The following is a 72,089-nucleotide window of genomic DNA, read 5'->3' as shown; positions in this document are numbered from 1 at the left end:
TGGTTTTTGAATGACGTGTTGAAGTTAGCCTCAGATATCGATAATCAGTCTTGTCCCTATCTTTCCTTATTGAGAAAAACGTTGTTCTTAGTTAGCCTAGCTTCGGGTGCTAGAATTTCAGAGCTGTCTGCACTCTCTAGGGAATCCAACCATGTCGACTTCCTTCCATCAGGGGAGGTTTTGCTGATTCCTCACCCTAAATTTCTAGCCAAAAATGAAGATCCGCAGAATAGGTGGTCGCCTTGGAAAATTCTCCCCCTTCCTCAAGACCTGTCCCTATGTCCAGTTCATACATTGAGGGCTTATTTAGACAGGTCCTCTCACATCTCTTCTGGGCCTCTCTTTATCAGGGAAGGGGGGGGTAATATCTCTATGTCTGCTATTAGACAACAAATCCTTTACTTCATCAAGCAGGCTAACCTGACTCAGTCCCAAGAGTTCATGATATTAGGGCTGTGGCCACCTCCATTAACTACTTCCATTACATGAATTTCACGGATCTTACCAAATACACTGGTTGGAAGTCACCCTTGGTTTTCAAATGTCACTATTTGAAATCCTTAGAAGCTCTTAAATTCTCAGCAGTCGCGGCAGGGAACGTTGTCCCTCCCTCTAGTACTCTTTCTGATTCCTAGTCAATTCTTCCTCCACTGCCTCAGTTATCCCCTTACAGTCATTTCAGTCAGGCGTGCCTTGTCATTACCCCCTGACCGTGTTATCTGTATATTTGTCTAAATGACACAATTATGTTATAATGTTTTCAATTTTGTATAATTATTTTGTTTAAGTTTGTTTTTTTTTTACATTGTCATGTTAATTTTAAGCTCCCATCAGTTCCATTTGTATATTATTTGTTATTATTGCTAGCAATTAAATTATTTGGTGGGCCTTTGGTCTTCTGTTTCCCTTATATTTTGTTATCTCTTACAGTATAAGAATGATATTTATTTCTCTGTTAATTTTTCACCGGCTGACACGGGACCCGATCCAGAAAAGGGATTTTGACAAAGGAAAAATCTATTTTTGGAGAGGGGACCGTGTCACCCGGTGACCCACCTCTGTCATGTGTTGTCTCCCCCCCATAGTAAACATCATTCTAGTGGACTGGTGCTTTCATGGAATGCGGCTAGCGGTGATTTGTGTACTGTCCGCGAGTGGTGCATGGGTTTGTAACGGCACCTCTCAGTGGGACTTTTGGCTTTGGGATCTCTATAGGAAAAGGTTCCGTGTTTTTATAGTTCACCCTTTTCCATACACGACTCCATTTAATGGAGCTCGCTCTGGGGGTAGTAACTCCAGCATTTCATTTAGCTTTCTCTGGTATCTAGCAACGGAATTACCTAGAAATAAGTGCTGAATGGACTTTTCACCGGGTGACACGGTCCTCTCCAGAAATAGATTTTTCCTTTGTCAAAATCCCTTTAATATACTCCAATACCTACTATAGTTTGAAGTCCCATTAAATTAGTAGGTTCATATACTGTTATACTTACAGACGGTTCGTTGTCATACCCGGTTGCTCTGCGGTACTGCACCAGCCCTATGGGCATGTCGTCTACCGATCCCATGCAGGCTGTGCAGTCCGGCTGGATGACTTAATCGTTGGCACCCGGATGGTTGTGAGGTCTGCTTCACTCTTTATGAGCGTGTCCATATAATTGAGTCGGTAAGCTTATAGTTACTGCCTTTAGTTTTCCTGGTATCCTCACTTGTTTTATTTACGTTATGGGCATTTAATATATGAATTATATATCTCTCACCAAGAGCTCGGTTGTTAAGTCCTCCCCTCTTCCAGGCCGACGAAACTTCCCGGAATGACGCCTTGGGTTCTCTTCGAGCCTGGGTGGCTGGGTTCCGGAAGAAATGTTCCGTGTGGGAAACCATATGTTCTTGATGAGAACATCCAGAACTTGCTCAAAGGGTGGCGCCCGGATCTCAGCGGCTGTCCCTGCAGTTGTCGCTGCTCCCGTTATCGAGCAGATCCGGGTAGAAACTCAGCCTCTCCAGGTTTGTTTTCTCTACGCTGAGGTGTCGGAGGAAGTATTTGGCCATAGATCTCGACCTGGAACCTATGAACACTGGAACAGGACCAGGAGGTAGGTGGGGAGGTAAGTGAGGCAGTGATGGGCAGGCTCCTTTTTGATTCTCCTTGAGAGGTTCTTTTCAGGGTTTTCATAAGTCTTCTCTTTTGAGGACGGTGCCCAATCCACTGTCCCCAAATTGAAGAAGACTTGAAGGCGAAAGGGCTATAAGTCCGCGTCTTCCCGCAAAGCATCCCCTTCCCTCCGATGAAGCCACGGGATGATAGTTATAGTTTCTTCACAGGCAAGGCCACTGTCTCTGCTAAAGTGCGAGTTCGAGGGCAGCTAAGGCTAGCCTCCCTCGCCTGCCAATTTGACCCAGAGGCTTTTGCAGGGATGCTCCTGCAAAAATTTTCTTTTGAGGTAGATGCTAAGCTGAGTCTTTTGCGGAGAGGCTGCAGAGCCAGGAGACCATGCTCTCCGGGTTCATGCGCTCAGATGCAGTCCGTCACCAGTACATTATCCCGTTCTGGACGCCTCCTCCCTCCTCCATTCGACAAGGGGAATCCATGGCGTTTTGCCCTTCATGCTCCCGGCATGAAGAACCCCTTACCATCGAGGGTCTAGGCACGCGCCAGACTCGAGGAGTTAGAATTCTTTCCTCCTGATCTGCTGCCCCCCCTACCCAGGTTATTCTAGCCAGACTGACGGATAAGCTTGGGTGAGATCGGATAAGGTCCCAAAGGAGACAGTAATCTTCCCGAGGACCAGGCCTGAGTCCGCCTTGATGCGCTCCTGTAGTGAATGGCAGGCGGAGAACACAAAGTTGACCCCTTCAGGGCAACTTCACAATGTTCTCGTTGGGTGATAAGATCCCAACCCCTGCATGACTAAAGGTAGCCCTTATGGACGGCCCAGGCTTGCTCGGAGGGTAAGCCGTTGCCTCAGCTCCGGAGACTGATCCCACCTCGCTGATCTTCCCGGAGACGATGAGTTCTGGAAAGATGCCCGAGCCACATGCCTGGTAAGCTGGACCCGGAGTGCGATCTAATATCTTCAGTGAACAGCTTCCCAAATTGCCAGAGGCTCTCCTCAAAGCAGAGTTTGAGGCTAGGTGTCGGCTGAGCCGATCACTTAACTCTCTGTGCCTGGCAGAAGCAATCGCTGTGACGTTCGTGGAGGAGCAACTCTTCCAAGTCCTGACGAAGTCCCTATTGGCGGGATTTCAAGCGGACTTGTTTGACTTTATGGTAGCACGATTGAATTGCCGCAAATTCATCTTCAACGATGCTACCATCAGACATGAGCCTAATAAGCTCATGAAAAGTTCCTTCTGGGGGGCTAACCTCTTCCCGGAAGAAGAAGTCAACAATGTCCTGGCAGAGGCAACCAGGGCAAATCAGAGTCTGCGCTCCCGCTGGGGTATCCCCGCCTTTTGCGGAAGACCCTGAGTCCGGGCAGCCCTCAAGGCAGACCTGGCAAACGATACAGGAAGCACAGGAGACAACACCAGCAGGCTGTTGTCCAGGCTGTACCTGTCTCAACAGTTTGCCAGCCTTCTACCTCAAAGGCCCAACCCCAACAGTTCGTGCTGGTGCAGCCAGCTCAACACTCTCTTGCCGCTCCTTCCTTCGTTGACGTCTCCGGTATTTAACCCTTCTTATGAGGGCCAGGGTCGTTTGGGGTCTTAATAGGAGTGCAAGGGGATTAGGAGCGAGCCTCCTTCAGAGGCAAGGCTGCCTCGCGACCCCCTCCCAGGGAAGAGGAGGTCAGGTAGAGGAGGCAAGCCTGCTCCCTCCCAGTGACAACAATCAGGTAGGCGGCAGACTTTATCTGTTCAGGGACCGTGGACCTTCAGTCCATGGGCCCACAGTATAGTCTCCAAAGGTTTGGGCTGGAGTTGGATCAAAGGACCTCCACCTTTGACCAGATTTCATCAACCGTCTTCCAAAGCTCTCGGGACTTTGACGGAATTACTCCTAAAGAGGGCCATAAAGAAAGTGAGACACCTGAAATTTTAAGGCAGGCTGTTCAGTGTTCCCAAGAAAAACTCCAGTCAACAAAGAGTAATCCTGGATCTGTGCATCTCAATCTTTATATACAATGTGACTTTTTTTCCGCATGCTTACAATGATAAGTACTTGGACTCTACTTCCTCGTGGAGCCGTCACCACCTCTATAGATCTTTCAGACTGCATATTATCACGCCCCGATTGCTGAACTTCTCTCCCTTCCTAGGTTTCAGACTGGGAAACAGGCCTACTCGTTTCGGGTCATGCCATTCGGGCTCAACATAGCACCCAGAATCTTTTGAAGCTGGCGGAAACGGTAGTACAACAGTTGCGGTCCCTTTGGGGGGATAGTTGTCAGGCCGCATACCTAGACGATTGGATAATCTGGGCATCCAACGCCGAGGAGTGCCGAGAACTACAGCCATAGTGATCGAGTTTCTGGAATCTTAGGCTTTCAGATAAACAGGCGAAGTCCTGCCTAACTCCGGAGGCTCGATTTCAGTGGCTAGGCATCCAGTGGGGCCTAGTTTCACACAAACTGTCTATTCCACCAGCCAAACGAAGGGAGATAGCCAAAGCCACCAGGCAATTCCTCAAAAACAGGAAAGCCTCTCGCAGAACGCAAGAAAGAATCTTGGGTTCCCTTCAATTCGCATCTGTAACAGACCTGCTTCTAAAAACAAAGCTGAAAGACATAAACAGAGTGTGGCTTTTAAAAGCCAATATCAAACTCAGGGACAAAGTGTCATTGGTTCCTCAAGTGCTAAGGAAAAGACTCCGGCCGTGGTCCACAGTCAAGGGTCTCTCAAAGTCAGTTCCCCTTCAATTTCCCCCTCCAGCTTTAATAATCCACACAGACGCTTCGTTAAGCGGCTGGGGAGGATACTCACCAAAAGAAAAGGTACAGGGTACATGGTCCACAATGTTCCATCAGTTCCATATAAACATCTTGGAAGCGATGGCAGTATTTCTAACCCTGAAAAAACTTCGCCCCGCCAACCAGGTTCATATCAGGCTGGTCTTGGACAGCGCGGTAGTAGTACATTGCATAAACAGAGGGGGTTCCAAATCAAGCCGGATAAACCAAGTGATGATAGCCATCTTCTCACTAGCGGAGAAACACGGCTGGCACCTGTCAGCTACCCATCTAGCAGGGGTCCGGAATATTATTGCAGACTCCCTGTCCAGAACAGCTCCGCTGGAGTCAGAATGGTTCCTGGGCAAGGCTTCTTTCGAATGGATCCACCGGCAGGTTCCGGGCCTTCAGGTGGACTTGTTTGCCACGGAGAGCAATCACAAACTCCCTTGTTATGTTGCTCCCAACCTGGACCCTCAAGCTCACGCCACAGATGCAATGTCCTTAGACTGGAACAATTGGCAGAAAATTTATCTGTTTCCGCCAATAAACCTACTGATGCCGGTGTTGTACAAGCTCAGGTCATTCGAAGGCCAAGCGGCCTTGGTAGCTAACTGGCCAAAGAGCAATTGGTTCCCTCTTCTTCTGGAGCTCAAGTTACGATGTCATCAATTACCCAAACCACAGCTGACTCAAATAGTGCAAACAAGGACTGTGTCAGCTTCCTCAAAAATTCTGAATGCCCTGGCTTTATGGACTTTATGAAATTCAATAACGCTCAAAGAGGGGCGGATATTGATCCCATTAATACTCTGTTTCTTGAATCAGATAAAAGAGATTCTACCCTCAGACAGTATGACTCAGCAGTTAAAAAGTTGGCATCCTTTTTAAAGGAATCTGAAGCCCAAACCATGACTGCCAAATTGGCAATATCATTCTTCAGGTCACTGTTTGAAAAGGGTCTGGCCCCGGCCACCATAACCACAGCAAAATCAGCTTTGAAAAAGGTGTTTTTGCATGGTTTTAAGATTGATTTAACAGATTCATACTTTTCATCCATTCCTAGAGCATCGCCCATTTGCGACCAGTGACCCGTCCTCACACGGTTTCCTGGTTCCTTAATGATGTTCTAAAATTAGCCTCAGAAATTAATAATGATCAATGTTCTTATTTAAATCTGTTAAGGAAGACCTTGTTCTTAATTAGTTTAGCTTCAGGGGCCAGAATTTCAGAACTGTCTGCTCTCTCTAGAGGTGTCAATCACATAGATTTCCTTCCATCAGGAGAAGTTCTGCTTTCCCAGATCACAGATTCTTAGCAAAAAAACGAAGACCCTCAGGATAGGTGGTCCCCTGGAAGGTTGTCCCTCTTCCACAAGACCTGTCCTTATGCCCAGTCGCTACCCTGAGGGCCTACTTACAAAGAACTTCTCAGTGTTTGTCTGGTCCTCTTTTATCAGGGAAAAAGGTGGAACACTTTCTTTAAAGGCTATAAGACAACAAATCCTGTACTTTATTAAGCAAGCTAACCCGGTTCAGTCCCTAAGGTTCATGATATCCAGCGGTGGCTACCTCTACTAATTATTTTCACAATATGAATTTAGCTGAGCTGAAGAAGTACACGGGTTGGAAATCTCCATCAGTGTTTAAACGCCACTATCTGAAATCACTGGACGCTCTGAAATTCCCCTCACGGTGGCTGTAGGGAGCATTATCCCTCCACCTTAAATTAATCCTTAATCCCTATCCTTTCCCCCGCCCGCCTGCCTCATTTATTTGCCCTGCCATTTTTCTCCTGGACCAGACATGCCTGCAGCCTGGCTCCTAATATTATAATGTACAATCTTGCGGTGTTAGTTTAAAGTGTTTGATATGTTATACTCACTGTGATTTAGTTTTAAGGCCGGAGGTACCCTTATAAGTTTTGTCTTTTATTTAGTGTCAGTACCTCACCACTATAGTATTAATGTTGTATATAGTTGATTCTCATGTCCTTTATTATAGTATAAATTATATCCCTATTCATAACTCAGTTGTTCTGCTATACCTATAGTATTTAATTATATTTTGGGGATAATTAAAATTATTTTTAATAATGGTGTTTTTATACATGATCACCTAAATCTTTATCACTTTTAGACTTTCACCAAGACTTGGTATGATTCTCTGTTATGATTTCACCGGCTGACACAAATAAAAAGCTCAGAAAAGGGATTTTGACAAAGGAAAAATCTATTTCTGAGGAGGCCCTGTGTCAGTAATGACCCAAAGGATCTAGGTTTCCCTCCCGAATAGGCATAAAGCTTGTGGGGGGTGCTAGCCTGGAACGAGTTCAGATGGCGCTGGGGTCGTCGGTTGGCAGGCAGGTGAGTGTGGGCGCTGGATCGGCCCCACGTTCGGGGTTTTGTCATTGGGATATCTTCAGAGTGTGGTCCTGTGGCAGTGACAACAATCACTCACCCTTACCTATACCGACGTCTATTTTATTATAGATGATCGATCTGGGGTAGTAACCCCAGCATTCCTGATAGCTTTTTCTCTGGTATATTTAGCAAAGTATTTACCTAGAAATATGTGCTGGATGGATATTTCACGGGTGACACAGGGCCTCCCTCAGAAATAGATTTTTCCTTTGTCAAAATCCCTTAATTCAAATACAGAAAATAAGGCAACGATTCTCTCTACAGCTGCATTTCATAGTTTGCCCTGCCTATCCAATGATGACTAGGTTATGGCAACTGTGACCTTCCAACCAAAAATCACTCTCCATTAGGACCTCTTCATGGACTTATTTGTGGTAAAATTCTGTTCCCAATAATGTAAACAGGTCTCAACAAGCTAGAAAAAGCACTACCTCTCTTTACAAAGGATACAAAACACTTTGTGGATACTCACACTGCCTTGAATAACTTAAAACTGATGCAGTGCTCTATTTCATACACTGTACTGTTCCATACCAAGTGAAGAAAAGACTACATGAAAATTCTGTAACAAGAAAGCCAATGCAATAATGATTATATTAGAGACAGGAAATAAACTCACTAAAAGTTTTAATTGTAAATAAATTTACTTACAGAAATAATGCTGCATAAATTAGAATGAAAAAATAAAAAACAAAAACAGGTTTTGACATAGGAAAAACCTATTTTTGATAGTCACTGTTAAGTCCTCAAGGAGTTACCTTCCATGGGTCTGTCAAGAGCTCCATGTGACCAAACCACTGTAATATCAAAGAATTCTCTTTTAGTCAGTCTCTTGGCCAGGTATTGTGTCTTAATGATAAACACTATAACACATGACGGAGTATGTAAAGTACTCAAAGATAAGAGGGCTCTTTCCCTTATCTTACAGCGAAGCTGTACCCAGGTTATTTCCTTCGTCAAACTTGCTAGAAGAGGAAGTGATTATAGCATATGCGCAGTCTGCCATATTGTCGACAAAAAGACGGGCAAGAGACGAAGGAAACCATTACTTTCTGTTGGTCAGTGCAGGATGATCCCTCACCCAAATCCCATGCCTTTTCGTTAGGGAAGTGGGTGGGTTTTGAGGACACAACAGCGACTACCAAAAACAGGTTTTTCCTACATCAAAACCTGTTTTTTGATGGCGTAGTCGCTTGTTTCATCCTCAAGGAGCTTTAAAAAGAAATTGACAGGTGACAAAATAGCTTAAGCTCTCAAATTTAAATCCCAACAACCCAAAGAAAAAACATTTCTGGTCCCAGGTCAAGCCACAAGTTTCAAGACCTATTCTTTATTCCAAATACCCCTTGGCTTTTGGTAACAAAGAACAAGAAACTAAACATGAACTTATATTTTATGATATAGTTCTACAGTGACTTACCTAAGCATGCTGGGTTTGGTTGCAATACTGTCACACCCTCGCCCAGCAACAGTTAGCATACCCACCCATCAGGAAGACCCCTGGTTTTCCGCTGTAGTGCCTATCGGGTTAGGACTAACCAGTTAATACCACCTACCGATATACAAAGTAGTCAAATTTGTTTGAGCTTGTGGCAATAATATTTTAAGAATACTGTCTCTGATGACCACCCTATACATTCGGAGACTTCTTCGAAAGACATTTCTGAAGAAGGCCAACGACATACAGTACTCACTTTCCTAATGTCATGTGACCTAGGAAAGGAGTGCAGATTTGCCTTTTTAATGAGGAACACTATAATGATTCTCAGCCCTTGTGGAGAGAGTGGTTTGTTTGTGCTATCAAACATATCTTGATTGTCCCAGATGGCATCATGAAAGAAATACTTATTTACAAAATAAATCAATAAAGGATATTCTAGCAGAAGGTAATAACTTTTCAATTAATAATATCATTCTCTTCTTAAACAAAATTAAATTGATAAGTAAAATATAATCTTCCCCCTTTTTTCCCTCTTTTTTTTCTTTCCCTCTTGATTTTTTTTTATTCCCCCCCTTTTTTTATTATTTATTTATTTATTTAACTACTTAATTTTTTATGTACTCTTTCCCCCCTTCTTTTTCCAGCCCAAGAAGAACCCTAAAAGAGTTCAGAGGTCTGGTTAAACAAATCATTCATAACTAAGTGTGCTAGGGTGTATGAAAATCGAACCCTCTGAGATGTTTGCCGTGACCTCTAGGTAAACCTCAAGTGCTTGAACCAGGCATTATGCCTTGTCTCCTAAATTGAGTTTTGTCAAAATAGATGGTTTCCTTCTTAAGAGATCCTCATTCTTGGCCAGGAATGATGGGCCAGGGGACAATAATAACTGAAGTATTGTCCCTGTCTAAGAGAGCCCAGTTCACTAATACGAACTCCTGATGCTGAAGCAATCAAGAAGATCGCCTTTTGCAGCATGTGAGTTATGGTTGTATTGGGTTCACTGAACTGAGGGGTTGACAGAAGTCTAAGCACCTTATTCAAGGACCAAGTAATTAGAAGCCTTTCGGGAGTCAGTCTTTGTAGTGCAAAAGACCGGGAAGGGAAGTGACAATTTCTATACTAGTCAATACCGAATCCATAAAGCACGGGTTCTGTTAATGCTGTCTTGTATGAAACGATTGTTGTAACAGCAAAGTGTTTGTCTTCAATAAGGTATATGAGAAAATTTAATAGGTTTCCATAGAGATCTCAACTGGGCTCTCAGCATGGATATAATCTAACCATACCTTCCATATAGACTGGTATTGTCGGATAGATGATGTCCGTAGTTTTTGTACTAGGTACCTAACAATGTTGGATGAGTAACTTTCCTGGTAGACAATATTTTAAAAATCCACACGTGAAGGTCCAGTGGGTGGTAGTAGAATTGACCTCTTCGCCCGTTACCTATTTGGCCAATTTGGGATATTAAGTAAGTTGTTCCTTTGAAGGTTAGAAGCTTGCTCAAAACCTTGGAAATCTGGGACAATGAGGAAAAAAGTACAGTATATGGTCTTCCATTTGTTCCAGTCTTGTACGAAGGCATCTCTTGCTGTTGCTTAATCATCCAAGTTTGGAGACACATACACTGGAAGTTTGTGATTCTCGTATGGGTATTTCTAAGTAAGAGCTCTGCATGGACTATTACCTTGGAAATAGATTTTTCCTATACTTTTAGTGTTGTTGATGAAGAAGGTGGTGTTGTTTATTGTCAGTCAATTATTATTTACCTCATATCTACCCAATGTGGTTGGGGACCCTTTGGGAACGTGGGGTTTTGGAAACGATTGGGAGAAAGACAAGACCACCATGTTGTTGTTATGGAATGGCTCTGCGCATGCGCAAATCATCAGGGAGCCACATGTTTAAGAAGGGATTGGCTAAGGAAACCTGTTATAAAAGGAATTATACTAACTTAACGTACCCTAACATAACCTAATCTAACCTAGCAGACTGTGTTACTTAGTCAGGGGGCTCTGCCCCCAGACCCCTTGGTAAAGGAAACCCCACTTTTTACCAAAAGCTCCCCTATAACACTGTGCATGCACGATAGTTCCGGGATGGCCAGCGTACAACTTCTGAGGTTAATTACAGTCAACTGAAAAAAATAATGATCATTTCTTAATAAGCAACCAAAATACTATATGAAAAATCAATTTCCAAAGTAGTACCCGATGCGGAGCTCTTACTTAGTTCTACCCTCGTGTGTGTGGCAAACAGGTCCACTTCCGGTTGTGGAAGCATGTTGGCCATTGTTTGAAAAGCGTGGTTGTCCAGCATCCACTCTGTTGAGGATGGCATTTCTCTTGATAGGGAGTCTGCTATTACACCGAGAGACCCTGTGAGGTGAATTGCACACAAGTGCCACTTCTTTGCTTGCACCATCCAAAGGATGGCTAGCATTACCATAATGAGAGGAGGTGAATGTGATCCCGACCTACTGATGCAGGACATTGCAGTCATGTTGTCTAGAACTAACAAAATGTGTCTCGTTTGGAGGTTTGAGTTTTTTGAGACAAAAGACAGCCATCAGCTCCAGGAAATTGTTATGAGAATTCCTCACAGTAACTGACCACCTCCCTGCCACCTGATGATCCTCCCAATGTCCTCCCCAACCTGCCAGTAAGGTATCTGTATGTACTGTCACTCGTACAGAGGGAGGAGTCAGGGTGACCTGTTGCGCCAGAGACTCCTGGGTCCAAGGCCGAAGTATCTCCCCAACTTTTTTATTCTTTGGATGAGGTTGGTCTCACATATTTTTCTTGCATGTGATAGCCAGAATTTGTTCACATATTTTAGCTGCAATCTGAGTATTGGATCTATTACTAAATCGAAATGCAGCAGGCCCATTGTATGTTCTGATTGCCGTCTGGAAACACTGGGCTGTGCAAGGAACTTTTGAGGTTTTTCCTTATTCTGTTTTGAGTATTGATGGGGAGAGACAACTGGTCATGAAGAGTATCCCAACACAGTCCCAATCACTGAAAACGTCTGATGGGTGTGAGGCGGGATTTTTTCCAATTTATTAGAAAACCTTTTGACTGGAGTCTGTTTAGATTTCTCAAACGCTCTTTTCTTGTGGGTCCCCAGATTAACCAATCGTCTAGGTAGGCTATTAGTTGTATTCCTTCTTGTCTGAGTTCTCGAACAATTACCGTTGCTAATTTTTTCAAAATTCTTGGGGTAATGTTTAACCCAAAGGGCATGACTGAACCCGTAAGTATCCTTCCCTGTGTGGAACCCTAGAAAGGGGTGGATGGGAACGGCAATAGGGACATGCCAGTGTGTGTCTTTCAGCTCCACAGAAGCTGTCCAGGTCCCTTATGGAATGACTGAATGTACTTGGGCAATGGTAGTCATCTGACACTTTTGGCAAACAATGTGCTTGTTCAATGCTGATAGGTCGAGGATAGCTCTTCTTTCAGAGATGTGCTTGGTGGCAAATAAACTCATGTTTCTCTATGGCTCCCTTTAACGGGGCCTTCTACATGTAATCTTCCAGAGATGGACTGGGTTTTTGGAGGAACCCCTTTAAAGGATGGGGGGATTAAACCATTTCCACCCCAATCCATTGAAAATACTGTAATGCTGTATCTCCAAGGGGAAGACTTCCATTGCCTGCGGTGTACCCCCAACCATACAATTCCTATTGGGATCCACCTCTTCCTCTGCCTTTGCCCTTGATAGGCATTCCAGGTGTTGCTTCTCCTTTTCCCCTATAGGATGTCCTTGCTGTTGTTGTTGTCGTCCCTTTGTAGGGAGTTGTCCCTTCTGACTACCTACCTGTTTTTGAGGAAAACTTTTGGGGGTGACTGAAGGCTTATATGATTTTTGGTCACAGCAAGCCTTTTTTGGGTTGGGTAAAGGGAAGTTTTAGATTTTTTGTCTCCTGAATTACCCTTTTTTCAAAGAAAGTGTACACTGTACAATTCTGTTGGCCACAACAGACTCCCAAACAGGTCCTTACAGAAGGGGTTAGACTGTAATAATGAAATCACATTGGGGAGTGACTTGTTGGAGCCCTCTAATGTTTCCATTTGTGCTTTTATGCGCCATTCTAGAAAGTCAGAGTGCTTCCCATACAGTTCTCTTAAGACTTTTGGCCACAACAGCAAAAACTGTTCTGGAATCTTCTGGTGGCAACTTCCAGCAAGGTGGTAGAGGTTATAATACTATGGAGGCAGATCCTAGCATGAAATTCTGCTGAGGCTGTCCCCTCTGAGATTCTTCTCATAGGGGTCCCAAATTGTCGAGCAGCCATATCTAGAGGGAGCTTTTTCCTTTCAAAAGGGAGTTGAAGTGTTGCCCATTCCATGGTGGAATTATTCGAGACTGGGCTGACCGTGGAAAATAGCTTTAATTTCTGCCATTGTCTCTCATTTTCTAGTCACTACAAAATTCTGAAAATCTGCCTTAACATGATTAATTATTTTCAAAATGAAGAGGCAGAAGGCTGGGGCTTCTCAGCAGGCAATTTGGGCCTTATCCAAAATAGCAGTAGAGGTCTATTTTCTGTTGACCTGGCAAAGGGTGTCATCTATAGCTTTTAATGCTACAAACACAGGGAGTAGAACCGTTTCTTTTAGTGGTTTCTCAATGTCTGCTGCAGGTGGTACCAGGTGCAATTCTGCATTAGGAAATGATGCCCTGTCTCTAAATTCCTCATGTACAACTTCGATCATGTTTTTCTCTCATTAATTATATACTTACCATCAGGAGAGAAAATGCACATTGAGGCATCTCGCCAAGGATTATCAGTATCATCGGGGTGAATATTGGAGCCCCTATTGTCTTTTGATCTGAAGTTTTGTAGTCCAAGCTGGCCATTTTGTTGTATCCAGTCAGAATTCTAATATCAGACTCTATTTGGACAGAATTTGTGTCCACTCTCATTTTTGGTTACAGGATGAAGTATTCTTACACTTTGGGGTGTACAGGACTGACCTAATTTCCTTTTCAGAATTATGTATCATGTCCCTTATATATCGCCATTCTGTGGCAAGGGCATCTTTAATGTTACTCATAATTTCCTTATGGAATTGATCAAAAACCGCAAACTGTGTATCCCATTTTGCGGAGCTTGTGCAGTCTGACTGAGCCTCAACAACTAAACTGTGACTGCATGTTAACCAAGGGGCAGAAGTCCTGGGTAAGTTACTATACCCCTCCGAAAATGTAGTAATTTCAGTCGAGGTTAGGTAGATCCTAGTATCCGTTTTGGGGGAAAGATCCTCTTCAGCATCTGATAGCTGCATGGGGGATACATTTCCTTCTTGAAAGTTTCTCCCATGTATAGCTGAAATTTGTGTCCCTGATTCTTCCGGGTTCAGCAAGACTGTTTCAGTGGCAAAGCCCACTTAATGTCTACTAATAGGGATGTCACCCCCAAGTAAAGATTACTCCACTTCCTCGGCGGGGTTAAACTGGGGGGTATTGGGGACTGATGTTTCTGGGTTTTGGCCCAAACATAGATCTTGCTCTGAAAAAAGGTTAAATATCTGCTGCCGGAAAGATATAATCTCGCCCTTCCTCACCCCTACTGAACCATATGACTCACTTGTGTCAGAACTTGTGTCAGAGAAACTTCGGCACATTTTTTACTTGTTTTTATAGTGGCATGAAGTTATTATTGTTCTATTTCCTTGTTGAGAAAACTTTGTTTTTAAAAATCTCAGACCCCCCGGTCAATTTCTTTGATGGTGCTTTTTCATCTTAAACAATACATAAGGACCCTCCTAACAATGCTGTACAGACATAATTCTTATATTCACCAGGGCACTCACTTTGTCTGTTGAAACAGATGCCTGATTTGGTTGCTTGTAGTAAGCTTTCAGTGTCCCATAGGGATCTGTCTCACCAAAATATCTAGGAGGGGGAGGGTCATGTCACTGGTTTTTACAGGTAAATTTCAGATCAGAAGTCTTGAGGTACTCTTCTGATTCAGCTCTCTCAATGGTATTGTTGACATATCAATGGTAGAGGGGAGAGGGGATAAAAGATTCTACTAATGACCCTCTCCCATACATTGCCCATGCAAAAATTTGCAAATGGGACTCCTCCTATGGGTCAGGTTAAGTATACCTTAATTCAACCAGACCACTGAGCTGATTAACAGCTCTCCTAGGGCTGGCCCGAAGGATTAGATTTATTTTACGTGGCTAAGAACCAATTGGTTACCTAGCAACGGGACCTACAGCTTACTGTGGAATTCGAACCACATTATAGCAAAAAATGAATTTCTATCACCAGATATAAATTCCTCTAAATCTTCATTGGCCGGTCGGAGAATCGAACGCGGGGCCAGCAGAGTGCTAGCTGAGAACAGTACCCAACCATCCAACAAACACTTCCTCCTATGGGGGATCCCATTCTAACTATTTTGTGGGCAGAAGAGTTGGCCTTTGTGAGTGACTGAGACCTTTGTGCAGGCCTTCAAGAGTTACTTGAGGGGTTCTTCAAGAACTTAGGGTGGGAGTGGTATTGTCTCTATATATATACCTTATCCAGCTGGTAGAACATTTGTGAATAAGTTCTCAATGTCCAAGGACACAATAATACCACTGGAGGGAGAGTGCTTTAGGGCTTGTAAAAATTCAGCAAACAACTGGATGCTGTACATGAATGCTCTCCATGCACCATATATCCTGAACAGTATGTACTTCACAAGGTTTATTTTATATGGATGTAAAGCTTGTATTGATTTAGTACTCATGAACAGTGAATGGAACTTATCCATTATTTTTACGTTTGTTTCTACATTGTAAGTTTTACTTATTAAGTCTTTAAAAGAACAATTATGCAAATATCAACATAATTTCAGGTGACAATCATATTTACTAGACTTCTTCAAAATATTCACAGACTATATAAAAGGCTTACCACTACATGAAAGGCTTATCATTGGTGACTGGCTCTTAGATACAGCCATGGCACCTTGATGATTGTTGTTACTTTTCTCACCAGACTGTCTTGGGACAGCTGAAAGGGGTTACTAGCACACATTTTTCAATTATAAGATTTTTTAATATGAAAGTAAGACTAATGGGAATGAGCAACAAATCCTGAAAAAAGCACAGATGAAGATTTGGATCATACAGGATTCAGACATAAAGTACACAAAATTGAAGTGAGGAGAGAACAAATTGCATATTTAACCCAGCAAGGCAACTCACACGTTAAAAAGACTTTGTGATGATAATTTATCTCATGGAACATAGTCGACAAATCTTAAAAATTTTTCTGTTACCTCACTTTCATTATCATTTCACTGTAGGGCTCTAAGATTCTGCCTTAATAATCAATTTTTTTTATTTTAACATGGAGGCATTAACATATCTAACAAAAACATCACAGGCAAAAGGTGATGTGCCATGAACTTTGTGATACAGGATGCAAGAAATATAAAAGAAGCAAAATCTACTCATCTTAAGAACATTCAGATTAATGACATTCTTCCAAATTAACTAAATAACATTTATCTCTCCACAAGAATAAAGATCAATTTACAAGTGGCCCACAGTTAATAGCAATCCAAAAACCAAAGACCCTGCAAAATGTACCTTATCTGAACAGTGGGTGTTCCAATAAATTAACAAGTAATATTTTCAAAAACTTTAAAGTGTTCTTCCACATATTACACCCTGTTGTACTGTGCAATTAACAAAACAACATCTGTCTTCATTCACTCTGTTTTTGCTAAACATAATGAAATACGATTCAAATACAGTATTGTAGTACCTTTCTACACAAATTTAACAGAAAATATATTTCATTCATTCATTTACATCATTAACTGTACTTCACTTTATGTAACTATCTCATTTAGATTATAACTCCTCTTAACTTTAAATATCACAGAAACTGGGAGATAAGTATATCTAATACCTGAATTTGTTTAATATACATTACTATGTATATTTGTAAACTTAAACTATGTACAATGAATCACTAAAGCTACAACAATCATTTATATGCAAGTCTACGCAAGTCACTTATGGTTACTTTAGCAAACCAACTCTCCTCATATTAATGGAAACATGGTATTTTCATGATAACATTAAGTTCTATATATATACTTACTAAGTAATTACATAGCTATACTTTCTATGCGATTGGCAGTTAAAAATTTGAAGTTGGTGGTAGCGATGTAATTGTTATACGTGTAGGTAACGACCTGACCCTCTGTCGGGGAATGATAGGTACAACAAAACAGAAAAAATCACTTCTTTTTTGCTTAATGTCATCAAAGGGGAGGAGGGAGGGCTCTGATTAGTGATTAGTGGAACAGCCGAGATAAGTCCCTACTTTAAAGAGGGAGCTTTTGTGTAAAGGAGTTTTCCAAATACTCAAAAGCAAAACCAAAAAAATTTGCCCTTGCCCTGGGCCCAGTACCAAATCAAAAAAGACCAAATAAAATCGTTACCTACACCGACAACCATAAAAATTAAAACCATCATACCACTTCCATAGACTGGTGGGCACTCCAGGTACATGTAACCCAGGCTTCCTAAAAAAACTTAACACACAAAATTCAAGGTGAAGAAGTTACAGATAGGAAGGGATGCTTCCTATGCTTCTTCCCCTAATACCGAGCCAGCTACCGATAATGGACCTAAGGTACTGCAATTCTCAAACATTGTCTCTATTTCTTTCAAATAGTGCGAGGCAAAAATGGAGTTGCACTTCCAGTATGTCAGCTGAAGGATAGCTGAGAGTGACATATTATGTCTAAATGCATAGCACTTGGCCACTGCCCTAATCTTGTGTGCCCTCACCTTAACAGAAGGCAGATCATCTTCGTGTATTTGAGAGTGCCTCTAAAATAAGGCTTCTAAGAAAGAATGACAATGCATTCATTGACACAGGTTTAGCCAGGTTTCTCACGGAAAACCAGAGGTTACTGGCAGGTCCTCTGATCTTCTTCGTCCTGTCCAAATAATATCTCAAAGCTCTTGCTGGACACAGAACTCTCTCCTCCTCTTCTGGTCCTAGAATGTCCATAAAATTCTTAATGGAGAACGAGCGTGGCCAGGGATTAGATGGAGACTCATTCTTAACTAGGAAGTCAAGCAAAAAAGAGCAGACAGCATCCCCTTGCGAAAAACCAATATGTTTTTCAATTGCCTGCAGCTTGCTCACTTGTTTAGCTGTGGCCAAGGCTACTGGGAAGAGTTTTTTTTTTGTTAAATTCTTAAGAGAAATGGAATGGACAGGTTCATAAGCAGGGCCCATTAACCATTTCAGCACCACATCTAAGTTCCATGAAACAGAGACATTCCGCAGCTGCTTAGTAGTCTTGAAAGACCTAATCAGATCACTAAGGTCTTGATTAGAACCGAAGTCTACTCCCCTATGGTTAAAAACTGACCCTAACATTGATCTGTAGCCTCTAATGAGAGGAGAGCTTCTTACTGTTCCTTAAGAAAAGAAGGAAATCAGCTATTTGAGCTACAGTGGTCTTAGCAGATGAGACATTATTGTCACTGCACCATTTGTGGACCTTTGAGGAAGTAACCTCAGAAAGTCCACAAGAAGTTTTAGAAGGTCCAGGGACCATTCTTTGAGTGGCCAGAAGGGAGCTATCAGTGTCATTGACATGTTGCTGTGAGCCTGGAACTTGTTGATCATTGATCTCACCATGTTGAAAGGGGGAAAAGTGTACAGGTCCAGATTTGACCAGTTTACCAGCATGGCATCCATCACCCATGCCTGTGGGTCCAGAACTGGTGAGCAAAATAAAGAAAGGTGGTAGTTCCTCAAAGTGGTGAACAGATCCACTGTCAGTCTGCCCACAACTTCCAAAGACTGTCGCAGACTGTTGAATTCAGAGTCCATTCTGTCGAGAGGACTTGTCCTCATCAACTCAGTTCATCTGCCTGGACATTCATCCTCCCTTGGATAAATCTTGTGATAATCCTGACCTGTTTCTGGTCCGCCCAAATAAGCAGTTCTCTTGCCACCTCGCACAGGGAGAACAAGTGCGTTCCACCCTGCTTCTTGATGTATGAGAGAGCCGTGGTGTTTTCCAAATGAATCACCATGGTTCTGTTTGTGACTACTTCCACAAAGCACTTCAAGCCTAAATGGATGGCCAACAACTCCTTGACGTTGAGGTGCAACTTCCTTTGCTCCGGGGACCATGTGCCAGAAGCTTCTAGGGAGCCCAAAAGTGCTCTCCAATCTTGGTCCGAGGCATCTGCATAAAGGATAGGTCAGGGCTGAGAATATGAAGAGACTTTCTCTCTGACAGCCTGTCTCTGGACGTCCACAACCGGAGGTCCTCCTTTATCTCTGCTGTAATCTGAAACATTACTGTGTTTGGTTGCTCCCTGTTCCAGTTTACCCTTGGGAAAAACTGGAGGGGCATCATGTGAAGTCTCCCTAGTCTCTCAAACTGTTCAATAGATGAAAGGGTTCCCAGCAGACTCAACCACCAATTTGCAGAGCAAACTGGAAGAGAAGGGAGATCTTGCACTGATCTCAGGCAGGACTCTATCCTCTTGGGGGAGGGAAAAACCCCAAAACTCAGAGGTGATCTTCATCCCTAAATAGAGAAGTTCCTGAGTAGGGAATAGCTGAGATTTCTCCTGACTTATCAAAAGTCCAAGTTCTTTGGCAAGGAGAAGGGTTACTTGTAGATCCTTCGTGCATTGTTCCTGTGACGGGGAGAGGAGGAGCCAGTTGTTCAGGTATAGACAAATGTTTATACCTCTCAGGTGAAGCCATTTCACCAAAGGGATAGGACTCGCGTGAATACCCGAGTTGAATACCTGAGGTGGAAAGATCGAAGCAATGCACTTGAAACTGGAAGACTCTGGCCCCGAAGACAAATCTCAGGTATTTCCTGGACCCCGGATGGATTGGAATATGGAAATACGCGTCTTGCATATCCAGTGTTATCATCCAGTCCCCCTGCTGGATGGAAGATAACACTGATTTGTCTCCATCTTGAACTCTGTTTTTTGAATGTAGAAATTCAACGCACTGACGTCGAGGACAGGTTCCCGCCCCCGATGACTTGGGGACAACAACTAGTCGGTTGTAAAAACCTCTTGAAGAATGATCCTCCATTACTTCTATGGCTTTCTTCCTTAGAAGAGCAGTTCCTCATTGGACGGGTGGGAACCGTTCTCAGCTAGCACTCTGCTGGCCCTGTGTTCGATTCTCTGACCAGCCAGTGAAGAATTAAGGGAATTTATTTCTGGTGACAGAAATTCGTTTCTCACTATAATGTGGTTCGGATTCCACAATAAGCTGTAGGTCCTGTTGCTAGGTAACCAATTGGTTCTTGGCCACATAAAATAAATCTAATCCTTCGGGCCAGCCCTAGGAGAGCTGTTAATCAGCTCAGTGGTCTGGTTAAACTAAGGTATACTTAACTTCCTTAGAAGAGCTAACACTTCCTCTCTGAAAGCTACATCCTCTTGGAGCCCTCCGAGTATGCCATTAATGTGATTGGCGAAGTTATGAGAGGAATACTCTTCGAAGGGAATTGAGTAACCCTCTTTTAAAACCTTGATCATCAAAGGTTCCACACCTTTGGCACTTCACCTCTTCCAAAAGAGAGAGTCTGGCCCCTACCGGCGCACGAAGGATGGGGAAGTCACTTTCTGGAAGAGGGTTTGCTGGAAGTCCTCTGACGGACCTTGCTGAAAATCGTACCTTGGAACGGGGTCTAGCCTCCTCAAAAGGGCTGCTGCTGTAGAGGAGATACCGACTTGGATGGAACCGAAGCAGAAGGCTCCTTGGGACACTTTGCTGACTGGGCTAGAAGATCTTGCATGGATTTCTTCTGTAAGTCGGTGGAAATCTCCTTAACTGCCGACTGCGGGAACAAGAAATGTCTATCCAAAGGGGAGTACAGAAGAGCAGACTTCTGTATGGTCGTAACTCCTTTTGTGGTGAAGGAGCACCACAGTTCCCTCTTCTTGAGGACCCCAATAGCAAAAAGAGCTGCCAGTTCAGAGGAGCCATCCCTTACTGCCTTATCAATGCGGGATAAAACACTTAGCCAGTCAGAAGACAAGTCTGTCACTAGCACATCGTGTTCTTCAATCTTTCTAGCTAGCGCTCCTATCATCCAGTCCAGAAAACTGAACACCTCAAGAACCTTAAATAGGTGTTTTACTAAGTGGTCGAATTCCGCCGAGACAAAGAATACCTTAGCTGAACATCTCGCCGAGCCAATTAATCCTGAGAAGTCACCTTGAGAAGAGGCAGCGCCTCCCAAGGATGCAGCTCCTCCTGTAGAATAGGAGATATCTCCTAGCTGTCAATCTTGCCAGAGGAAAAGCAAAAGTGGCCTTCCCTTGCTCCCTCATAACAGACAACCAATCCTCTACTTCCCTGAGAGCATTCCTAGCTAAGGAAGAGAGAACCATTTTCAGTAGGCAAGAGCTAGAGCCTGACTGAGTCCTCAACAGAAAGGTAGAGGCAGGCGAAACTGGAGCAGCTGGTTAGAAATGCGAGGGGAAAGACACTAAAAAATACTTCAACATCAAAGTATATGCAGTAAGAGTGGGCTCGTGGACAACCTCTTCCTCTTCAGAAGACACTGGAGACAATGAAGCCTCTTGAGAAGGCTTAAGCGAAGTTGGTGCCTTGTGCAGCAAGCCAAGCACACCATCCAACTGTTTCTTAATGTGTGCAAAAGACAAATTCTCGGACACTAAAGCAGGCAAAGCAGAAGAATATGGGCGCTTGGTTGGCGCTGAATGCTGGGTTGGAGCCAACCGCTCTGTTGGTGCCATATGCCTGGATGACGGTGAGCACTTATGAGATAGGCGCTCCGAGGAACAAGACAGGCACTCTGGAACCGAGACTGGCTTTCGGAGACTGGATAGCGCTCTAGTGAATATACTGAACGCTCACGTGGACGCACAGAAGAGCGTTTGCTGGAAGAGCGCTTAGGAACCAACAACTGACGCTCAGCATGGGAGCAATCAGGAGAATAACAAGCGGGGCTGCGCCACTTACTTCAACCTAGTTGCGGACTAAGAGCAGGGTCTCTAGAGTGCTTGGGAGAAATGGGAGAGGGCTCTCTATAATGCCGTCTCTTAAAAGGACGGGGCTCACCCGGAAAACGCCACATATGTCTCTTCTCTGGACTGGAGAGATCAGAATCCGACGACAACTGGTGGGCACTCATAGCGATGCCCTTCCAACAGCTGTTGGAACCACACACCACAGAATCGGACAAGGGGGCGACTGCCCGTGGGCAAACCCCGCTGACCTCCCTTGGACCTCCGGTATGTCTACTCCCAGGTCCAAGGGAGTGTGACAGTGACCCTCGTCTAGGAGAATCAGTGGAACAAACAGCCACCTGCTCCCCTGGCACTGACACAGATACTTGTTTAAAAGTGTGAACTTTGTCCATCAGGACCTTAAGCAACTCACCTAATTTTGATACAGTGTTGACAACAAGATCAAATTTACAATCAATTTGCTCTCAAGACTGGCCACAGCATCGGGATCGGAAGCATGGGAGCCAGGAACAGGAGCTGATGGAAAAATATTTGGAGGACTAAGGATGGGGGATAATACAAAGGTCAGGAGGAGGAGGAACATTAGGGTCTAAGACTCGAATGTTAGACAGGTTCTAAGCTCGCAGCCCTACTCTCAGCTCTAACAGCTGCCTTCCTTTTCCTGTCCCTATCTAATTTATCCAAATGAGATTTCAAAACTTTCCACTTTTTCTCCTCCCATCCAACACATTCAGTACACGTGAGATCTTTTGAGCACTCTTGTCCTCTACACTTAGCACAAATTGTATGACTATCGTAAGTCACTTTAGTAATACGAGTCTTACATCCTTCACTACAATATCTAACATTTGATGAACTAGAATCAGACATATTGTAGGAATAACAGTTAAGCTAAGCTGAAAAGCTACAAAATTCAACAATACTTCACCAATTCCTTGGAAAAGCAATGTAGAAAACTTCAAACCCAACCACCAAAACATTCGATGTTGCGTCGAATGTAGGCAGAAAAGAAGTGATTTTCTCTATTTTGTGTACCTATCATTCCCTGACAGAGGGCGGGGTCATTACCTACACTTATAACAACTGAATCGCTACAGCGACTTTTAAAATTTTTAACTGCCAATCGCATAGAAAGTATAGCTTTGTAATTACTTGATAAGTTACATATATGAAATTGGTTTGCCTGAAGAAACCTTCCAGTACAAAATGCTTTGCTACAAGACTGTAAAACTTACCACTGCATCAAGGGTAAAATATCTTAGTTGTTTATGCGGGATGGATCTGTAAATTTTGAAGTGAGAATGTAGAACAGAGCAGGTAGAGGAACCAACGCGCACAGTGATCCATGTAAAACCCCTTCTTTGAGTTGTGTTATGGCTATGATTCCATACGCATGCAATCCCCAGTGACCAAGCAGTATGACAAGATTTCGGACATCCCGAACACATCCCTCGAGCAAAGCAGACATGGACTGAAAATTGAATAGTACTAAAAAATAACACTGCTAAAATGCAAAACTTATCATGGTCAGCAATAAGTAATCCATGATACAAAAAAAGACTTTTCTAACAAATTAATAATGATAATTCTAAGACCCTGAATTTAGAAGAGTTTATAAGACACTATGAACAAGTACCTCTTGTAATAAAATAGGAATAGGACAGAATTTACTATATATCTCACCTGATCCAACTGGAAGGCAAAATGTGCAGCATTTGAAATGACTGACAGTATGATTACCATATATGGGAATGAATAATCTGAAAAGATCAATATAAAATAATTTCAGTGACAGATAGTCAAAAGCCCACATAAATAAATTTACAGCACAAGCATTAAAGCACCAAAATTCAACAAAATCATTAAAAAAAGCAATAAACCTTATAACATTCCATTAACAATATATCAGATGAAGTACAGTACTAAACATTAATATTTTCAAAGATAAAAGTTCTCCAACTACAATAAATATTCCTTAAAAATGGGACATATATATAGTATAATTCACTGCTTCATATACGCAATTTTACCGTCTCTTTCAAATTCACTTGATACAAATTATGACAATGTTGATTTGATTAACAAAGTTGATTTGATTGTTACTGGTATATGAACTTTGAGACAATTTCCCAACCAAAGCAAAAACTTCATTGCAAAACGAACCGGCTATTAACAGCGTCTACATTTAAACAATTAGTAAGTTTCAGTGGACTACAGAGTCTAAAACCATAGTTTTCATGCAAATAACCAAAAGTGAATCGCTTGATCATAGGGCAAAAATTCCTTTCTTAATATCAGTGACTGATATATCAGTAACCCATGATGAAATGTTCCATATGGGTAATATTTAAAGAAAGCCTTGTGCTTCACACTTCAAGCAGTAATACACTTATTTCAGTGTCAATTTGGTCCATGCTCAAATATTTTCTGCCTTTCACTTTTAATGCATTCTTTTGTTCTCCAAAATGCAGTCCAACCGTTATATCTTCATGCTCAAATTTCTACTCCTAATTTAAAAGAACAAATCTCAAAAGTAACCACACTTGAGTGTGACTTTGTAGTCTTTTAAATTACTTTTTAATAACAATAAATAGAAAAGATAACCATGAACCTCCTTATTATAAATTACCTATTTATCATCGTTATTCAGTGTACTATACTATTCTCTCTTAATTACTTAATTCAGTGACCTAAAAGTTTTCATGACCCAATTCTTTGTTGTTAGTAGTCTCTCAAATACAACTATTTCAATACTAATCTTTACCCAGTAAAAAATTAAGCCAGCCATCCTACGGCCAATCCATCAAGTACACATCATGTTACCCGTTCTATAACATGAAAGAAGCAACTTATAAAATGTTATAATAAAAACAGTGGACCCGCCTATTTGCAGTTCCTGATTTGCGGCTTCACCCATTCACGGATTTCTCTGTGGAACATATGTACACATTTATTCATGGAAATTCGCCTATTTATGTATTTTTCATACAGAAATATTCACAAATTATTGTACTTTCATATCATTTTTGTGATAAAACTGTTAAAATATTCAAGTATAAGCATTTTTAGGGGCTTTTTAGTGTTTTGAACTATCAAAATAGGCAGTTATAAGCATTTTTAGAGGGGTTTTAAGTATTCATGATTTGAGCTATTCGCTGGGGACAGTGGTATGCATCCCCTGCGAATACCGGGGCCGACTGTATCTCTAACTTACAAATGAGACCAGCTCCCACAGCATGTGTCACAATCAGTGCAGGAAAAAGTAGAGTGCAGAATAAATAGCTGATTTTCCTCTTCCTGGTAATAGCTTGGAGGATAATAAAGGTCGTACCAGCAACATCACAAGTAGACAGAGAGTATAGAACACAAACACCATCGAGTACCTGTTAGACAAATTATATCTTTTAAATACAGTGTATTTTCTTTTGTAATAAAAAAATAATTTATTACACCAGAAAAAAAAAAAATTTAAAGCATGGTCCTCTCCTTTAAAAAGGGGGCCTGTCATTGGGTCTGCTATTAGGCAGGAAGTATTTTCTTAATACAAGCCTATTCAGGTGCTATTCTAAGCTCATGATCTTAGACGGTGACCACTTACATTATTTTCATTACATGAACTTAGAGGACCTTACTAATGTTCAGGGTAGAATTCTCCTAGTTTTCAACGTTTCTATTTAAGTCTTTAATAGCATAAGAATGATGTTTATTTCTCTGTTACTATTTCATCGGGTGACACGGGACCCGATCCAGAAAAAGGATTTTGACAAAGGAAAAATCTATTTCTGGAGAGGGGCCCGTGTCACCCGTGACCCACCCTGTTTTCATTCTCTCCTCCCTTGATAAACTTCATTCTAGTGAGGTGGGTGCTAACATGGAATGCGGCTAGTGTTGCCTTGTATACAGTCCGCGAGTAGTGCATGGGCTTGTATCGGCACCTCTCGTTGGGACTTTTGACATTGGGAATCTCTGTAGGATAAGGTTCCATGTTTTGTAGTTCACCCTTTTCCATACACGACTCCATCTAGTGGAGCTCGCTCTGGGGTAGTAACTCCAGCATTTCATTTAGCTTTCTCTGGTATCTAGCAACGGAATTACCTAGAAATAAGTGCTGAATGGACTATTTCACCGGGTGACACGGGACCCCGATCCAGAAATAGATTTTTCCTTTGTCAAAATCCTTTTTGTTTCAAAATAAAGAATGGTGGTCTTAATAGAGTACAACATATTTGATAATGGGCTGACTAGCTACAAATTTTCTAGGATGATATTCTTTCACTTCTAGGAAAAAATTAACACCCATCAAAGCTATAAAATCCATTCTTTCATACTCATTCAATTTAAGCTTCACACACTGATGCACCTTGCACAAAAATTAGAGAAGGAAGATTAACCTCAACGTAACAAAATCTTCAGTATCTACAAGAACAAGAATTAGCATAAAGAATTTCAATATAAATATATAAAGCAATATTTTACTAAAAACACAAGTAATTAAGCAGAAAAGACTAAAGTAGACAGGAGTCATGTGGGTGAGATGACACTAGTAGTGTTTATATAGGTTAATAATTTTCCTAAAATAACTTCTAGTACGGCAATGCTTTGTAATCCACGTAAATACTGTATATTAGAAGAGTACTACTGCTGGCCTGATGCCCTCTTTAACAATGGTCACACGGAGCTTATGCACCAAACAATCCTGGCATTTATTGGTGGTTACTCTTAAAAGCTGGTCAAATCCAATTCTGCTCAGCTACACTGATCACAAGGTACTGTTGACGGTATTGGCCTCATTGTGACAGTCACTATTCAAACTAGATTTTTAAGCTGTGTTGGAAGTTCTGTAATGCCATTTTTTTTTTTTTTTTATCAAATCAGAGGCATCAACCTTACTATCTTTTCCAAGCTTGGGATTGGAGAATGCGAAAAAATCCTCATGGCCCAGTTAGTGCCAAAATATTTCCATGGCAACATGAAAATACTCCAACTGTGGGCAAAAATTATACAGCTATAATAAATTCTCATTCATTACGAAACAGAATCTACAGACACCTGCATTTGATCACAATACAGAGATACCTTACAGACTGACTTTTAAAACTTAAGTCATTATAAATATAAACCCAATTTATAAAAGTTCATTATTAACCTTAAAACGTGAACCTAAAAAATAAGCACATATTACAACAATTCCTTTAAATCACCATTACTCTGAAAAGCTAGTAACATACATTAATTATTCTCCTGTCCAGTACACTTTTCTGAATGGCAAATTACTTGAAAAGAAAGAGCTAGTGTAACATGCTTAAAAATCACACTTACAATGGGTACACAGCTTCTTGTGTGCAGTGTAGTGGTCCTTCATAGTTGGGGTTGGGATTATGTAATAGGGGATACCAGTCTGCTAACTTGCGAACTTTGCATGAACGGATGCTGAATGAGCCCACAGGTTCTGTTACCAACAATGTTACCACAGCAGCTACTACAACCTCTATAACTGCTGAGGCATAAAGAGCCATCACCTCTCTCGTAAACCTGAAACATGAAATTTTACTGCAAAATCTACAATTATCTGTCTTATTTTTAGTGTCCACTAGAAGGCATTTTTAGTTTATGCTGGATAATTGGTAATGTTCCTCCATTAAGTAAATGAGGTTGGGGTAGCTCTAGCCCCACTGATTACAGACCATTTTCTATAATTCCCAAATTATCTAAAGTTTTTGAACATCTGTTCCCAAAATACCTAAAAGTCTACATTGAAAGTAACTATCTATTCCCTAGTGTACAGTTTGGCATTTGCAAGAGCCTGAGTGCTACTGAATATCCAGTTTTATACTGAATCATTAGTCTGGTCATGAAGTTCGAATGACTGATCTTGACTTTCTACTAGTCTTGACCAAGTTATTCATGAGACCCTTATTTTCAAACTTGGACAGACTGGGGTTGTTAGATCATTTCCTAGTATTAATGTTATATTTTAACTAATCAACTGCAAGGAGTAATTGTTGATGAGCACTATAATGACTCCATAAATGTATCCTCTTTGCAATGATCCTATCTTCCGAGTATACGGATGTGGTTACTGATCTCTTACCAGAGCTTCAACTAAAATTAGTGCTTGGTACTAACACTAGGGATAAAGTTAAACCCGAATACAACTCAAAGTATAATTTTCAGTAAGTCTGGGATATTAGATTTCCAGGCCTACCCAGATCTTTTCATTGACAGTGTTACTTTGACTATATATAATCAATGGAAAATCTATTTATCATTCTTGACTATAAAGTCACTTTTGAGAAACTTTCCCTATCTAGCTCTTCTTCAATTGTACAAAAATATTATATACTGAAGTGAGAAAGCCTATCAAGATTTTTGGAGACAAGAAAATGTTTTATTCATTTTATTCTTCATTGTCCTGAATACTGTTTTCCCTGTTTTCATAATTCTAATCATCCTTTGTATTCAGATCCTCTCAGATTATACAATCCCCCATGTATTACTGTACTGGGTATGCAGTTATTTCTAAGTCTTCTGCGAGGTTCAGTGCCACAGATTTCTTAAAGTTTTATTTCTGTTGTGATCAAGTTGTGGAAAGATCTTCCTAATCTTAGAGCTGAATTGCTGCAACTTCAAAAGTTCAAACTCAATGAAAATACTTTTTTGTTGAGCAGGCTGATATGAATGTCATGGTTTATTTGCTAAGTATCTTATTACTGCATTTTACTGATATTTACCTTATCTGTTTTTGTTTGTTATTTCTCTTTTATAGAATACTCTTTTATCTCTCAATTTTCATTTCTGTACTGGATTACCTTAGGTTTGTGGCATTCAACTTTTTCCTCTACAGTTGCAACTTGGCTGATAATTAATATGAAGTTTTCATAATAAAACTAATATTGTAATACTTACCTGAACACATGAATGCACCCTTAATCCCACTAGCCTGAACAACTCTCAATTACCAATCCCACAAGTGGGAATTTTAACAGCCACCATTACCAACGCTGCAGGTAAAATCTTGTCACTTGAGCTACCATAACAAACGGTTGGCAATGCTGACACAGGTGTATGCCAACAGGCCCCCTTTCGTCAATTGCTTTATTCAAGGTCAAAATTGATGTGGGGAAAGGAGGGTGGGAATCATTCAAGTGTTCAGGTAAGTATTATAATATTAGTTTTATTATGAAAACTTCATATTGCAATACACTTCCTGAACACCTGAATTTGCCCGGTTAACAACATTTAGAGGAGGAGGGATCAGTTCTATTGCAGGCCCCTTTGACAACCACAGAGACTGTAGCTCACCAATCTGCTCTGCATAAGATATCCATTGAGCCATACATTCACCATATCAATCAATGCTTTCAGTGAAGAGACATGTTGGAGAGTACTTTGATCGACAGTCAGGTCAGTACTTTCTTGGTCCATCGACCTCCCATGTGACTCTTCAGAACCTCTCTTGTATGGAGGAGAATGAGGCATAGTGCAGAGTTGCTGTCTCTCTGGGAGAATCATCTAAGTTTGCGGCACACCCCCTATTAACAACCACAGAGATGGCAGCTCACCGATCTGCTCTGCATAGGATATCTATTTAGTTATACTGTACACTCACCATATCAATCGCTGCTTTTGGTGAAGAGACATACTGGAGAGTACTTTGATCGCCAGTCAGGTCCGTACTGTCTTGGTCCATCGACCTCCCCATGTGGTTCTTCAGAACCTCTCATGTACGGAGGAGTACAATGAACCTCCCATGTGACTATTCAGAGCCTCTCATGTATGGAGGGGAATGAAGCAGTGTGCAAAGCCGCTGACCCTCTGCCATCTAGGTTGCGGATAAGGCCCAACAACCAACAAGCGGGAAGTATCTCAACACCGACAAAAGAGCCTAGCCTACTAAAGCACCCCAGGGACTCTAGTAGGGAAACTATCAAAGATTAAGATACTTGAATCATACTAAACCTAAGTTCATGTGATTATACTATCACTGCTGCCTATGACTCTAAAGACTAAAAGGAACTCCTATACCTGCTTAACCTAAGAACCTCCGCACTATCACTGTTGCCTATGATTCTAAAGACTAAAAGGAACTCCTCTATCTGCTTAACCTAAGAACCTCCGCACTAAGTGAATACCACCTCAGCTAAATGAACACACCCTAGATAACAGACTTCGCCGCTACACATGGACTAAGAGAATAAACCTCCGAACCTCTGCACTAAGTGAATACCATCTCAGCTAAATGAACACACCCTAGATAGTACACTTCACCGCTACACGTGGACTAAGAAAATAACCCTCTGATGAGGTGAATTGAACGTCTCTTCAGTAAAGGAAGTAAACATAAAGGAAGTAAACACTGAGACAGATTTCCAAGTAGCTGCCTCCAGAATAGAAGACACTGAATAATTCCTTAGAAAGGAAGATGAAGTGGACATACTCCGAATACTGTGCGCTCGGGGAAATACAGAGCTGAAGATGACGAAGAAGAACCCTGAGAAGCCTGGGAAATCACCTCCCTCAGAAAGTAACTAATTGCATTCTTTGACAGCGGACGGGAAGGATTCTGCGGAGAGACAAGAAGTTTACGCGGAAGCAGACGGAGTTTCTCAACCTTTGATAAATAGACTTTAATGCTCACACCGGACATGAAGACATCTCCGCTGGATCGCCGGTAATGAATACTTGCAGATTAAGAATCTTAAACAAACGAGGCAGAGGGTTAACCTCCGATTATGTCTTCAGCACAAATTCCGGAAGAAAGACAAATACGCATCATTTCTCACATAGGAACCCAACCTAGCAACTGCCTGAAGCTTGCCCAACCCTCTGGCTGTAGCTAAAGCCATAAGAAAATGCAACTTCTTAGTCAGTTGTCTTAACGTTATAGTTCCAATGGGTTCAAAGGCAGGGGAACGCGAGAAAAAAATTTGAAGTACTTCCAACAAATCCCATGGAGGGGCCCGAGTCGGCAAGACAGGACGTTCAATCTTAAAAGAACATAATAAATTATCGATTATCTTACTACTAGAGATTTCAGGAAGGTGGAAACTAAATGTACTGCTAAGCGTCGAGCAGTAGTCAACAATTATTTCAACGAAAAGACCTTTTTGACTTTCCAAAGGAATAAAAGAAAATCAGCTATTTTGGCTATGGAAGGTCTAGATATGGAATGACCTTCCTTGCGACACCAACCTCTGTACCTTGTCCAGCTGAACCTGGTAAGGCTTACAGGTTGAATTTCTCAAGCTGAAAGAAAGCTGACTAGCCCCAGCTTTAGGGAGTCTGGACTGTCTAATTGCCCTCTCCACTGTCACCCTGCAACTAGGTTCAGCACGCGAGGGTTTGGATGATAATGGTGAGATCGCGGTCATCTGAGAAGATCTTTTGAATGGGTAGGGACATCAGAACTTCTGTAAGGAGCTCTAGGAGTTCGGAAACCAAGCGCATTGGGGCCAGCAAGGAGCTATTAGAGTCATAGATGTCTTGACACTCCCGCAATTTCCTTATTACTGTACCTGATGAATGAGACCGGATGGAGGAAAGCATACACCTGCATGCGATTCCAATTTGTAACATTGCATCGGTGCCTATCGACCTGGGGTCCACCATCGGTGAGAAATAAACCGGCGGTGAGAAATAAACCGGAAGACAATGGTTTAATCACGCCGCTAATAAGTCCACAGTTGCTGGCCACCTCCAGAGAACCTGACATATTACTTCCTGAGCCTAACAAACCAGCCAGTACGTTGAGACTCCCCAATACGAATTGGGGAAGAGACACTTTTCATTCTTCACACCCTCTCAGGACTCTCTGTGCCATAGTCTTGAGTTCTGTTGATCTTGTCCCCACCCTCCCCGAGTTCTTCAGATACGACACGGCAGTTATGCTGTCGCTAAAAACAGCCAGTACTCTGTTACGCACTAGGAATGAAAACAACTGAGGGCTTCATTTACAGCCCTGATTTCCCTAAGATTTACTGACTCCTCTCATTCCCGACCGCCCCAGAGGCCTGAAGCCTGGGTTTCCTCCAAGGTTGTTCCCCAGATGAACGTCGGGAAGAGGGGAGCCAAAGACTTGCCGGTGTCAGATGCACTTCTGACCACCACAGACGATCCAACAGGCAAGAATCGCTCCAGACTATAACTACATTCTCGTTTCGGAATTCCCAGTGATTCCTGAGACATACCTAAAGAAAAAATGCATCCAGAGACGAGACCCTGGAATTAAAAAGAGAGAGAGACCTTCTCCATAAGAGGCTTCTTCAAGCTGGTATGGCCATTCCCTGTTGGACAGGAACACCTCTACCTGCTGAAGGACCAACTGGATCCTCTCCAGGGTTGGAATAGGTTATAGATTCGATAAGAATTCCTGGTTCTTACTAGCTCCTCTAGAGAGGAGGCAAGGATCAAACAATCGTCTAGATACCTCAACATTCTGTACCCTCAATGATGCATAATTGCTGACACCGAGACAAGAGTTAGAAGCAACAAAGGTGTTCTAAGTCAATCCCTGAACAAAGAATTATGAACTCCGTGTCTAAGCAATACTGTGAACGTCCGGATACTGTGGGGAAGATGACCAAGATAGAAATTTCTGACTTTTCTGCTCCAAACGTCTTAGACAATGCCAAAGCATTTGCCCGGTGTGCCAGACCCTTCAAGACAAACTTATTAGGCTGTCACACTACCACAGATCCGAGGGGACATAGCTGTCACTCTTTGAGAACCCCATTACAGTAAACCTGACAGCATCCAGAGAGGGAGAGAGGGTGCAAGAGCCTCAGTCTGATTTGCGCAACACATCCTCCAAAGCACCTGCTTCCCTAAGAGAAGTCCCTACGAGCCGAGATGATGCCAGAGACCTAGACAGGATTGCCTCAACAGATTTATTGAATGGCAACCTGACACCTACCCAAGGGTTACCTTGAACTGTGTAAACTGTCTTACGCAGAGAGAGAAGAGAAGAGTCCTGTCTATTAGAAGCCACTACCGACACTAAACCACCGTCCGCCTCCTCCAAAGCCTGTCTAACCTGATCGAACCAAACCAGCCAACACGAAAAAGAAGCAGGAGCTGGCTTAGTGGCATAAAAGGCCTCAAAAAGACTGATTTGACAAATGCGGGAGGTCCGGAGCTCTTGCTTGAGGGCAGTGAAGAAGTAACATACTCAAGCATGCATCTGTAATTGTTACTGCTGGCGAAAGGACATTCTAAGTCCACCGGAATCTCCTGCACCTCGGATAAGAATACTGTTCCACAATGTCCGAACAGTCTAAGGCCAACAAAGGAGGAGGAACTGAACCAAGCCTGGACAACCATGAAGAGTCCGCAAGCTGACCACCCTAACCAGAATGCTGAACACCCACACTTAATCGGGTACCGGAGCTGAACCGTAGTTGAATCCGCCATGAAGAGGAGAAAGCTAAACCGAGAAACCTGAGTCGATTCCCCATTGTTACCAAGGGAAGATGAGTGAGAGAGTAGCCGAACCACATTGCTAAACCCTGGGGAGGATGCGCAAATGAAATCGCTTGCAGAAGAAGAAGAAGAAGGAGGGAGAATGAAGAGGTAGAAGCTACCCTCGGAGTTTCCGCCAAGCGGAAAATGCTGGCGATGAAAGCCACGGACCACTCGAAGAAGGTACTGCAAGCCCTGCCAAAACCGCGGAGTGCAAACCCGAACTGGAAGCGACAGGCAAACCCTGTGAAATACCTGATACTAACGGAACAGCTGCTTGAAGCGGAAGCAAGGGGTTGCGCGATACCGAAGGGATGGAGCATGAAACGCCTGAGGCCAAATTCTGCCAAAACTGCATTTTCACCTGTCCAAAAGCTCCTCCTAACGGAGAAGATTGTACTGAGGAAGGAAAGGTGGGAGACAGAGGAATAGCAGATGCATAAAAAAAAAGTTACCTGAGAAGAGGAAAGCCAAAAGTCAAAGGAGGGAAAATGGAAATGCAGAAGCCGCAGGAAAGACCGGAGTAAAAGAAGAAGAGGCCAAGAGGAGACTGAAAAAGGAGCAACAGAGAATGTGGGAGCAGGAGATGAAGCAACAGATAACCCAGAGGAAACCTTACAGACGAAGGGACAGAAAGTACACTGAATCCGTCCCCCTCGATAATCCTGAAACATATCCGACATGAATTCTGGGCGCTCCTGTCACATACTCTCTAATGTTAGAGAAACCATTCAAAAAACCAACCTCTCACCAAAGGTCTGTACCCATTTGAAAGACCCAGCAAATCCACCTTACATTCCGCCACATCCAACTGCAGATCCGCAAACCACTTTTTAGAAGCCGAAAGGACACACAAAAATCCACCTTACTAAATGGAGGAGTAGAAAACACAGAGAATGGGGAAACCATAGCAGAAGATTCAGAAACACTCGGAAGTGAGTTAGAAGCTAGAGCAGAAGGATTCTGCACCACCAGGACTAAAACACTGACTTGAGACTTTGAGCCAGATCGAAAAGAAGCGATCCGAAGGCAAAACTTTTGCCGGAGCACAAAAACCACTCGAACCTGAAACCAGAACCCGTCCAGGAGAACGACTCTGCACCCTTAATACCCTCTCCTCACTACCTAACCCAAACCTATCATCCTTTATCACACCTAGATCTTGATCTTGACTAACATTATCAACATTAATTTATCAATACTACAAGGAGGTTGGGGTGAGGTGTCCTTCTCTACCTTCTCCGCACCGAGGGGGGCGGCAGAAACTACCCACTCGAAGGCTTGCAGTTCTACCATTAAACCTCAGCACCCGTTAGGGCTGGTTCTGGAACAGGCAGGGGAGCTGAAAAGGAAGAAGGATCAGACATCCTAACAACACTACTATCCCTATCTGAGAAATGTTGAAAAGACTAACTACTAAATTTTCCATACTACTTGCAATCCTATCCTCTATCTGTCTGACTACCTCTGAACTCACTAAATCCATCAACTGATCTGTAGCAGAAGCCTGAGATACTTGAGGCAATGAGGAATCTGACCAATGTTTGCTGCCCTTACTAGCCAAAGACTTGCGATGACGATTGTAATCCTCCATCTCTTGTGCCTACCAATGGGAACATCATCGCAATGAGTCTAGACATCATACTTAACCTTCCTACATACCTGACATAATGTCTATCATGTCTCAAGGTACTCATCCTTCTCTTGCAGGAAGAAGAAGCGATGACCGCCAGCATCCACAGTCGTAGGGGCAGTTGAGGTAGATGTCGAAGCCGATGACGCAGTAGTAGAAGGTGAAAGAGTCCATGATGACCGACGAGACCGGGAACCGGCGAGTCCAAATCCAAAAGACGTTCCACATCGTAGATATCCAGAAAATTCAGAGAAAACCATTAAATATACAATCCAGGTCTTCACCAGAAGTCCAAAATACAAAGAGAAGTCGGGCAATAGGATTAAAACCTCGCACTGCAGAAGGAAACAACCTTCCAGCAGCGCAAACAAAAAGCAATTGACGAAAGTGGGCGTGTCAGCACACACCTGTGTCAGCGTTGCCAACTGTTTGTTATGGTAGCTCAAGTGACAAGATTTTACCTGCAGCGTTGGTAACGCTGGCTGTTAAAATTCCCACTTGTGGGATTGGTAATTGAGAGTTGTTCAGGCCAGTGGGATTAAGGGCGAATTCAGGTGTTCAGGGAGTGTATTGCAATAATAATAATAATAATAATAATAATAATAATAATAAAAATTTTTATTAATAATAATAAATGGGTGCTGTGGCAGAGTAGTTTAGCTCATCGATGGACTGGTTAAGCAACATTTGGGCTGGTCAGTCGTTGAATGGATGACCGCTCTCCTCGGCATTGATTCCTTGGGAAGGATCTTTACGATAATTTCCTCAGTCTACTCAGCTGTAAATGAGTACCTATTCTCAGTGGGGTAGGGTCCAGCTATGGGTTAAATAGCAAACTCAGCTATGATGGAAAGAAATGAAAGCACAAATGACAACGACATAAATGGAATCTCAGGCAAACAGAGGAGCTTCGTCTGGCAGCCAGGTATACAACCCAATCGACGGGGAGGACAGTCAGTTACAGGTACTTGGAGGTCGTCATCCAGCAACTGACGATCACAATGACAGTAACCAGCAACCAGAGACTGGAGCTACAGAGGCAAACCAGAAGAAATGGACAAGAGAAGGAAATATGGGGTGCTACATCAGAAGCAACCCTACATAAAGAGGTTACAGAAGAAGACTGGTCAACATCTGGAATGAGAGAAATAACACCCTCAAACAGAACAGAGTGGCAGACCAAGTAAGGAATATAAAGAAAACCCAGCAATGAAGGACAAGAAGACGAACTAAGAGACAATGACAGAAAACGACAGGAATGGGGAGCTACCAAACAACGACACACGAGGAAACACCAAAGGTGTAACAGAGGTTTCAGAATGGGTGGAAAAGATCTAACAATGGATAAAGCCAGATACAGAAAGAACAAAGATCCTCCATGAAAGCCTACATCAAAAAGAAACTAAGGGAAAAAACAAGTGAAGTTAATGAAACAATGAGACCATCCACACCACCAGTATCACAGAAGCAAATAACCTGGCATATGCAGGAGCAAGACTAGTAGTAGAGCTCATGGGGATACTGTACAAACACCAACACCACCATCACAACCAACCCAACAGAAACCAAAACAGTGACCGCCTTGGAAAAGGTGCCTGGAAAAACAAATCATGGCGATGAGATCTGACTTGAGTAAACTGAAAGAGATGGCAGAATAGATGCTAAGAAGCAAGAAAACACAAGAGGAACTGAATGAGAAATACAAAGTACAGGAGAAGGGACTAAATAATACAATAGAAGATATAAAACAGAGGCTTAAAGCCAAAGCACACAAGATCCAACAGATCTAACAGTACATGAACAGGAATAAAGGATACCAACAGAACAAACTCTTTGGAACCAACCAGAAAAGACTATACAACCAACTAAGAGGGGAAGACAACCACCAGGAGTATACCTTAGTTTTACCAGACCACTGAGCTGATTAACAGCTTTCCTAGGGCTGGCCCAAAGGATTAGACTTATTTTACGTGGCTAAGAACCAATTGGTTACTTAGCAACGGGACCTACAGCTTATTGTGGAATCTGAACCACATTATAGCAAGAAATGAATTTCTATCACCAGAAATAAATTCCTCTAACTCTTTGTCAGCCAGCTGGGGAATCGAACTCCAGCCTAGTGAGTGCCAGTCCACAGCTCTACCGACTCACCCAACAAAACAACCACCAGGAAATTCCTGAAGCCAAACCAAGTAAGAGACTCTGGGAAAACATATGGAGCAATCTGGTATCACACAACAAACATGCAACATGGCTCCAGGAAATCAAGGCAGAAGAAATGGGGAGAATAAAACAAAGATTCACTGAGTTCACAACAGACAGAGTCAGACACCAACTAAAGAAAATGCCCAACTGGAAAGCCCCAGGTCCTGATGAAGTCCACGGGTACAGGCTCAAAAACTTCAAGGCCCTACACCCACAAATAGCAGAACAACTCCAGCATTGTATCACAAACCACCATGCACCCAAATGAATGACCACAAGGAGAACATCCTTAGTACAGGAAGACAAGATCAAGGGAAATATAGCAAGTAACTACAAGCCTATCACCTGCCTATCGATAATGTGGAAGTTACCAACAGGTGTCGTCAGTGAAAGGCTATACAATTATCTAAAGGATACAAACACCATCCCCACCAACAGAAAGGCTGCAGAGGGAAGTGTAGGGGCACGAAAGACTAGCTCCTAATAGAAAAAATTGTAATGACGAATAGTAAGAGATGGAGAACCAACCTAAGCATGGCATGGATTGACTACAAGAAAGCCTTTGACATGATACCGCACACGTGGCTAATAGAATGCCAAAAACATATGGAGCAGAGGAAAACACCATCAGCTTCCTTAAAAATACAATGCAAAACTGGAATACAGTACTTATAAGCTCTGGGATAAGACTAACAGAGGTTAACATCAGGAGAAGGATCTTTCAAGGTGACTCACTGTCCCCACTACTCTTCGTAGTGGCCATGATTCCCATGACAAAAGTAGTGCAGAAGATGGATGCTGGGTACCAACTCAAGAAAGGAGGCAACATAATTAACCATCTGATGTTCATGGACGACATCAAGCTGTATGGTAAAAGCATCAAGGAAATAGATACCCTAATCCAGACTGTAAGGATTGTACCTGGGGACAACAGGATGGAGTTTGGAATAGAAAAATGCACCTTGGTCACCATACAACATGCAAAGTAACAAGGACTGAAGGGATAAAGCTACCAGATGGGAATAACATCAAACACATAGATGAGACAGGATACAAATGCCTGGGAAGAATAGAAGGAGAGGATATAAAACACCAAGAGATGAAAGAGACGATCAGGAAAGAATATATGCAGAGACTTAAGGTGATACTCAAGTCAAATCTCAATGCTGGAAACATGGCGAAAGCCATAAACACATGGGCAGTGCCAATACAGTAATCACATACAGGAGTAGTGGAGTGGATGAAGGCTGAACTCCGCAGCATAGACCAGAAAACTTGAAAACACATGACTATACACAAAGCACTACACCCAAGAATAAATACAAACAGACTATACATAAAACAAAAGGGGGCTACTTACACAGAGGACTGCATCAACATTGAGAGCAGAGCACTGGGGCAATAGGCTATCTGAAAACCAGTGAAGACGAGTGGCTAAAGAGTGCATTGGAAGAAAGACAGATAAAAGTAGACGAAGACCCAGAAATATACAGAGACGGGAGAATGAAAAACAAAACAAAGGAATGGCACAACAGAACAAAGGAATGGCACAACAAACCAATGCATGGACAGTACATCAGACAGACAAAAGAATTGGCCAGTGGTGAAACATGGCAATAACTACAGAGGGGAGAACTCAAGAAGGAAGCAGAAGGAATACTAACAGCAGCGTAAGATCAGGCCCTAAGAACCAGATATGTCCAAAGAACAATAGATGGAAATAACATCTCACCCATATGAAGGAAGTGCAGTATGAAAGACGAGACCATAAACCACATAGCAAGCAAATGTTTGGCGCTTGCACAGAACCAGTACAAAAAGAGGCATGATTCAGTAGCAAAAGCCCTCCACTGGAGCCTGTGCAAGAAACACCAGCTAGCTTGCAGTAATATGTGGTACGAACACCAACCTGAGGGAGTGATAGAAAACGATCAGGCAAAGATCCTCCAGGACTATGGTATCAGAACACATAGGGTGATATGTGCCAATAGACCAGATGTGACGTTAACAAAATAAAGAAGAAAGGATCACTCATTGATGTAACAATACCATGGGACACCAGAGTAGATGAGAAAGAAAGACAAAAACTGATAAGTATCAAGACCTGAAATTTGAAATAAGGAGGATATGGAATATGCCAGTGAAAATTGTCCCATAATCATAGGAACACTAGGCACGATCCCAAGATCCCTGAAAAGGAATCTGGAAAAACTAGAGGCTGAAGTAGCTCCAGGAACCCCACACTATAAAAACCACCCAGTCGAATAGGATGACTATGATAGACAAAAAAAAATAAAATAAAATAAAATAATAATAATAATAATAATAATAATAATAATAATAATAATAATACAAAATAGTGATTTATGGTGATTTACACAAGGCTAAATTATTACTTGCTGTGCTGGGACAATGATGCAACATACTACAAAATTAACATCCAGTTAAACCATTTTAATAAAAAAAAAAATTTCATGTGCTAAGTGTCCTTACTAATCAGTTGGCTCAGTATTGCTATAGCTAATGGCTTTCCATTTAAAGATCTAAAAGGAATGGCAGCCCAATGCAGAATTTGATAATAAATTACAAGTCTAATGAGCATCCAAATCTTCCCAAAATATCCAGACTTAGAGCTATTAAAACACTGTTGGAATATAAAACATATCTAAAATCTTTATACAGCATAAAGCAAGAAAACTAAATCCTGAGCCTGTGAATAGCAAACTTCCTTCAAAGATTTGGAAATACTATTACAAGAACAAATATGGATGATGTATAAGTTTGGGCAGATTTTAAAAGCAGCAACATAATTATTAATTTTTTTTACAACAGACATGATTATTTGAACATAAACACATAACCATGTAGTATTGCCATATTCATGATCACAGTATTACTACAAACAGAGGATACTAACCATCACTAAATATCTACCCAAACCTGGTTTTAATCTCAACCTGATACAAGCATGTTAACTTTGCTTAGTCCAAATTCTATTTAAGGGCATACAATTTTTGTCTGTCACCTCAATCTTAAGTATAAAGAATAGATAAAAACAAACCATATTAACATACGTTCGTCTCATTGCTGCAGCATCAATACATCCCAAGTGAAATGTAAGAGGAAGTAATCCCATGAAGCCAAGATACAATTTATCATAGAACTCTGGCTTGTCATTACATTCAACACAGGCACTTGATTCGTTCCGACGCAGTCCACGTTCACATGCCCCACAAGCTGACCATGACCCATTCTCAAGCTCTGTGCGTCCACAATAATGACCTGGACAGTGGGATAAAGTTTTCACAACCCCTGTGGAGAAAAAAATCATGAGTTACATAAAATAAATTTGCATTAATTTATAATTTAGTACAAAACAGCAACTAAAACACATTAACTCCATATCATAAATCTGGATAGATCATTTTCAGTCTTACTGTAATTCTATAATCTTCAAAATGTACGTTTTTTTTTTTAATAAAGCACAAACTGCCCTGACTTTCATTTTTTTACTTTGGTCCATTCACACCTACAACAAATCAGAAGTAAAACGTAAAGTTGTAAATAATAAATTTTCACATGTAATACAGTATCACATATACTATATTGCTTAAATAAGAGCTCAAGCATATGGTACAGTATCCCCTCAAATATTCATACTTCTTGTATCCACACCTCACCAATGACCGCACCTTTTCCAGGGAGAACATGTTTAGTCTAACTGTGATAAGTGTCCTGTGCTCTGCAAACTGTTACAGGTTGTGTGCTTTGGAAGCTGTTGACTTCTTTGGTGTTCCCTATGCTCTACAATGGTCATGTTTTTGAAGTGTGCTCATTTTTTGTGGTGACAGCACCACTAACTGCCAGGCAGCAGAAACCTGTCTTGCCCCTGGCCAAGATAAATAATTAATTAATTACTGGGAGATATCTGGCATCACAACTACTAAGGTCACTGACACCAAGAAGATGAAGATTCTTGACCTCCTTGATTCTGGGTGGACTAGGTCAAAGATGACTGCAGAGGAAGGAGTCCCAACAACAACCTTGTGGGACATCATGCACTCACACATGCAAGAAGTTGGAAAAGTACACCAGCTATGTTGTTGTTGGTATTGTTTTAAAATATGCTGGCTTTATTATCATGAAGTACAAGTTAGAGAAAAATGACATTTTTATCATAAAATAAAGTTTTAAAAATACTTACCCAGTAATTAAATAGCTGTTAGTTTCACTTATTCGGCAGCTAAAATTTAGAAATTCACGGGTCACGCTAGTTTGTTTTGGGGTAGGTGACTTGCCCCACCCACTTTTGGGGGAAAGAGAGGAGCAACTAGCAAAGAGCTTCAATTTGTTTATGCCCTTGTGTCCATGTGAGGGGAGGAGGGAGGGCTCCGATCATGTAATTACTGGGTAAGTATATTATTATAAGAACCCAGAATTCTTGCACAGCGCCTCCCCCCCCCCACCTAATTTACCCTTTTTGTTGATTGAGAACCGCATGGCCGATCAGTATTATCAACATTCCGATCAGTCCTTTTACCTGGAACAGATATTGAGATGACACAGATAACAGGGGCCAGGAGGATATTTTATGCCACTCCCTTTTAAGAGGATTAGCCCAACTAATCCTCCTAAGACAGCCTTCCTAAAGGCAAATTAAGCTGCCTGAATTGTCTTACCTCCGCAGGGAATCCGGGAAGAGGTTGAACACCTGGGCAGTGATTCATCCTTTTTGCACATGGCCTAGCCTGGCCGCGTGCCTTAAAAGGGAGAGAAGCAGTTAGCTAGTTACTTAGTCTTGTGAGGAGTCGTATGGGACAGTCCTCCACGGCGCAGGGGTAACAGTGCTGAGAAGATTTTCTTTCCCGTCCGACTCCCGACTCCAGTCTCCAGTCATCCTCGAGAGAACCGCCATACGTGTGATATTCCTCGTCCTTATTTCGTCAGAGACCAGCTTCCCTAAGAGGACCCATTCACAGTGGACTCATCTTGGCCTGTGCCCTACCTTTAATCAAGACTCCCTTGAAGCATCCCCAGGCGTTGCAAGCCCTTTATCAATTTACTTATCCATTTTCCTTCAAATGCTTGCTTTTGTAAATATAATTCTTTAATTTAGCCCAAGTGTTTACGTAACATTTCCTTATGAAGTAGAGCCTTCAGCTCCTAAATTCTCCCTTTTTCTTATTTTTTTACGATTTCCCTTACGCAAGTCAGAACTCCAAGGACAATTAAATAAAGTTTCCGTTGCGGCATGTAAAATACCATAAACCCAGGCAAATACGTAAAAATATATAAAACTTTATTTTATCATAAAAATGTCATTTTTATATAAGTAACTTACCCATTGATAGGAGGAATTTGTGGACACCTCGACCCCAAAACATTAAGCATGGTAATGAATTTGAGAATAGGAAAAATTGCTAACATAAAAACAGCCTGAGGCGCCTAATCAGTGGGTATCTTAAGCAATGGAGTAAATCTGATGGCTAGCAAAGAATATAAGTCGGCCCCACCCAGGGCAGTACCATAAAAAAACAACCAGAATAAGAAAACTGTCACCTACATCACCAAAAAAGTAAAAAAAAAAAAATCACTATCCAACCATTTAAAAAGGAACTGGAGGGTACTCCAAGCACATAGTACTCCCAGGCTCCCCTAAGACTCAACACCCTTTGCAAGGTGAAGAGATAAAAGGAAGGAATATTGCTTCCTACATTTCCATTTCCAACACCATGCCAGCCACGGAAAACGGACCACAGACACTGCAATCATTATAAATCGCTTCAACATCACGCAGATAATGGGAGTGAATACCGTCTTACATTTCCAAAAAGTCGACTGTAAGATCGCTGAGAATGCCGAGGTGGCAACTGCCCTTATCTCATGGGCTTTACTTTACATACAAGCAGGAAGAACTTCTTTCCCAATAAAAGAATGAACCTCTGATACGAGATCCCTGAGGAAGATAGCCAGGGCATTCTTAGACAGAGGTCGTGAGGGATCTTTAACTGAACATCAAGGACTGTTCGAAGATCCACGAAAATCTTTCGTTTTATGTAGGTAATATTTATGAGCTCTAACTGGACAGAGAGACTTCTCTGTATCTGGACCCAATAAGTCAGTTAAAACTTTTTATCACAAAAGAGTGGGGCCAGGGTTTAGACGGCATTTCATTCTTTTCCATGAATCCCAAGGAAAAGGAACACACTGCATTTCCTTGAGAAAAGCCCACTTTCTTGTCTAAGGCATGAATTTCACTAGTTCTTTTCACAGTCGCCAAAGCAACTAGGAAAAGGGTCTTTCTTGTTAGATCTCTTACGGAGATAGACTACATGGGTTCAAAGCAAGACCCAGATAGCCATCTGCGTACAATATCAAGGTTCCAAGAAACCAAGGGAGTTGTCTTTTGCTTAGTGGTATCAAAAGACTTAATCAGGTCTGACAAATCTTGGTTGGAAGATAAGTCTGTTCCTCTGTGTCGGAAGATGGAATTTAGCATTGCTCTATAGTCTTTCATAGTGGAAGTGGAAAGACTTCCAACTGTTTTCAGACATAGCTGAAAATCTGCTATCTCTGCTATAGAGGTTTGAGTAGAGGAGACATTTTGTCTCCGACACCAAGACCTAAAGATAGCCCATTTTGCTTGGTAGACTTTGTTTGAAGAGAGTCTCCTGCATTTGGCAATAGGCTCTGAAGCGTGCTTTGAAAAACCTTCCTTTCGGAGTAATCTACAGACAGTTTGTAGCCTGTCAGGGCCAGAGTAGACAGGTTTCGATGAAAACGCCTGAAGTGTGGTTGTCTGAGTAGCCTACTTTTGAGGTAACAGCCTCGGATAATCTGACAAGAGTTCAAGGAGGTCTGGCCAAAATGGAGCTATCAGAATTAATGAGGCATTTTGATGAGACTGAAATTTTTTCAAAACTTCTCACCATACTGGATGGAGAAAAAGTGTACAGTTCCTTCTTCGACCAGTCCTGTAGCATGGCATCTGTTGCCCATGCTAGAGGATCCAGGACTGGTGAACAAAACAACAGGAGACGATGGTTTCTGGATGTAGCAAAGAGCTCTAGTACTGGTTTCCCACAACTTCCAGAGATCCAGACATACCAAAGGATCTAGAGTCCACTCCTTGGGGAGGACTTGTTTCTGTCGGCTCAGTTTGTCCGCCAGGATATTGGATTTTGAATTTCCTTGGATAAAGCGAGTCACTACTTGAGTGTCATTTTGATTCGTACACAGGAGGAGGTCCCTCGCTGTCTGATATAGGGAGAATGAGTGAGTCCCTCCCTGCTTTTTTATGTATGACAGAGCAGTCATGCTGACTGAATGGACTGCAACTGTCCTGCTGCATACTTCCGGGGCAAAGAATTGAAGGCCTAGGTGGACCACTTTCAATTCTTTGACATTTATATGCCATGATCTCTGCTCCCTTGACCACGTTCCAGAGACTTCTTTGATCCATAGAAGAGCTCCCCAACCTAGATCTGATGCATCTGAGAAGAATTCTAGGCTGGGGTTCAGAGGGAGAGAGACATCTCTTCCTCATGTCTTCTTTCACAGTTCCACCACTGCAGGTCCTCCTTTATTTCTGGAGTCACTGGAAACTCGAACGTGTCCAGAAGCTTCTTCCTGTTCCAGCTGAGGTTTAGAAAGTACTGTAGAGGCCTCATATTTAGCATGCCTAGGGATACCAACTGCTCCATGGAAGACAAGATGCCTAACAGGCTCACCCATCTGTTGGCCAAGCATTCGTTGAGAGTCAGGACTTCATTTACCTTCTTCAGGCAGGACTCTATTCTCTTCAGGACTGGGAAAACCTGAAAATCTGAGAGCCTATCTTCATCCCTAAATATTGAATCTCCTGAGGAGTCAACTGAGATTTCTTCACAATGATGAGAAGGCCTAGGTCTTGGGCCAGTAGAAGAGTTTTCCGAAGGTCCTCCATACACTGTTCTCTCAACTGGGACCTCAGAAGACAATCATCGAAGTAAAGGGAAATTTTTATTCCATCAGATGTAGCCCCTTGTGATGGGAGCAAGAACTCTGGTGAAAACCTGGGGGGCCGTCAAAAGGCCAAAGCACGTGGCCCAAAACTGGAATACCTTGCCTTCAAAAACAAACCTCAGGCACTTCCTCGAGTCCAAGTGTATGGGGATGTGGAAGTACGCGTCCTCCATGTCTAAGGATGCCATCCATTCTCCCTGGCGAATGGATGTTAGTACCGTCTGGTTTGTTTCCATTCTGAATTTTGTCTTTTGTACAAAAACATTCAGGGCACTGACATCTAATACTCGTACAGGCCTCCAGCCTCCTGAGGACTTTGGAACTACAAACGGTCAGTTGTAGAATCCTAGAGAAGAAATATCCTTTACCGCTTCTATAGCCTCTTTTCTGTTGGGGGACGAGACTTCCCTTGATAGGGATACAAACCTCTCTGTAACAGGTGTGCTGACTAAAGGAGGCTTCTGCATGAAGGGTATTTGGTAACTTTCTTTCAGGACATCTATTATCCAGAGTTCTGCCCCTTTCTTCTCCCAATGCTCCCAGAAGAGCAGGAGTCTGGCTCCCACACATGTACAGAGGACACTGTGTTCACTTTCTAGTGGAAGATCTAGAGGAGGACTTTTTAATGGAGCGTGGTATGAGCTGAACACTAGGTCTTGATCTGTAGTTTGCTTTTTGTCTGCCACTCTGAAAGGGATGCAACTACAAAGGGTTAGATAATCCGGAGCTGAAGGCAGTCGACTCCTTCAGGTGCCTAGAGGATTGCGAGAGGAGATCTTGGGTGCTCTTTTTCTGCAAGTCGGAGGCTATACCAAGAGCTGTGTCTTGAGGAAAAAGATGCATGCAGTACAATAGAGAGAAAAGGAGGGCTGACTTCTGTGATGTAAATGAGCACCAAAGCTCCCCCTTCTTTCAGATGCCCATAGTATACAGGTGTGCCAGCTCTTGGGAGCTATCCCTGATGCCTTTGTTGATGCAAGAAAGAACTCCCAGCCAGTCATTCGAGAAATCCTGAGGTAATACAATACCATGCAGTCCTTGATCTTACAAGCCAGAGCACCTACTGAATATTCCAAGAAGCTCATAACCTCGAAGATTTTAAATAAATTCTTGAGAAGGTGAGCTAGCTCTGTAGCGGAGAACATTATCTTTGCAGAAGAAAAAGCAGATCTGCGGACAGAATCTATTAACCTGGAGAAGTCCTCCTGAGAGGAGCTTAAATTCCCAGGGAAGGAGCTTCCCCTATGGCATAAAAATGATATCTCCCTCAGGAAAGCCTAGGAGGAGGAAAGCTGAAGGCAGCTCTACCTTGATTTCTCTTTTCTACGAGCCACCCTTCCACTTCACTTAAAGCTTTCTTCGCCAAGGAAAAGAGTACCAATTTAGAACCTTGAAGAGCCAGAAATCTGTGACTCCATCAAGAAAGCGGACGCTGGAGAGGATGGTGTAGCTGGCGAAAACATGCTAGGGAAGGTGGCAAGCAGAAACCGTAATAAGGAGGCATAAGCAGTAGAGGGGGTGTCCTGTTCCACCGCCTCTTCTTCTTCGTCAGATGAAATGGGTGATAGCAATAGGTCTGTCACTGTCGGAGAAGTTGAAAGTGCCTTCTTAAGAAGATTTAAAATACTATCCAACTTATCTTGGATAAGATTCGAGACAGGTGTTGGCACTTGGGTGCCATAAGTGGGAGCCTGCAGATGACACAATTGTACATAGGAAGGCTCTGGTTGTTGCAGTGCAGGAAGAAGCAAAGATGAAGTGCCTTGAACAGTCGAAGTCTGACGTGCGGGTGCCAATGTTTTCTCCACATTAACAGGTAAAACCAGTGGCACAGAAATCATAGACGATTTAACAGGTTCGGACACAGATTGGTGCTCGGGTACCAGAAGAATACTTGGTGCCAGGGGACGCTCACTCTCGAATGGATGCTCTTGCGTTACTGTGCAATGGGAGCCACTGGACACTCAGATACTGATAGGCACTCCAATGCTACTGGGCGCTCGACTTCCATAGGAGGCTCCGAGACTGCGGGGAGTATGGCGCTAGATGGCGCTTCTTAGTAGAAAAGCACTTACGAGAAGCTTGGCGCTTTGGCCGAGAGGAGATCATCTGAAGAGAGGTTATCCAAAGAGAAATGCTCCAGGCTATCCCAATGACTATACGAGGGGTGCTTGGAATCTTCAAGTTTCTTACATGGCACTGGAGGATGTGACACTTCTACCGCACACTGGAGGATGTGACACTTCTACCGCACACTGGAGGGTGTGACACTTCTACCACACACCTTTTCAAAGGACAAGACTTGTCCAAGAAGCACCATTGGCACCTGGGACTTGACTCTTCACGGCTCGTTGATAAACTATGCATGCCCACAGAGACCTTTCCAACAGCCTTTGGTTAAAACCTGGGATACTTCAACAGGTTGAGCCAAGGGGGCGACTGCTCGTGGGCAGACCCCACTGACCTCCCTTAGGCTTCCAGTCTGACTCCTCCCAGGTTTTGGGGAGAGTGTCAAGGACCTTTGCATAGGAGAACTGGTGGGCCACGCAGCCACCTCCTCAACTTGCATTGCACTAACACTGGGTGCTACAGGGTGCTCTGAATCACTATTCTTGTCCATAAGGACCTTCACAGAAGATGCCAACTGCGCAATAGATTCCAAAATTAACTTGAATCTTTTGTTGACTCAAGGCTGGACATGGGGTTGGGTTCAGAAATGTGAGAGCCGGGTAATGGAGAGGGTTGAACAATTAGAGGGGTTGGAACGGGGGACACTGAAACCACAGGAATATTAGATTCAGATCTGGCAATCGCTGATTCCTGACTAGCTAAAGATTTACTTTTCGCTCTAGCAGTCATCTTTCTCTTTTTGTCCCTAGCCAATTTACGTAAATGAAATTCTAAGGTCTTCCATTTCTTCAAGTCCCAGTCTGCACACTCTTGACATCTTAAATCAACAGAGCATGTCTGCCCTCTACAATCTACACACATGGTATGTGAATCGTATGATTCTTTCGTCAGTCTCGTACCACAGCCCTTCCTGCAATATATACCTAAGGCCAGATACACTTGAGTCAGACATAATGATTCAAGAAAAAGGTCCAATTCAGGAAAAACATCGTAATCAGTTAATTAGGTTCACAATAGAACACCTAATCCTAGCTAAATATGCCGAAAGGCTACCAAAAAAGAATACTTCACCAACTGCTGAAGACAAATAACCGGAAAACTGAGAATTCCAAAATAAGAGCTGCTGCCAACAACTGAACTTCAGTCATCAGCCGGCAGAAACAAATTAAAGCTCTTTGCTACTTGTTCCTCTCTTTCCCCCAAAAGTGGGCAGGGCAAGTCACCTACCCCAAAACAAACTAGCACAACCCGCGAATTTCAAAATTTTAATTATCGAATAAGTGAAACTAATAGGTATGTAATTACTCAGTAAGTTACTCATATAAAATTATTAGCCAGGGATCAACCACTATGAATGACATCTGGCTTTGTGAGGTTAAAATGTTTTACAATTTTTGGGTACTGTATTATGCAGAGTAAGGAGATAAGGATATACAGTGTTACTTGGGAGGGTCCAGGGGGGTGAAGTCCATCCCCCGCGGCCAGGTCTAAGGATGGCACCCTAAGTTAGGTTAGGAAGGTGGGTCTGCTTGGATCAGGACACAGCATTTTTGGAGAGGTTAGGATTTCTCATGCCTACTCCTATCTCCTACTCTGCATCCACTCCCAATTTTCACTAAAACATTACAGGTTTTTCTACAGTAAGGATCAGGATTGCAAACAGGCTTTCACAGATTATATTAATTTTTCACAATAAAGTAAGAATAGAATACAATACAATACAGAATTTGGGCCAAAGGCCAAGCGCCGGGACATAGGCCATTCAGCGCTGAAACAAAAATAGACAGTAAAAAGGTTTGAAAGGTGCAACAGGAGGAAAACCCCGCAGTTGCACTATGAATCAATTGTTAGGAGAGGGTGGAAAGTAAGACGGAGGAAAAAGAATATGAATGGACGTGCAGTAAAAGGAATAAGAGGGGTTGCAGCTAGGGGTCGAAGGGACGCTGCAAAGAACCTTAAGTAAAGACTACAGTGTGCGCACGAGGTGCACTTAAAGCACTAACTCCCTACAGAGTGTAATAGTAAGAAAAATGATCCAATCTTGGAAAGCTAACATTTTGCACTGCATTTGCCATCACACACGTACTGTGCTAACAAAGGGTAGCCTAATTATAATAGTTGTTGTACACTTGTGGTTTATTATTTACCACCTTGCAATTCCAATATATACACCTAAGTAATAAGTACAGCATGAGTAAAATGCATTACAATACGCTACAAAGAAAAAAAAGATGCATGTTGCAGTTTTACTGCGTGATTGTTTTGGTAGAACAGAACTAAGCATCCTACAGGAAATTGTACACAATGTACAGTATGGTACAAACCACTGGCTTTCGATACAACAGTAGCCTAGGCCTATATCATATGTAGGCCAACAGTAGCCTACAATACAGAAAACAAAACCAACAGATAATGTAAACAACAGGGTAGTCTAGTAAATAAGTCAATATGCTAAATCAAAGAATTATAAACTACCTTCAACTGTATTTAAACTGGTTTAAAAGTAACCAACACCAAAGCTACCTATGCTACTTTGGATGGCTTAGCCCAGGGCCAAACCGAAGAGCTTTGCTGCAAATGTCTAGCCTAAGCTATGGCTTAGAAGTTTAGTCCAGCCCTTACCCTTCTCATATGAAAACCGCTTCTTCTCCTTGAACGCTTGGACAACGGCTACACAAACCACACATAATAATAAAAATGTCACTGACAAGGGCCTATGACCCATTACCATCGTAGGTTTATAACAAAGTCTGAAAAACTTATATGAAAGTACGACAGCAATACTCTGTGACAACTCTTTTCTTACGGATTGCTGCCCGTGTTTACACTTTTTGGGGGTGAAGTGATAACGTTTGTTGTGTATTGATTCTCATGTTTATGAATTGCCCTTTTCTTACGATCAACCCTTCCATCTCACCTCTCCTTCTGTCACACACAATTTCCTTTGAATTCGTGGATATTCTGATATTGTAATGATAGTACTTTGATAAATTCTAAATTAAATTTTTGATAAATTCTAAATTAAATCCTGAGTGCCTGAAATTAAAGTGATTTATGTTCCCTATCCCCGAATGCAATAGAGCCCTTCAGTGAGAAATTAAAGAAATATCTATTCGAAAATAGTTATGATGTGGAAGAACGCTGAGTTTGAATGATTAATAAGTTGTTACTGACGGATTAACTGGGGCTGTCTCATGTGCCAAATGATGGGGCCGAAATGAGGGCCTCAGACAGAAATCCTTGAAGATAACGAGACAACATTGCAATCAATGTCTGTTCAAATGTGTTATTAATCTTGTGTGTGTGTGTGTGTGTTTTTTTTACGAGAGGCTGCTTTCTCTCTTTTGTTTTCGTTCGTAGTAAATAGGCCAAGCAGTTGTTTCTGATATTAAATATCACTTGAGCTTTCTTTCATTTCATTTTGTTTTTTCTTCGACAATATGTCTAAGTTTTCTCTTTTTGCTAATGGAAAATGTTTTATCTCATCATTATGACTATTTATAGTTATATTTTGCTTACAGTAGACCTCTTATCTGATCCCAGTCTACCGAAGGCGCCTTGTGGGACTCACATTTATTTTTCATATATGTAGAAAAATGCAGATATATTTGAAGAATCGTGCAGTGTACGTACGCTATAGTAAACGTTAAACACAAAACCTCGTATTACACTCAGAAAATATGAAAATTTCCAGTTTTGAGGCTGCATATTTAGAGGCTTTAAAACCAACATTAGAGGTGCATCTTGGCTCAGAAAACTTGAATTCATCTGTAACTATTACCACAATTCGTTGGCTGTATTCTATTATGTGAAGCATGTTCATTAAATACCTGATAGCTTCATAAGTCATAACACTCATTTTAATCATTATTCTAGCTTTGATAGTCAGCCAGCGGAACTCAAGTAATATAGAGGTAATCCCATCCCATAGGGACCACGCCATTTATTAATCTTGCCTCTCTATCCAATAACTTTTCATTTCTCAAGTTGTATCTTGGGTAGGTTATGACAGGAAGAGCTTAACATATCATTCATCGAGATCATTTTCAACAAAAACAAGATTCTTGAGATGATATCTAGTGACACTTGCAACATTATCTATATGAACTCTGAGACAAATTATAGTCTAGTATGATAACTAATTCATAGACTTTATTAGTAATCATGAAGAAATTACTATTAATAGGCTATTCACCCGAACGTCTTCAACATCTTCAACTTACTTCTCTTCCCTACCAGCTTAAATTAAGGTTTAGTTTTTTTCAGTTTACCTGTTTTTAGTGTCATACATTCCTTAACACTGGTAAGAAAAAAATTCAGTTTCTATCCTCGATGCTAATGTTGCAAAAATAAAATTGGGTTACATCCGACAGTAGCTTGAACTTTACACCATGTCTTTGTAGTACACACATTCGACAATCCAGCTATATATATATATATATATATATATATATATATATATATATATATATATATATATATATATATATATATATATATATAAATATATATAATAAGACTGGACCTAGCACACCTGTAGTACTCACCTCTAAAATATCAATATGGATGTTCAATCGGTACAGATCACTTTTGGCCATGCAAGAAGTCTTCCGAAAGCTTCATCAATTACTCTAAGCCAAGGGATCATAAATCTTATAGTAATTCACGCACAACTGAGCCATAAGCCGCAAGAAGATATCATTAAATCAAGGCAGCAAAGCTGCCTTGTCAGGATATGCAAATAGATCTTGTACAGCATGAGATTATATTTCAAACTTGGTAGGGCTTTAAAGGAAAAGTAACAGCTTGCATTGTAACAAACATTCTAAACGATAAATCAAGAAAGACATCTCCTCGAATAATGTTTGTTAGGAAAACACCTAGTTCATAGTCTTTCGTTTCCTTTCAAATCCCGGATTCTTTCGACAGCTTGCTATTCTCGCATTTTTCATGCTTTTTCCGTAATTATGTCCTGGTCTCATTTTACATTAGTTTCAGTTCTAATACTCTTCTTTTGCTGATGCTTTTTATGATATTGAATAACGCGACCAGTCTTCGTCATAAATTTTTTTCTGTAGTTGCACCACATATCACGTCATAAGATGAGTAATAGTTGAACTGTCCCCAAAATCATCTCAGATCATATAGTAGGATATTTGTTGCGAAAGGAAAACTGTCCCTGAATCAGATACGGCGTCGAGTTTCTCCCAACATCTGACTTCAAGTACTGTTACTGTTGGGGACTGAATCCTAAACTTAAATAATAACAAAACTTTGAACTGGTGACCCTAACATGTTGGTACGAATTCATGAGTGAAGTTGTCTGAGTACATCAGGATTGCATGCTAACGGTAAGGATATAATTGTAATTATGGCGCATGCTGTTAACGGTTACTTTATTACTGCATGCTGATCAAGAAGGTAGTAATATAAAATAAGTATTTTTCTTTCGGAAAAGGTTTGTTAGGTTAACTCATTACCTTTCACCCCGCTAGGCAAGCGGACGTACCACGTTGAAACACGGCTCATCGCCCAAAATCTAATAGCAAGCTAATAGTGGGCCTACACTAGCAAACCCTGGATTTGGATTGGAAATTTACAGAAACTAGTGAAAACAGGACTGCAATTAGGCTAAATTTAACTCTGCGAACTTTAGCCTATCAGATTTCGGTAGGACACCCGGCACTGCCTGACCAGGTGGGTGTGCTGCAAAGCATTGACCCCTCCCCCCGCCCATTCAGACTCTTAAAAAACAAATTTGTAGTTTACTCAACTAGGCTATAGCCTGGGTTATGTAGGATTGTACTGAAAATGACCTGTTCTAAGATGAACCTACCCTGTTTTTGGGCACTATAGGCCAACCATAGCTTGGAGTATCGTTCCCCAGCCCTGCTTCCCCAGTACATATTTGCCATCTGTTAATTGGTCTTCTTGAAATGAGCTTTCTTGCCAAATACAAGCTTATATTTTTCAAACTGTATACCGTAGTTTGTGTATTCTTGCCATTATTGTTTGGCAGACCACTCGTTTGTTTCTATTACATGTACATCAAGGTTAGGTTAATAGGCATTTGGAAATAGTCTAGAGTTTTGGATAGGGAAGATATTGGTTATTTTTAAAGCAATATTTAGATAGCTATGATATAAGTAACAAAGCTATCAAGCACCAGTAACAGCTTTAAGGTATTTTTAATTTAGATCAAAGTAATTGCAAATTATTAACTGAGGTGCTTTTGAATGGGCAAACAGGGTGTGACACTTCACCATGGTTAAGGTTAAGTGAGGTGGGTTTGTAAAATTAGTAATTACCAGTATTACAGTAATTGTACAGTTTTCAGCTGCTTCTCCTGTATTTTGTGATTATTACTATTGTTTTTGTGTTATTCACTTATTATTTGTTCCAACACAATATACAAACCTGAGGTCCTTTACATTAGGAATTACTTTCAGCATAGGCTGGAAACGGCCGTTAAACTCTTGAGCAAGGTGGTTAGGCAGTAAATACCGCCAGGTAGGCGGGAATACCCTCCTGCCTGGATGTAAACATTCCAATTTGCTTTTGGCCGTCATGCGTTGCAGATGTGGTTTCGGATCTCCTTTCCTTACTGTCGTTCTCTTATTATCCCGGTGGGATCTTAATGTATTTTTGTGTATATATTACATGTGTTTGATATTTATTATTACAGACCCACGATTTGTGATAACCTTGCATAGCTGTTGTTCCCCTGCACTGTCTTGGGTTGACAGCCAAGGGCGTATTTAAAGGAGCGTAACCTAGTGGTAATGCTTCTCTCCAGTAGCCCTTTATTTAGATACTGAAGGCGTTCCCCTGTACAATCAGAAATATTAGATTGGGACATAATATCTTCGCTCCCCTACATTGATCGGGACGTAAGAGTTCGCTTCCCTTCTTAGGCTTCCGCCCTCCATGTACAGGGGCATGGCTACTTCCATCCTACATGTGCTGAGTGTTGTTTTCGACGCTTGCGCATAGAGAGTTGCAGGGCGGGTGGGAGGTTTCGGGCGTCGTCTGTAAGTTACGCTTCCACGGCGCCCTTGGTGGCCTCTCCTCTGTCCTTTTCTCTCCCCGTAGGTTCTTCCTTTCTCTCCTTCAGTAGAGATCTCTCTCCTTTGCCCTCTTCGCTCGCTTGTCGAGTGAAGACCGCGAGGGGGTGGGGTATCGGGTGACCTCTTCTTGGGTACCTCCTCTCGCTGCGTAGGGCAATTCCCTTCGTAGCAAGAGGAGTTTCCCCCTCTAATCATCTTTGCTTTTTCTTTCAGGTTGAGAGTGAGCATCGCAGACACAGCAGTAGTTGGCTGGATATCTCAGGGAATATCTCGCATGAAGGAGTCCTGACGTTCATTAGTGTTGCTTCGGGATCAACTACAATACCTGGCTGGATGACATGCTTCCATGTCGGGATCGTTCCGATTCTGTTCCCGCCGATGTGGATCGATCGCTGTCATTGCTGGCCTTCATGTATGCTGTGGCAATGCCTCTGGCATATCTGTGGTCCATCTGCTCCTGCTGTTCCCTGTGTTACGCTCCTGTTAACTCGACAACAGTCTCTGGGCGGCTCTTCTTGGTCTCCTGCCCGCAGCTGTCCTGATCGTTCCTGTTGCTGCTGGTGACTTTCATGTGACGTTCCTGGGCGTTGCAGTAGCTCCTGCCTTCTGAACCGCTTCCGTAGCTCCTGCATCGGCTGTCCTGACCATGCCTGGTGCTTCTCCTGGTGTTTGTGCCTGGGGCTGCTTCCGCTGTGTTCCTGCCAGCTGCCCTGGAGGTTACGATGTCCGCCATCCTGTAGAAGATGTCGGCGTAAAGGTGAAGGAAGTCGCCTTGTGGAATTGACGTTCCTGGCTGTTGCAGTAGCTCTTGCCTTCCGAACTGCTGCCGTAGCTCCTGCATCGGCTGTCCTGATCATGCCTGCTGCATCTCCTGGCAGTCATGCCCGGGGCCGCTTCCATTGTGTTCCTGCCAGCTGCCCCGGAGGTTATGATGTCCGCCATCCTGTAGAAGATGTCGGCGTGAAGGTGAACGAAGTTGCCCTGTGGAAAGTGACGTTCCTGGCCATTGCAGTACCTCCTGCCTTCCAAACCGTTGCTGTAGCTCCTGCATCAGCTGTCCTGATCATGCCTGCTGCTTCTCCTGGTGGTCATGTCCTGGGCTGCTTCCATTGTGTCCCTGCCTGACTGCCCTGGAGGTTACCATGTTTCGTGTCCACCACCCTGTAGAAGATGTCGGAGTGGAGGTGAAGGAAGCCGCCCTGTGGAAGTAGCCTGCTATCTTCTTCATCTTATCTTCGATTTTGTCTTCTGCTGCCTCTTCCCTTCCTCTCCCGAGGTCTAAGGGGGTCCCGGGAATCAGACAGACCTCCGTTGGCCGAAGGAGAGGAAGGCTGCTTCTTCCCCTTGATACCCTTGGACGTCTAGGGACTGCCTCCTTCCCAGGAGGCATTGGGTCTCTCGTTGCCTCTTCCCAACCTTCGGGGTAGAAAACCGATTTGCATAGCCCTGGGTTTTGTGTTTCGGGAGCCGCGGGCGCGCAGACCTTGGTCTGCGATCCCGTTCCCAGTCCTAGAAGTTCCGCCTCTAAGACGGGGGCTGCTTCGGACGCTCGTTCGCGAGCCGCTCCAAGTGCTCGAGATTCTGTGGAATATCGAGTATCCTGATCTGGTCTGGAGAATATTTCCTCGGCCTAGTTTGGGAGCAGTGCGAGAGAAAGGGCCAAGGCACCAAGGTGTCTCAGCCCTTCCTGCCAGCACCACATGCACTCTGAGTGCTTGCCAGTCTCGGTCGGGTTCCCAGCCAGGTGTCTTGATCCTGGCGGTTCGAACACCAGAAGAAGCAGGGAAGAGATTCCCTTCGGGAGTCCTGTGGGACTTCAAAGGGACTGACTCTCTTCTGGGAGACAAGTTTCTCTTGTTGGCTCTTCCTGCCCTCGGGGGGAACCGATTCGCATTCTCCTGTGGGGTCTGGCGTTTCGGGGGCCGCGCCCTTGTTACCAGTCTTGGAAGTCTGCGTCTAAGACTGGTTCTGTGCCTGACTCTATTGATCTCTTAGGAAGCTGAAAGCATCCGCTCCCGATTTTGGGGAGTCTTGTGAATAGCTCAAATTCTCTGAATCACGAGCGCTCTCCTGACGAGAGTCACAGGATGAGAGAAAATGCCAAGACACCCAGGTGTCTGGGTGCCGAGATGCCAGGTGTCTGGGTGCTGAGATGCCAGGTGTCCTGATACTGCCCGCCAGCTGCTTCAGTTGCTCGGCCGGGTTTCATTCTTGTGTCTTGAACCTTAGGGTTTGAGCATGCAGGATAGCAGACACAGAATTCCCCTTTGAACCTTCTTCTCGAGGGGCCTCGGCCTCGGAGTTTAGAGTTTGGGAAACTAGCAATAGTTCACGGCAGACGAGTTCCTCCCTGTCCAGTTCTGATTGTGTTCGCGCAATCGACTTGGCTTGGCCCCTGGTCACACTTGCGAAACTGGCTCGGCTCAGCTTGCTTGGCCCACCCAGCCCCTGGTCGCGCTTGCGAGACTGGCTCAGCTCGGCTCGGCTTGCTCTGCCTGCCTCCCTTCCACCGCATACCTCCCAGTCTGGATCACGTTCACGGGATCGGCCCGGCTCTGTGTGGCTTGGCTCGGCCCCACTCGGTTTTTTTCGAACTGGGTTCTCGGCTCCGTTCAAGTGAACTTATTTGCTCTTCCCAGGAAAGTGCTTTGCCACAGCACAAGCGCTCTTCTTCCCGCGTGTAGCAGTAATCGTCTTCGGTTGATTATTGCTCATGCTCTGCCTCTCCTGCTGGTTTTACTAGCAGGACAGTAGGGGTACTCTTTCTCCTCACCTGTTCTCTTTTCCTCTCGGTTGTTCCGAGAGGCGTGAGACAGACAGAGAGAGCTCTTCAGAGTTGAGCTTCCTGGTGTGCTTTGGGTGTTGGTCCCCCAATTGTCTTGTAGTACAACCAGGTAGCCAAGGAGGGTTTCATGGGATCTCTCAAGGCTCCCTCCATGGGCAGAGGCACAGGAGTTTCATGCTTCGGAAGCAGCGAGGGTCTTTCAAGTTGTAATTGCCCTCGTTTTTTGGAGAACTTCGTGCTGATTCGTCAGCTCGAGGATCCCGGGACAGGACCGCGACTCCCCCAATGAATAATCTTGATCACTTGCAACCCTCGCAGTTCCCGAGGGGCCGAGAGTGTTGGGGGCCACCACAGTCCTTGCATCCGAGAGCGTTCTCAACCGGATGAATTCTTTTCTTCGGAGAAGGAGTTCATTCAGGTCGAGACACCAAGCTTCTCCCCTGCCTTGACAGTATACGAATTCTTCTTGCCTTGAAGGGTCTGGCTGACTGCATTTCTGTGGACAATTCTGGTGCTATGAAGAAGGACTTTGTCCCAATTTGGATCTCCGGTTTCATAAGTCCTGAGTTGGTTCTGCCTTTCTCTTGCAGAGATTTGCCAGATACCTCAGTAATCAAGGTTTGTACCAGGGCACTGCCTTGTCCTTTGGACAGTAGCCAAGACCTTGGGGTCTTAGTCATCGTGACTCGACCTTGAGTTCAAGCCACCCCACCTTCAACTCCTAAGAAGTCCTAGGCTTTGATAGATTGTGGAACATAGCCCTCCTACCCTTCTAGGAAAGTGCACATAATCTGCGTCTCTCTCCACCCTCTTTCCCATAGGGGAGGGGAAGAAGGGAAGAGAGAAAGAAGTATCGACGGGGGAAGAAGTTTGCACTGCAGATTCCTGGATTAAATGATACTTACCAAGTCTCTGGAGCTGGCAGCAACATTGCCAAGACCTGGGAATGGTTTCCTTCAGGAGAAGTATCTATTTCCCATAGGTCTCGGCAATTCTTTTCATCCCGCTTCCTCTCCTGTGCTCCCGATTCAGGGACTGCCAGCCCAGCTAGAGCTAATTGTCTCAGTATCCTGTCATCTTGCAGAAGCTTCCCCATGGCTGAGAATGGAAGTCTGCTTCCATTCCTCTGTCCTTCTTTCCTCTTCGAAGTATGAGGAAGGAGTTAGGCTAATGCTTGATTGAAGGAGCCTTCGAATATGCTTGCATATTCCCCTCACATTGTGTGTCTACTTACGGATTCACCGATTGAGGAATAGGCACACACATGTAGGGCTTTGTCTTGAAGGTGTGGGACCGAGACAATTAGTACCTTCTCATCACCATCCTGGGCTCAAGGCAGCCTTCTGGCCTTCCGAGATTTCAGGATGAGTTTTGCGACACTTAGTGGTTCGTTGAACAACAAACCTAAGTAGTGGCACTTGTCAACAAACAAGAGGGAATCGTTTTTTTCCTCCTGTTCCATCTGTCGACATTTGCAGGTACTCGAGTGTTCTATTGCGCACTCGACCTCTCAATTAGCCAGATGCATCCCCGTTGGGGATGTATTGGCAGGCCAACTTGGCCTCGGGTTTGAGTGATCGAGACGGAATGTGCTGCTCACTCGAAGATTCACGAAGAGATTGCTCGACTGAGAAATCCCTACCATCTTTCTGTTGCCTCCCTGCACAAGTCGGTAGTTTTTTCTCGCTCCTTCATACCAGACCCAGGGGTCACTACGGTGAGGCATGCTGTCTTTCTGGGAAACTTGATATATACTTTTTTCCCTCTGTATTTGTCTGTTTTGCTAGGGATTCTCAAGCATTGCTCACCCCAAGTTACAGACAAATGCTGGAAGACTTCGCCTCTCGCCCGAACTGATAGCCGAGGCATCGAGAAGAGTTCTGCTTGACCCAACCTCCTATAGCAGCTACACAAGAAGTTGTTCTTCAGGCAGTACATCCCGGTGTGTTTGGGACTGGGAGACCTTCCAGCTTCCCTTGCAAGCATAGGCTTTCTCACCGAGTGGCAGCGGCTATAGCTGGATATCCCTTGAAGTCCTCTGCAACACTCCCTGGGACTGGAGCTGTCTTCGCTGGTGGGTGTCGTTGCAGAACTCCTTCTCGGGTCAGAGTTGCTCTTCAAGTCTGGACTTCCTCATCTTCTCTGCCGAGGGTTGCTTCTTTCCCTTTCATGTGAAGAACGTAGGCCCTTGTAACCTAGTCTTCTATCTGAAGTAGCCTTCTCCTCAGTCAAGAGTTAGCTACGGATGAGAAGCTTCTTCGTTCCTGCTGTCCCAGGGAACTGTTCCCTGGGTCGCATGTGACTCATTTAGGGTTCCTGTCTCATGCTGCACGCACCCTTATGAGAGTTGTTGGATAGAGGTGTGCCCTCGTAGGACCATCTCTCATCTTGCTCTGGCCTTGGTGTAGAAGATGGAAGAATAGGTGAAGGGGATTAATACCTCGACTCCTCCGATGTTGTAGGTGGACTCCTGAAACCTTCGGCATCTATTGTTGGGTTCGAGTTGTCCTTGATCCCCTCCTCCTTGGACTTTGTATCGATGATCCAGATCATTCATTACTTTGTCCTTTTGGCAGCTGTGGTACTTTCCGAAAAGGCTTGACACTCCTAACCTGGATGTCGTCGACATTTTCGCTAGTACTCTCTCTCCCAAGGAAGAAGTGCCTAAGGACACATTTTCCTCCTGACTTCGTGAAGCGATCAAAAGAGGTACTCGGCAGCTGATGACGACGATACCAGTACCTTCCACCTGAGAGCTAACGAAGCCAATGGCTTGGTCCATCCCTCGCATTCCGAAAGTTTCTGTCGGGCTAGAAGCAAGACACAGTCTCATAGACCACACTGTTGTCTTCCTATGGTCTTCCCCACAGGCCCTTGGAACCTTTTTTCCTTGGCCCCGTGGTGGCTGCTCAACAAGTCGTGTTTTCTTACCCGGCTCCTTCAAGAGGATGAGTAGCATCTCGCCTAAGGTGTTGGTTCTGGAAGTGAGAAGGATACCGAGAGAGACTGGCCTCTCTTCCTCCTCCTTCCCTGTCCTTCTACTTCTCCTCCTTCAGGATGAGAATAGTACTCGAACCAACACGTGCTGGACCTGGCGCTGATGTGGTAAGACTACACAACAAGCACCCATTCTATTTTTTTCCAAGAATCATAGGAGCAATTCCATTCCTTCCTCTAGCAAGGGGAGGAAGGAGAGTCTGGCAATAAGGGAAACCCTATCTCAGCTTTTCAGTACTGCCTCCGACTCTAAGATTCTTCCAGCCTATTTCGTATGAGTCACTTTTCCTCACTCATGCGAAAAGGTCCAGTACTGACATTTGATCTTGCAGTTCCTACACTCCGATCAATGTGTCAGAGGCTCGGGTACTCCTCCTTGCTCTTTCGACCAGGAGGAGTAGCCCAGGTGTGCAGAACTCCAGTCAGTTCAGGAGACTCGCTCAGATTCCTCCCTCCAACCAGTGAGTCTTCCTAATGTAAAGGACCGAGGGTTTGTATATCGTGTCGGAACAAATCACAGCTTTTGAAGGTAAATTGTATTTTTCTTAACTATACAAACCTGAGGTCCTTTACATTACATATTATGCCCACTTCATGCCACCCCTCAATCTGAACCTGGACCGAAAGGCAAACTGGAATGTTTACATCTGGGCAGGTGGGTATTCCCGCCAGGTCCTGCCTACCTGGCAGTAGTTACTACGTAACCACCTTGCTCAAGAGTTTAACGGCCGTTTCCAGCCTACGCTGAAAGTAATTCCTAATGTAAAGGACCTCAGGTTTGTATAGTTAGGAAAAATACAATTTACTTTCAAAAATTGTGATTTTTAAAATTTGGATTATTAGAAGTAGCGGTAGAGTTAACCTAGCCATGGCAGGGACAAGCCAGCCCATTTTGGTGCCTGTCCCAAGCCTGGATAAATAGAGAGGGTTGGGGTCAAGAACGAATTTATCCAAAAAAACATTTGCCAAAATTAAATATGAAATGGGCAGTTCAAAACAGATACAGCACAAGAAGGGTCACTAAAAACAGTGACCTTGCTAGTTACTAAGCTAAGGAGAATAAGGACAAGGGCTGCCCTAGAGTAAGAGCCCATGCCAGCACAAGGATGGCTTAATTTAGAACTATCTAACTTAAGAAGAAAAAGTAGAGATAAGGTTTGGTTTGGTTTGTATGTTTAACCATGGTGGTTTTTATTGGCTTTTGACCCAGATTTTGCAGTGATTGCCTCATTTCTCTCACAAAATGCTTCATTTCATATAAGTAACTCGCCAAGTATAGTGCTTCTTTTGTTTTTGTCTAGGTGACAGCCCCGCCCACTATCAGGGAACATGAAAAACAACCTGGGAGGTTTACTCGATTTGTTTCTGCCGGTTCTGGTATAAACATCAGCGCCATTTGCAGCAGCTTTTTGTAAATTTCCAGTTTTATTTCGCATTTGGTGAAGTACAGCTACAGTAAACCCTCTGTATTCGGGGGGGGGATGCGTACCACACTCCCCCACGAATAGGTAAAGTTTGTGAATACTTAAAGCCCTTCAGATAAACACTTAGAACTGCCTATTTTGATAGTTCAGACAAAAAAAAAACTCAAAAAATGCTTGTACGTGGTATTGTCTATAGCCTAGCTTACTAGGGTATTCAGTACCATGTATACATATATGGTAGCCTAGCCTACACTATAAAGTATACTCTATACATATACGGTATAGTAATTATTATTATTGCGATACACTCCCTGAACACCTGAATTAGCCCTGGTTACCTACCAGCCCGAACTATATCCCCATAACTCATTACCCACTAAGTGGGTAATTAACTGTCAGCATTACCAACGCTTACAGGAAAATCTTGTCAAATGAGTTACCTAGCGTACCGTTGGCAATGCTGCTGCAAGTCCCGGCTGTGTATGGCCGAGATCCCCAATTGCTTTTTTGTTCGCCATGCTGCTAGGACTTGTCCTACATCAGGCGAATTATTGGTTCTCAGCCCGACCCCCATTTTTCATTTTTTGGATTGGATAACGACTTGGACTGGTTTTTATTGCCCCTTCTCTCCTGGCTTGTTCTTTTCCTGGATTTGGACCTTCTCTCCCGTCTCGACTTGGCCTGGCTTTGGATTTGAAATGGATAAACTAGATAAGACGCCACCCTTGGACAACACCTCGGCTTCCACCTCTGCTTCTGCCGTGACGACGGAGCTTGCTACCGCTGGAGAAACTGCAGCCCATCGTTCGTACACAGCCTGCAAGAAAAGGATGAGTACCCTTAAAAATGACAGACATTCGTTGTGCATAAATTGCAGGAAAGTACAATGTAACGTCACATTGCGATGTGACGAATGTAGGTCATGGTCGATAGGACAGATGGAAGATTATCTCAAGTATAGAAAATCGTTAGCTTCTAAGAGCAAGTGTAAAGATTCAGCAGTAGAGACTCAGGGTTTTGACAAAGATGCCTTAGAATCGGAATTATTTAGGAAATTAGAAGACAAATTGTCAGCCAGCATGTCTAGTCTGTTTTCCAGTTTCATGTCAAAATTAACAGAAATAAAAGATCAGGACAAAGGTAATAGGGACACAGAATCTAATCGCTCTTTTTCAGCTCCCCTGCCTGTTCCAGAACCAGCCCTAACGGGTGTTGGGGGTCATGGAGAACCGCAAACCTCAAAGGTAGGATCTGCTGACCCCTGGCGCGGAGCAGGCAGTGTCAGCAGCAGATTTCCCCTTTCCCCCTGGTAACCTAAGTCCTAAGGTAAAGTCAAATTTAGGCTTGACTCAGACAGTTAGGGATAGGATGGTAGTAGATAGTCGGGAAGATAAGTTGAAGGTGCAGTCGGAGTCAGGTGTGATTAAAGTTGCGGCTCCCTTGTTAGATCCAACAGCGGTTCTTTTTCCTGCAGTGGGCTTTCTGCAACAAAAGGTAGCAAAATCGGCAGAGGATGATTCAATTTTGGTTCCTAGCTCTTCCTCGTCCCATTCAGAGACTAATTGGTAGATCAATTGCTGAACATTGCAGAGTATAATGCTGACCTGTTGGGTCTTTCTAAAGGCTACAGATCTTTGGTTAGAAATTGTTTCAATATTGGTTTTTCTAACATTTTTTAGCATGTTTTGAAAAATCTTCCAGAATTCACGAATGATGCTTTACAAGACTATCAAGGGGGAACAGAATCGGTCTATTTTCTCTCCTTAAAATCTATGGCCTCTTCTGTATCTACAGACATCTTTTCTCCTATGGCTTCAAAATCTTCTATTGCTTTTTCTCAGCCTTCCGTTTGGGTCATTCTCCAGGAGACTTTCGATTTCTTCTCTCGCTCATCCGAGCTCTCTACCATTAGCGGACTTGCCTTGGGACAATTTTCCGCAAATCTTATGACTTCTCATCCTCCGGAGCTGGTTGCTGCGGCAACTGGCAGAATGCTTGGCTGTTCCGCGTTCAATGTTCCGGCTCGGTAGTCTCAACAATCACTCGGTAGCTAGGATTACTGGCTTTGGATTTGAAATGGATAAACTAGATAAGACGCCACCCTTGGACAACACCTCGGCTTCCACCTCTGCTTCTGCTGTGATGCTTCTGGTTCGGTACCCCACAGTTTTCCATGCGAAACTCCTTTGAGCTCTGGTCCGACTGGGACGTTCTCCACCTGTATGACGTCATCGGCAGGGACTCCGGTGGTTACCCCGAGTGTGGCTTCTTCTCTCTCCCTCCTTCAGTACCTTCCTTCTCTACCTTTTCAACAGGTTTCCCTGTTCCTCCGGTTAGGTCGGGTTTTGTAGGTTCGGGTTCGGTTGCGGGTCAGCAGGGTTTTTGCCCCCCTAGTTCTTCTTCCGCAAATAGCGGAGTGTCTGCTGCGGTTCCTCATCCACATGCGACTATTATTCAGTCTAGTTCGGGGGTTGCAGGTGTTGCGGCTTCTCCGCTTTCTGAGATGGGCGTGGTTCGCCCAGGTGTGGCTGGCTAAAACGTGGCGCCACCGTTGTTGGAGAGTGCGGGGTTTGCGCAACCCTTCTTGGCTGCCCACAATATGATCGCAACTGATCCTCCAGGTATTCGTCTTGCACACTCAGGTATTTCGTGTTCCGGGTTGGCTGATCCAGCGTTTTCTAGGTGTCAGCCTGTCTCTCTTCCTGTCTCGACTCGGTCGGATCTTTCTGATAAGGATTTCTCTTGCGAGGAAGAGGATCTGGTACCGTGCCACCCCCTCAGTCTGATACCTGGGCTGAAAGGCAAATTGGAATGTTTACATCCGGGCAGGCGGTACCCCTGCCTCCCGGACGATAGTTAACTGCCTAACCACCTTGTTCGAAAGTTCAGTGGCCATTTCCAGCCTACACTAATGTAAAGGACCTCGGGTTTGTATAGTTAGGAAAAATACATTTTACTTTTAAAAACTGTGATTTTTGTCTTAATGCAGATAACTGATCTGCGCAACTTCTTCCTTTTCTGAAACTATCCTGACCATCTCTAAGCATTTTATCGCTTTTTCTCGAGCTTATTGAGAATAAGTATAGTCCTACAGAACATTTTCCTTAACAACTGATGCTAATCCAGTGCTTTTATAGATGCATCGTACAGTCTGGTTACCTTTCTTTGGTAGCACTGATATGATTTCTAATTCTCAGTCATCAAGATTTTTGTCCTCATTTCATATTCTGCAAAATGGCAAGTAAGTATATGAGGAGTCATGTCTACAGTGCCTGGTTCTTTCCCTCTCCTAAGTTTTTCTGTTACTGATTGCTCTTTTAAAACTGTGATTTCTTTCATTTGTGCATTCAGCTTGTTTTCAGCTTCTGGTATATCAATCCAATTATCCTCAAATCTTATATTCATAACTTCGAACAAAAATGTTCTGCTTAGCTGTCTTTCTTATATTTTGATGTTACCATTGTCCCTTCCCTCTTTTTGACAAGTATTTTCCTTTTTTCCGTGGATATTTCTGTTGACCGCCCGAACACTAGTGCTACTCCCTGACTACATGGCTTTATCAGCATCATCCACCTGTTTTTCCAGATATTTTCCCATATCTCATCTTGCATTTTGTTGAATCTCACTTTTTAGAATTGAGTACTTAATACATTCTGATCTGCATTCATCGTCTGAAATTATGTAGGTACCATTTGCTGTAATCTATTCTTTATTGTATCTTGTGACTCATCCAATATCTAAGGTTGTCATCTTGTTACCACATCCCATTACTCCTTTTTATGCAAGTTGATATACATTTCTGATGTTAGTTCAGTGTTTGTTGATTGTCTGCACTTCCTTGAATATTGTTTATAGAATTGCTAATCTGTTTAGTAACAAAAGTCTCTTGACACTCAGACTCAAGAAAATATATATTATTAAATGTAGATATTCTGTCAGGTTTGTTAATGGAAGGTTTTAATTTCAGTTTAAGGGTGGCACTGGCAAGTTGGTACTTACTGCTAGTATCTGCTCCTCTCTAGCTCCTACCATTCCACATCACACTTTTCCTATCTGTTTTTTGTCCATTAATCCTGCATATAATTTCTTACTAACTTTTGCATTCATGTCACCAACAACAATTCTCGTATCTTTCTTTTATTTCATTTATAACATTCTGCAGTTCTAAATAAAACTCATCTTTTATTTCCTTGGGGAGTTAACTTGTGGATGCAAGCACAATGTGATACTTGTATTGCACTATTTTGATATAAATCTTGCAAGCAGTAATCTAGTGCTCTTTCCTCTTCAGTTAGTGAGTGTCATTTTTGTATTTGGTATTAAGATCATGCCTGCTACAGTTCCATCTGAAGCAGAGTACATGAGTTGTAGCTTATTGTGGTATTTGTCCTTAAATAACAATTTATATACTCTAACATTTAAATGAAAAATTTTTTTGTGGCCTGAAAAACTAGGGTAAATTTTCTTTCTAATGATATAAAATATATTTGTATATGATGATACAAGAAGGAATAGTCTAGATACTAGTTTTGGGGCAACCTTGCTTGATGGTATGGGATTAGTGCCTCCAACCTCTTCCGTAGCAAAGTTGAAGGGTCATCTTTATGTAATTTAGAAGTTTCCATGTTTTGGTGCAGGTCCCCCATTAATGATTTGTTCCAACAGAAATAAAAACCTACGTTCTTTACATCGGGATTTAGCTTGTGCACGTGAGCTGAATCCCCATGTAAAGAACTTCATGTTTTTATGTTAGGAAAAATACAAATTTGCTTTTTTTTTTTTTTTTTTTTTTTTTTTTTTTTTTTTTTTTTACCTATCAGCATTCTATGAATAAGTCAACAGCTGGATTTTGGATGATGGTCAAGGTGTTGTATTTGAGCCAGAGCGGTAATATCCAGTAACGGCAGCTAGGTAAAACCTTTCTTTTCTGTTCATATTCACCTTTTGGCACTAAGTATATTCAATGTATTATTAGCAAAAAATTATTTTTAAATATTTAACCACTGATTGACTGTGTATAATATTATGACAGAATTAAATTGACAAGCATTAACACCAAGTACAGTATTGAAAAGCACAAAATGCTTTTTTATTGCTAATGACATTTCTTTATTTTACATTTCAATACTTAAAAAAATGTGCAGTTGTACATCCCTGATGAATGCAATGATAGTGAATTTTTGTGCATTACATTAATGAAAAATTACAAATCTTACTCTCTAGAATGATAATACTCCTGGTTATTGGCATTTTGAAGTTCTATTCTGTACCCTTTGGGTATCTTTTCTAGTAATTAGAAATAAGCAGTGGTCATTTGAACATCTTTGTGGCTTCATGGTATATCTTGGAGGTTATGTTATAATGTACAGTATTTATAACAGGATGTAAATACAAAAAAAAAAGACCGTATAGAGCAACTTGTTACTTTTTTTATGTATGAAGAAAAGTAGTTGATCATTTGCTCGCACAATTTTATACTGCAGAATTTCCTTTTTTTTTTTTTAATTATATCATACCTAGTTTTAGCATCATAATTTTCAGTGAACATTTTGAATTTACAAATGAACAAAGGAGGCTCAGATTTTTCTCACAGGTCTATTGTTTCTTTTTCATCTACAGGTCTAAAATGGAGTCTCATGAGACTTTGGTTCCTGATCTTTCTGTAAGACACAAGCCTCTGCATAGATCTAATTCATTACAACCTGAGGTCATCTATCAAAATTCGTCTGTCTATTCATCCAGACAAAAATCCAAAAACCCTGGCCGAAGCTTAACAGAAATCTATACTGCCAAAACAATAGGCAGAGCCAGTTCCAGCGATCCCACTTTTTCTCTCAGACGTAGAACCTTGACCACGGCAGCTCCTTTATTGCGATCTTCGACTTCCGGGGAAAAAAAAGAACAGTTTCTTAATAGAAGTTTCTCTGAAATGTCTTGGACTTCTTACCATGATGATAGTTCTGTTAGCAGTTATGACAATAGGAAAGATGCAAAAGAAAAGGAAGATGCGCATTCAGTGAAGGATAGTGAATCACTGGTGTCAAACCAGACAAATGAAACTTTGGTCTCATCATCAGGAACAGAGGAGGAATGTGAAATTAAAGTTGAAAAAGCAAATAGAGAGTCATCATTTATATGGTTAATCCTCAAGAATTGTTTCAAATTGTTTTTCTGGATAATTGTGGTAATTTCAACTGTGATATTAATAGTTTTGTTTTTCTCTGCATATTTTACATATGTTAAAACTCAGTGTGACATAAGAAGAAAAGTAATGTTGCCTCTGGAAGAGCTTGATAGACAGTTAAGTGAGTCTGTAATTGGACAAGAAATTGCTACTAACGTAATTCTTAGCTCATTACAAGACTTTGAAAATAATAAAGTGAATTCTCCTTTGGTCATGTGGATGGTTGGTTGGACAGGAAGTGGGAAGACGTATTCTACAAATATCCTGAAGAAAGTCTTTTCCTCTACCTCTCAGATTTTCACTGTTATACCATCACTTTATCCACAGAATGATGTCAGTGTACTGAAGCTTAAAGTGAAGGGACTGTATGATGAACTTCACCCATGTTCTTTCAATGTCATAGTGATAGATGGATGGGATGAAAACAACCTGCCTTTTGAAATTCTAGAACAACTCCTCTCTCATTTCAGAGTCGGTGTTTATCAGCAAAAGGAGATAGAAAAGACACTAATTGTTCTCAGTGGTACTCAAGGAAGCCAAAACATAAACAAGGAGTATCTAAGGTTACGTCGTGACGGAAGAAAGAGAGAGAGTATACAGGTTGATGACTTTAAAACTGTAACAGAAAGGGAAACTCAGGGCAGGAAGATGCTTGAAGTACTTAAATCGTATGCTTTTGTACCCTTTCTGCCAATGGAGGCTAGGCAAGTTCAAGAGTGTGTTACAGAGGAGCTGTCCAAGATGAATAAAACAGGTCTCTTGCCTGAAGATTATAATTATGAGAAGATTGTAGAACTTGTGATTGGCCAGTTGGATTTCATCCCAGCCTCTTATCCTCTTCTGGCAGTCACTGGGTGTAAGAGAGTCCAGGCATTACTCCAGATTTCGTTCTCCAGGGATGCCAGTGTTGCTGTCTGATGTTTAGTTTTTATTTAAGACTATACATATATAGATTGCATGGCAATTAATTATTACTGTACATTAGAAATTATTATTGACTCAAAATTCTCTGCTCATATTCAGGACTATTTTTTAATTTTAAAAAATGAGTACAGTATATGTATATCATCATCATACAAGTGTTTAGACTTTATGGTTGGGTGTCTATTTAAAGACTATTCCTTTTAAATAATAAATTTCTAAATTATTTACAGCACTTTTTAAGAATTAATAGTACTGATAAACTGTGATTTAAATAATGTAAGATGAATATTTTTATATTTAATAATATATCCTTTTATTGAAAGTTTGTTATTTTTTCCTTTGTATATTGTTGGGTTTTAAAGATTTTGGTGTTGAAGCCTTACAATGGTGGTTTTACAGGATCGGTGATAGTTTTATTTCCAGTCCACTAATTATATACTGTACTTTTATTGTTTCTTGAGAGTAAAATTTCAAATTATAAATGGTTTAATGAAATGTTAAAGTTTTCCCCAGCATCGTTGTAGCTCTTAATTATAATGGGTCATGACAGAACTATCAGTGTCATTAATGTTTGTACCTTGGGGGAGGGGAGCTGGGTAGTGTTGTAGACATTACTAAAGGGTGGTTGCAGTGTCCCTTGGCCCCTTGCTGCACCCACTTTTTAGCCTTTTACTTAACCTTCATTCCCACTTCCTTTCTTCAATCTTGGTGTCCAATCACTCGGACTCCCTCAATTCACAGCCTTAAGTTCCACTCTTCCATACCTAAAAATGTTCAAGACCTCTTCATCTCATTGCTCACTTTACACCATTTCATTTGCTCATAGTAGCTCCCAGAAGTCTCCCTTATACTGTATACTCTTTGTAGCTTCCTCCATTTCTATAGACACTAGTATTTTTCGTAGGTTTTGCCACTGACTTCAGTCCAGATCTTCTCTTATAATACATGATATCAATAGCTCAGTGAAGGCTGCCAGTAACATTCAGTTATATCTGTGCAGTTATGCCTGCACAGTCAGCCTGTGCATGCAAAATTGAACCCACTAACATTCAGTTTTGCCTGCACAGGCATAACTGCGCAGGTATAACTGAACGTTAGTGGCTTCAGTTTTGCCTGCACAGGCCGACCACGCGGGCACAACTACGCAGGTATAACTGAACATTAGTGGCGGCCTTAAACCATTCCAGTACCCTCTGCCTATGTATTTGCTAGTTTATTACCGTCTAGTACAATAAATACTGAAGATCATGCATTAATAGTACCCTAGTTGCCTTAAATAAAGCCAAAACGACAATTGTAAACAATAATGGTCTTTGTTAACATTTCTTCCAGTACCTTCTCCGTCATAGCATGAGACAGCAGTCTTATTCCTAGATTTCTTTTGGGCAGTATGTTACTGTCGTAATACCCTTTTCCTACTGTTCCCTGTATTTTGACCTGGTCATCAGTAACTAGGCCTCCAGCAGCTTTTAGCAAAATGCTTATTTTTCTTGATGGTCCTGAAGCTGTTTTTCACCTGAGGATTTTTTTTTAACTTCTTTAGATTTTGAAACTTCTGTTGTTCCTTCTGTCATGTCAACATCCTTCTGTTCATATTCCGTTTCCACATGCAGTAAATTTTTAAAGTATTATCTCCAGGTGTTCCATTATTCCTTTCTTTTCAGCTTTAGTTTCTTCATGTTATTTTTTATATATACTGTACTTGGCACTCTTGCTAGTTATACCCTTGTTCAGCTTCAGTGACCAGTGCATTAATAACACAAGATAACCTATAATAATTTTTTGCTCATCTCCATTGCTACTTTATAACTTGTATTTTTTTCCTCTGCTGTGTTGAGATTTCTTTTCCGCTAAGTCTTCCTCTTGGCCCTTGCTGCCTTCTATTTGTCCTTCCTCTGCTTCTGCTATAATGTATCTCTATCCTCTTCCTACATATCCTCTACCAAAGCTTGAAGGTTTTCTTTTCATCACTTTTCCTTCGTTTATTTTAAGTTCACAACCATATCTCTCTCTATTCCTTAGCAGTACTTATTATTTTACTCATGTCATTTTCCAATGTCCAGTTTTTGTACTTTAGGCTGATCTTCTCTTCAGTCTCATTCTTTTCTTGTTAATCTCTGATTATTCTTCTTTCTGGGGACTAACCCAGTTCTAAATAAAAAAATCTGAATATGTACTGTAGTTGACACCCTTCTCAATTTTTAATAGGTTTTGTTGTTACACAGTTGTGAATTTTTACTGGTAAAAAGACTGCTGTTGGTACTAAGAAAAGTGTATTCTTATTAGAATAAAATGATGAGACTCAACCACCTCCTATGACATTCCCAAAAATAATGTTACAGCCAGTTCATCCACCGTCTTTGTTCTTAACATGATTTCACTAGCCAGTTTTTAGCAGTTTTTGTACTGTACATATATATCACTGCCATTCATCTAATATATCTTTGTTCTTAAAATGATCTTACTGGCCAGTTTTTAGAAGTTTTTGTACATGAATATCGCTACCATTTCAGAAACATGAAAATGTAATGTTTACATATACAGCACAACTAGACCACCACCTACAGCCTCCAGATTACCTTTTGAAAGTACTTCGTTTGCCATTTATCCTAATTATTCTACTGTTATTTGTACGTTACTCACAAAGTTGTGTGGAGACCAAGGCTAGAATGGGGATAGATCCGGAGTAGTAAAGTGATTGCTCTCCATTAATGCGCGCAACGTGCTCTAGTCTGATACAGTGGATACTCTTCACTTGTGCTGGCAGCCCGACTGTGATCTGTTGAAGTGGAAGTTCTTCATTGTTGCCCGCAACATTGCAGTGGTTGTTTTTCGTAGGTGTATGCACAATTGCCGTGGTTGCCGTTTGTTGGGGCCAGTAATACGGCCATGGTCTGTTGCAAAAACGTCATTAGTCTGTGCATGCGAGAGCAGAGGACCCCCTAGAACGTAATTATGCGATTTTTGATTAATCATAGAAACTTTAGAATTCATTAATTTTATTGGCCAGGTTTAAGCAGCATTTTCTTGCATATCTGGACAAACAAGAAATTAGGTCGCCACCATGTGATGCTTATTTGAATTCCAGCAGAAAGCTGGTGCTAAAGTTACTTCGATGAAAATGCATTCATATAAAATATTTTATTTCTAAGTGTTGATGATAAAATAACGTTATAACAGACAAAATTTCGTTTATCTTGAAAAAGTGTTAACACAATTGAGGTCATCGTCATGAATTGCCAACAGGATACATATATAAATTGCTAGGTAAAACTTCGATAGTTTCACTCGCGTCGTTCGACTTTAGACCGAGTAAATTAATGATGTAAATGGGCTTCAGAACCTTTATCCCTTGTGGTAACTACGTATATTTATTGAACAACAAATCCATCACATTCAGCTATTTTGTTGCTACTGGTTTTCTCCGGACACAAGAGTTAAAAATAATGTGAGTATTGATATAAGCGGGCACCACTGCAGGCACGGGGTTGCGAATGGTGTGCAC

At 42.3% G+C, this 72,089-nt stretch overlaps 2 protein-coding genes across 5 annotated transcripts; one reads left to right on the top strand and one right to left on the bottom strand.

Moving 5' to 3' along the window:
* Positions 1–22,884: 22,884 nt before the first annotated feature.
* On the bottom strand, positions 22,885–50,046 carry LOC136836746 (JNK1/MAPK8-associated membrane protein-like). Its single transcript, XM_067101292.1, is given in 7 exon segments — positions 22,885–23,245; positions 23,458–23,534; positions 24,989–25,036; positions 25,039–25,157; positions 27,094–27,306; positions 40,144–40,381; positions 49,826–50,046. Coding segments are annotated over 7 exon segments (1,017 nt in total). The 5' UTR covers positions 49,935–50,046; the 3' UTR covers positions 22,885–23,032.
* Positions 50,047–52,282: 2,236 nt separating this feature from the next.
* LOC136836741 (torsin-like protein) lies at positions 52,283–68,906 on the top strand. 4 transcript variants are annotated; one of them, XM_067101276.1, is made up of 4 exons: positions 52,301–52,554; positions 52,699–52,900; positions 66,297–66,387; positions 67,096–68,906. In XM_067101276.1, the coding sequence occupies exon 4, from the start codon at positions 67,103–67,105 to the stop codon at positions 68,576–68,578; it is 1,476 nt and encodes a 491-aa protein (XP_066957377.1). In that variant the 5' UTR covers positions 52,301–52,554; positions 52,699–52,900; positions 66,297–66,387; positions 67,096–67,102; the 3' UTR covers positions 68,579–68,906. The 4 variants fall into 4 exon arrangements, with proteins under 4 accessions (XP_066957376.1, XP_066957380.1, XP_066957377.1 ...); XM_067101279.1 differs by lacking the exon at positions 52,699–52,900 and having other exon boundaries at positions 52,285–52,554; XM_067101278.1 differs by lacking the exon at positions 66,297–66,387.
* Positions 68,907–72,089: the final 3,183 nt, after the last annotated feature.

The sequence above is a fragment of the Macrobrachium rosenbergii genome, chromosome 56 (genome assembly GCF_040412425.1).
Source record: "Macrobrachium rosenbergii isolate ZJJX-2024 chromosome 56, ASM4041242v1, whole genome shotgun sequence".
In the NCBI taxonomy this organism is placed as follows: Eukaryota; Metazoa; Arthropoda; class Malacostraca; order Decapoda; family Palaemonidae; genus Macrobrachium; species Macrobrachium rosenbergii.
The sequence above is the reverse complement of the archived record's forward strand: the minus strand, read 5'-3'. Positions and strand labels throughout refer to the sequence as shown.

Coding starts and splice junctions, on each gene's coding strand:
- LOC136836741 (XM_067101275.1), top strand. CDS start 67,103: ATGGAGTCTCATGAGACTTTGGTTCCTGATCTTTCTGTAAGACACAAG.